The sequence below is a fragment of the Phoenix dactylifera genome, chromosome 6 (assembly GCF_009389715.1).
Source record: "Phoenix dactylifera cultivar Barhee BC4 chromosome 6, palm_55x_up_171113_PBpolish2nd_filt_p, whole genome shotgun sequence".
NCBI lineage: Eukaryota > Viridiplantae > Streptophyta > Magnoliopsida > Arecales > Arecaceae > Phoenix > Phoenix dactylifera.
Window position 1 is genome coordinate 16,109,440 of NC_052397.1, and position 60,948 is coordinate 16,170,387.

The following is a 60,948-nucleotide window of genomic DNA, read 5'->3' on the forward strand; positions in this document are numbered from 1 at the left end:
CTTGGTCATCTATATGCCACCCCAAAGTGGCTGCTTTTTTTTTTATATAAAATAATTTTATTATTATGCAAAATGTGCTTGGTATTTTGGCAACAATACAACCATGTAGAATCAGATATTCTGGATACTAAATATTTATGCTGTAGATTTTAGTCTGGCCCTTGTTTTAGGTTCCACTCTCTTGTATGGTCAAGGTTTGGGTCTGGATGGACCGGTAGAAATTTATCCCAATTTCTCAGTAATCTACTGTCAATTTACATTTCCTTGCTAAACCATCCAATCCACCTTTGTCTAGCTAGTGACATGTTGCCATAATTGTGGAGGAAAAGAAGCAACACATAACCAGATAAGGATGTGTGCGTGTGGGGAGGGGGGCGGTGTTGCTGCACAAAATTTTGATTCAGGACATCTTGTTTGCCTGAACTTCCATTGAGGTTCAGCGTAATTGGGCTTAGCTATTTGACAGTTTGCCCAAAAACTTTCGCGGCAGTTGCAATATTTTTTTACAGATTTTTTTGGCAAAAGTAATCATTCTATAAAGGCTACTATAGGTAACTGTTCTGTAGCAGCTATTAGTTCTTGACCACCATGCAGTTTAAGAGTTTAGGAAACTTGAAGGTGATCTTGAGAATCACTAAAATCCAGTAACATCTATACACTAAATGACATAAATGTGGCAGCATATCACATATTTCTCAAAAAGGTTTAGTTTGATGGCTTCATGGTGGCTGCAGGGAGTGGCAAACCTATATTTTCATAGGCTTGGCATTCACCACATTTCTTCAAAGATAAATTGATTATCCACATCGAGACTAAATAACTGAAGTTCCAGATTATTGCCTGAGTGATCAGATGAGCTTATTGTCCTTGCATTGAGGAACTGTTTTTCCATTGTAAACCTAATTCTAAATTAATCTATTAGATTTGCTTATTAGGTTTAGCTAATTTCCTTATGATCACCCCAGAAAACACACTTCAATTCCAGATGCGAGTAGTATCACATTGCACGCAGCATTTATGTTCTAGTGGTACATGCCAAATATGGAGATGAGCATCATTTTGATCACATAATGCAGGTTACAAAAATAACATATCAACTGAAAGCATATGCATGATATGCAGGTCGAGGAGAATGTAGCTGCTGCTCTAGAATTATTGCATGAGGGGCTGGATGAAGACCTTTTGGGAGAGGTCTCAGCTGTTCTGGAGCCCGTCAAAAACCAGACCTGGCCTAGTGGCATTCAGCAAAGATGATGCCTACCAAATATTTAGTGTTATGATGCCAGTATTCTCTGCTTTTTTTTTTTTGAGGCATGAGAGCCTACGCTACTTTGAATTGCTGGCTGCATGGATCTTGTTCTAGTTTTGCTATTAAAGAAAGGGATTTTTTGCATGTATAACCCTGCTAAAATGTGAGAACTCATGGTCTGGCATGGTGAAAATAAGTATCTAGCGTTATGATGCCTGTCTTCTCTGCGATGTTTTTTGAGGCATGAAAGCCTATGCAACTTTGAATTGCTTGCTGCGTCGATCTTGTTCTAATTTGCTGCTGAAGAAAGGGAACTTTGCATATATAACCCTGCTAAAACGTGAGAACTCATGGTCTGGCATGGTGAAACAAGGCTGACCGAAACGAAACTTCTCGAACCAGGCTCTTGGAAGGAATAAAGGTGTTAGGGAGAAAAAACCTGTCCTAAGAAAAAATATAACTCCAACTGTATACTTAACTTAATAGGGTGAGGTAAAGCTATCTCAGCTCGACTGTCATTTTGAAAGCCGAGTCTTCGAGAGGTCTACCGTCTACGAAGTGAGGCTTTCCAAGCCGAACGAAACGAGGACTTTCCATTTCAAACTTGTAACCAAGCATCCAGCCGCAACTTGTGTTCTTAGGTAATTATATAGAGATTCTGTAATTGCTTGCAAAATTTTTAAATGACATAAAATGTGCAAATCTTTTGATATTCTGGTAAGCACACGGTAGCATGAAGTTAACATCATGGGGTTAGAGTTAATATTAGAGAATTTTGGTGATGCATTACAACTACGAGAGAACATGGTGATAATGCCATAAATAAATATTAGAGTAAGTTATAAAAAATCTTCTTAAGATTAAAGATAAATTATACTTATATCCAATAGTACGAAAAATTTATATTTTATCTTCTAAAATTTATTTTTATTTAATATTTTAATCTATAATTTAACTTTTAATAAGATCCAAACATCATGTCATTTTTTTAAAAAATGGCCAAAATAACTTTATAATAATCATTATGAGGTTTATATTTATTACAATTATACTCAATATTTTGTAAAAGCTACACTTGCACCCAATTAAATTGACAATATTAGTGAAACTGTTTATCTATCGTAAAAAAGCAAAATTAGAAAATAAGGCTCTTCTTTCACTTTCTGACTTTCAGATCTTTTTAAAGTCTTTCATCTTCAAGAGTCTTCTTTTCTTCAAGATTGAGCAGTTATGATTTCTTTCTCGCTTCACCATTCAACCACGAGCGTCCCTTTCCAACGAGCGACCGGCGACAAGCTTCCTTCTCAATCGGCATCTGACGATGAGCGTCCTTTCCGACCAACATCCAACAATGAGCATCATTTTCGACCAGATTTTATTCTCAATTGCACGTCCATCACGTTATAGAGATTGAGGATGCCAGTGAATTATTTTCTAATTCTAAGTTCTACTTGTCCAATATTGTAGACATGATTCCTTAACATTATTGCTGTGGACGACCTATGTCTATATATGAAACTATGATATCTTTGGCACCCGTTATCAAAAGGATCAAAATAAGTATGTGCATGAGAACTCTTTTTTTTTGGAAGATGCATTAGTTGTGATTCCATAGCCTAGCTTAGACCATGGATAGACTGGCTCAAGTGACAAAACTCTTAAGACTAGTTCTCTGCAATATAAAATTTTAAAAGCATCTACTTGCCTGAGAGATATAGATTATTTTTTTCATGGCATATGGCTCTATTTTTTTTTGCTGAAACACATGGCTCTTTTTTGATAAGTCATCAAGATTAAGCTCCAAACCTATAGTACCTCACAATTATTCTTTTCCTTGGGTGGATGTTATATCACTTAAGGCTAGGTTGTTTTTTTTTTTATTTTTTCTAACATGACATTTAGGTCTCATTTAAGTTAACAGTTTGACTAACATTCCGTTAAATTATAGGTTCAAATATTAGATAAAAATAAACCTTAGGGATATAAACATAGATTTTTATAATTTACTCCTAGTTTTAAGAGTTTTTGTTATTTGTTCGTCACTTAAGGATAATTTTAACTTTTTTTCATGAGGTAAATAGATTCGCTGTCACGTAGGTGCAAGTATAAGTTTATAAATATTGGGTGTAAGTGCAACCGGGATTAAGCGGTTGGTCGGTCGACAGATTTATCTGAAACAATCCAGTCACTCTAGAAGTATAAAAGCTCGACTTGCACAAATGAGACAGCTACAAGAGGCGGCCTGATATTGCTTTGTACAAAAAATTCCTACTGCAGCACAAGATGGAGTTAGATGGCATGATGAGTTAGTTTTCCCTTCATAAGGAAAATGGAAGGATCCAGCTACTTAGACCACCAAATGCTTTCAAACAAGGATTCCAACTCGGGACCAATTCGGTACCAAGCTGTATTGAGAAAAATCAGCCGAAGCCGAAGAAGAGAGAGAGAGAAAACGAACAGGAGAGAGAGGGAGAAGGAGAGGCCACGGACTTCCGTAGAAGACTGTAGGGACTGGGGCCGTGTTCCCTGTTTTCAAAACAAGAGACAGAGGACGCGGCTGCGAAAAAAATTTAAAATTTTTTAAGTAGAATCGACAAATCACTTGCAAACTTTACTTAAATTTTTTTTATTTTTTTAATTTTGGCCACCCACAGCCTTCTGCAGGCATCCACGATTGCTTGTTCTTCCTCCCTTCTCAGCTCGCTCTCTCTTTCTTTTCGGCTTCTCCCGCTCCGATAGAAAACCGGTTTCAAAGTCGGAGCAACACCGGTAGCTGCCAATATGTTTTGAAACGGACGAAACCGTCCAATACAGAATGATTCTGCATTTCTTGCTTTCAAATAATAATGCCAAGCCGCCATAAAGGTCACAAATGCGTAGATGCATACCATTGAGTGATACTTCTGGAAAACACTTTCTTTAATTTGTCCTTATCGTTCAAGTGCATCTTGAGCTTCCAACAGAGATTCGAGCATACCTTTGGTCCTGTGCACGCCTCAGAGAGAGAGAGAGAGAGAGAGAGCACTCACTGCCTGTGTTAAACAGATGTTAAAAGGAAACGAAAAGCAAACTTGCACACGCTTCAGCTCAGAAAGCATGACATCTGCAGTTTGATTTCTATCTTTTTTCTTCCAGGATAACTGACCAAAACACACACACACACACACACACAAAATATCCCACAAGATTATTGCACTTCTAATCTTGTTTCCTTTACAACTAAATATTATAATACAGATATTATCTTGTAAACAAAAGCGAGGTAAAGACTCTACATAAGATGATCTGATAATAGTGGACATTTTGCTAATTCCTATGGAGTAATGAACTCTAGCGTGGACATCAATTATTACTGATACTCTGCAGTCCCAGAACAGCAAGCACTCAAATCAAGCCTAGAAGCAGCCCAGCATATCCACAAAGTCCATTTGTTTCAGCCTCAAGCACCTCCAAGAGCAAACTTCCGTCTCATTTAAAATAACAGGGATTTCATGGCAGGGAGCTCCACTGCATTATTAAGAACCTTGTGACCTGGTCTCACCGTGCAGCTTGTTGAAGTGATGGCCAGGCAATTTCATCATCACTGATGTAGCCATGAATCAAAAAATCTGTGCAGTTCTTACGAAAACCATGGTTATAGGGATTGCGGAATCGTCCTTCTGGTCCTCGAAGATATGAATACCGAGCAGCATTTGCCAACTCATTAGTTGTGATATTTCGTGCTATCTGCATACATGCGAACACCTGATTGGTAGGTTAAATGCTGATTTGCTAACAGTGCATACAATAATGCCCCAGTCGAGGAAAGGAGCACAATCCACTACGTGGCAAGTTATAGTCGATCTCCACAAGTTCTTACTGCAGTCATATCATCTTATATTTTCTATGTTCAGCTATGGTGATTTACTAATTCATGTCAGGTCCATCACTTGGAGAGAAAGGGTGTGGCAATTGTAAGGATTCATGCTTTTCAACATTGAAAATGCATTGCTAGTCATGTATAGCAGCTCATTGAATCAGCATACTTACAAAAGAAAAAGGCATTGAATAATATGTAAGTTCTACTCTATAATGCAAAAATAGCTGTTTCTAAGCCTAATGCATGCTTAGATACTCATGGCGGAAAATTTCACGAGATATAGTTCCAGAAGAACCGAACTTATCATAGGTTTAGGTCCTTTGCAGTTAAAAATCGAGGAGGGTTGGGCATGGGCCCAACTCGGCCCGAGGCCTGTTGGGCCAAGCCGACTTTGAGCCAAGCTCTAGGCATGGCTTGAAGAAAATCCGGTTGGGCTTGGGCCTGGAACCCGAGGCTTGATTATGTTTTGAGCATGTTCGGGTCTAGTCATGGCCTGATCAGACTCCTAGCTCGGTGTCCCCTAAAAACCTATGCCCCCCACTTTCTTATCTAACCGACACCCCTCTCTTTAATCTCTATCTCCCTTCCCACCTCTCTTTTTGTGTCGCTCTCCCTGTGCCCACCCCCCACCCAAACTCATCCTCACCTGATCACCTCCTTGACCCTCCCTACGATCTCTCCCCCCTCTCTCCCCCTCCCCGCCACAACCGATCCCCTTCCCCCCTCTCACTCCCCACCTGATCCTCCCTCCCTCTACTCAATCTTCTTATCCCCCGACTCAATGCCCATCCATGGAGAATGGAACCCACATTGGAGCTCCACATTTGATTTCCCTCTCTTCACCTCACCCTAGCGGGCTTAACTCAGGTCAAGCCCATTTGGGCTTCAAGCCAAACTTGTGTTCGGGTCAGGAGTGTCTCGGGCCAAACCTTGAAAGAAAAATTCAAGCCTAAGAACCATCCCGCCCTAGTTCCGACCCTACCATCAAGTTTGGCATAGTGCATGAAACAAGGTTTTAAATACCAGTACCAGTGCGGTGTTGGTAGGGTATTAGTATGGCACTGGCATCGATAGTATGTACTCAAGCTGAAAGCCTCAAAAAGAATGAAAAGCCATCGACATCGACCTTTATGGTCAACATGGCACTATTAGTATGCACCAGTATGGCAGATACATACCGGTCAAGACAGTTTCATGTCCCAACACCCATACGATGCTTGTTTCATGTCAAAATCGTACAGCACCAATGATGCCATCCTGTTTCGACAATTCTCGAATCCACGACATGAAGAAAATTCCAATCTCTTACAATCTTAACAATTAAACATAAAACCTAGTTCCTGCAATTTTTATTGCCATCAAGAATCTAGGTCTACTTAATTGATTACCTACAAGAGAAGCATAACATTGGTTGATGATAACAATCACTAAGATGTATAAGCTAGTGAGTATTTCTAAAAAGAAAGATCGCAAGTATAAGGTAATAAGCTTGTTTATTATTAGAATTGCTTCAAACAATGTTCATTAGGTGGATATTGACCATAACCATAATATGTAAGCATACTTTCTAATTGTTTGAGTTTCAACTATACAAATGTCATCTATTACTAAGTGAGCTGTATCCTCTAATATTCACTTAAATTTACACCTTTTTTCACACCAATTTGAACTCACACTTATTTTATTATTTTAGCAGGCAAATATTTTCTATTGTAAGAATTACAATCTATAATACGTAACACAATGTGTACGTAAGAAACTAGAGGAAAACTAAGGCAGTGTTCCTACCAAACATTTGACTCCTCTGCCCCTCCAAAGCAAGGTAATCTGGCAATTAGTTGGCTTACCTAAGAATGAGAACAAGGCAGGCAACTCAGTAGCAATGCCTTACACCTAGCTAACAAAGACAAGTTATCAAGAACCCTTACCAAAATTGCCCCAAGAGATAGATTTGCTCGACTCAAATCTGAGCCTTTTCTAGTTCTTCATTGTGTATATCTATATAAAATAGATTTAATGCACATCCACTTCAACATTTTCATGTCCTTGAATCTTAAAAAAAAAAAAAAACTCCACAATTTTTGTCTGTGTGCATGCAGTTATTCTGTACTTGCCAGCCCCACTACCATCTTATAACATTTTCTTCATGTTTTGAAGACATTCAATGGTATCATACAACAAAAGCACCACTCCACTTCAGCCACCTCACTACAAATAGAACGATAATGATCAGCATTGGTAGTATTATTTGTCTATCTCTGACTACGACCTCATCTCAAATTACCACCAAAATTGGAACATAGTTATCTCTTCTTTCTACCGCTTTTACAATCCCAAACCTCCAAAGTCCAAACGTTTCCTTCATAGTTCGATTTAGTTTTCAAACATATCATGGATCAAAACTGTCGATCACATCCATGGCACCTTCTCATGGATTTTAACTTTCAGCTCATTGATGACAACCACCAAGGGCAGAGCAGTAGATAGTTTCAGGATGATTGTTGGTCTACTTTGCTTGCCATTGGAAATTATCTATCAAGTGACAGCTGCTACTAATTATTTTAACTCCTTCACAGATGTCCTTAAAATGTCTCAATGAACATTTTAGCATGCCCTTCTTCCTTGACACCACCAACAATTGGGGGTACTCTTCCTATGCACTCCGGCCTTAAAATCCAACAACAGTTTAGATAAATTATATTATTTTTCATAAACCTTTAGACTCAACGTTAGTGTAGAAGCATGGAAGTACTAAACTTTTGGAGCCCTAATTCAGAGATCTCAAGCAGCATTTTACCATTCTGTAACAACATCACAAATTGTACCGGAGATCCTAGAGATAGCCATATTTATACTAACAACATAAAAGTAAGTAAATATCAAAAAACATCACCTGTGATGCCTGTGCCACTGTCAAAACAAAAGCTCCAGATAATAAGAAAATATCCAACACAAGAAATGCAACAGCCCCAGGATGGTCTGTCAGCATATGATGAATCCATGTATCAGAAGATGGAATTGTTGGTGATGCTGTCCAAATTCCTGTTATGTAGCATAAAGTTTAAATCCATCAAAATGTGCTAATTCAAGACAAAGAAAAGAACCAATATACTTTAGCTATCTTGATTTAGAGCACTCACTATGAAATGCAATAACAGCTCCAAGGAATGTTGATAATGTTCCCATACAAATAAAAACAAAAAAGTCCCACTTATTCTTCTGCAAAACAACCAAATAAACAATGTAGCCAAGTCAAAATGGAAAAGTTGAAGTTCGTTATTAAACCATACGAATAATCATCTAAATGCACATAGTAAAGAAGGAAATATAGGTCGAATCAGCAACATGGAAAATTACCTCAGCTCTTGGAAAATGTAACTACAACATTACACATTTAATAATGGATACCTATTCTATAATACCCAGCTCATGATAAACTACTACTGACCTTCCCAACACAATTTGATATCCATGGACAATGATGATCAAACTGCTCCACACAGTGTTTGCAAGTCGGACAGTGTTTCGAGCGCACAGGTCGGATTATCTGATGAGAAAAGCAAGATTGCAAATCAAATTTTCTCCAAGATAGGTATTTCACCTAAAAAAGACCCAGAAAAAAGGAGGAGAGGGGGGGGGGGGGGGGGGGGAATAACAGTGTCCAGTAAACCACCAGTATATGGGGCTGACACTGGGTCTTCTTGTTACTGACAGAAAACAGAAAAGAACCTATGGCCATCATAGCTTCTTCGTGATTGATAACTTGCCTATACAGCTCTCTCTCTCTCTCTCTCTCTCTCTCTCTCTCTCTCTCTCTCTGAGATAAAACATTGCAAGTACCTTACATGTAGGGCAGAGTTGAGACCAATTGCCTGTCCAAATTGTAGAATTGTTGAGATCAATATCCAACAAAGGGTCCTGTCAAATACAAGTGGTAAATAGCCAGCTGAGTGCAACAAGATCTAATTCATATGAAAAGTCTACATGTATTTAGTTGGATGCAATTGGTGGATGGTGAGCTGAATGAAGAATGAGAAGGAGAAAGATTAATCAAATAAAATGGTGTGGAAGCAGTTTTATGCATCTTTTTAAGTTTCAGCTGGAACTTTGAAGCTGACATTGAAACCTTTCAATTTTGCCTTAAAGACAATCCAAACATAGGTTATTTTGAAGTTTCGGCTGAAAATGAAGGAAATTGACTTTACACATAGACATATATGCATGTGTATGTATGTGCATACATATGCAAACAAGTGTATATATAGATATATATGTGTGCATGCAAGGATTGCCAATCTGAACTGGCTAGTTCAGGACGTACCCAACCAGACAGGTCAATTATTGGCACAGTTCAGCTGCTTGGTTCGATATAAGACTATGTTCAGGGCATAGGTTTAACATGATGTTATTTTAGTATAATTTCAAGAATTTTTTTCCATAAGTTTAGATATCCTAGGGAATAAGTGTCAATGTTATATATTGTCAAATGCTATGTCTTCATCATGTGATATATTGCATTATAAAATTAATGTTAAACTTGCTGGAGCCTTTTATTTTTAAAAAATTGTACGCAAAAGTCCTAAACAACAAAATATACTGAAAGATAATTCTAGATTAGTTTCTTGACTTGTTCTACTTTAGTTTTTCCTAATTTTTGTATGCACATCAAAACTTCTGAAATTGGCATTCATTTAACCCAACCAAAATTGAACTGAGTTTTTGGACCTTGGTTTCATGAATTGGCAAGGAAAGTGCATCTCCTATAATAAGTGTAAGAAATTTAAAGCAGTGGCATGAAAAGCAACACCTTATTTTGGAACACGGTATTGCAATCAAAACTTATACAATTAGAGACTCCTTCATTTGCTCTGTTATCTGGAAAGCCTCTACAATTAGTTGGTCTATAAGCCATTAGCTTTATTATCTCTTGGCCTAGTCACCATTTAATGTTCCCCCTTCATATCTCCCTCTTATTCATTGTAAATTTGTCACAATATATGGTCATTCCAAAGATAAATAATCACGACAAGAGAAAAAAAAACTAATAGTAATTAACATAAGGTACAATTTTCATCTCTACTATTATAATGCAAATTCCAGGTTCCCTGAAATCAACTCCACCCCTTTCAGACTCCCACAACCACATTTTTCTGTTCCTCCCAGGTGGGTATCTGTTTCCACCCTCTTGCATGTGACATTGCACACGCTAAGTACTAGTTTAATGGCGACCAAAGGCCCAATTTACTGGAGGAGCATTATCCCTAAAACCTTGATTAAAAACAGTTTTAAATTCATCGAACATGACCCCAATCCAAGTCTCCCTCTTTCACCAAATTCCTCTTTTCAATTTTTGAAAACTAATGTTCATATTTTCATAGTAATCCTTGACAAAAATATTTCTCTTTTATTGAATAGTAATTACTTAAGTAATTTTAATTCGTACAGAAGATTTCCTTAATGATAGCAAGAAAACAACAGGCATATGAAGTAGGCACATCATTTAAATTAGTTTAGCAACTTTTAACAACTTATATAATGAAGCTTGTGGTAATTTCTAATGTGGTTATGCTGCAACAGCCCATTGATTGAGAAGATGAAAGAAGGTAGTGGAATTCACACCAAACAAGAGAATAAAATCAGAAATTATTTCTAAAAATGATAATATGGCATGATGATAAACTTCAACACTTAATCCTTCTTGTAAAATAATCATAAACAACTAGCACCATCCCAGACACTTGTATTTGGGTCATGGGTTCTACTTCATCTTGACCCCAAGGCTGCATGCTGTTTTCACATTTAACATGGTTTCTTTCAGAATATGAACGGAAGAATACACACTACAGGCAACTGAGAGAGAGAGACAGGACGAACCACTGCACCTACATTCCTCGCTGACCCTCCTGTATTTGGTTGGATATAACCTGGATCCTTGCTGCAATGAAGCCAATTAACGAATTCAGATTGGATACAAAAATGGTGGGCCATGGGTATCTAAGATCACTGACCATGAAATACCAAAACTAACTTGATATATTCCATATTATTTTAATTGGGACTAAAGGGGTTGGGGCAGGGTAGAGTTTGCCAGTTGGGCCAATTTTTTCTGCTAGACCGAGGAGCATTTTCCGCCCAAATTTCAACCCAACACTGCCCTAGAGTGATCTTGGACACCTATCCACAAGGACATATTTAACTTCACTAGGTTGGGCAGTGATTTTAAGAGTGGAGGTGATTTTAAATCACCGCCACGTAGGATCACCGGGGTGTGACCAAATGCAGTGATCTCATCACCTCCACCCAAATCACCGTTGATCTTGCAGTCATCACCCCTTACCAAATGCCACCTTATGTGTATGTTGTTCAGGCATAGTAGGATTAAAACCGATAGGACAAAAACAATATTCATATACAAAACAAATAAAATCATCCATAATCAACATAAAGAATTACCTGCTACATCTATAGAACATAAATAGTGAACCAACTGCAAGTGAAACGGCAGTCCATCCCCAAAGGCCAACAACAGCAGTAATCTTCACAAAATTAGGTGCTAGATAGAGCAAAAGCGGAATTAAAGATTCAACTTTGCAATTAAAAAGTTTCACTACTCATCAGCTACTAAATTAAGAAACCAAGAATACCCACCATTAAGGATGGAATTTATGAAAAGAACAATAAGGATAATTATCAGAAACAGCAGAATAGGAGCATATCCAATGTTCCTGATTCTTGCAGCACAAAACTTATCACCGCAGGAGTCGCCATTCACCTTTGTTGCATTGGACTAAACACAGCAGAGTAAACTATGTATTAGTAAAAGTTCGAAAGGGTTTCAGCACCCTCATGACCACTTTCATTAATCTAGAATCTTGCTGAAAGCAACACATTTGACACTCAAGATCACAATTACAGATCATCACAGGAGGTACAACAAAAGATACCTTACCAGTTAACATAATCAAATGATTTCCATTATCACAATATAGATTTTCATTTAAAGTTTGCATTTACATAATGAAATACTCACTATACTCTAACAGAATGTAAGCCTAGAGCAGTCTATATTGATCCTGCAAATCAATTCAAATTCAAAATAGCAAGCATTATGTATGTATAAAATGAATAATAACAACTTCTAGTCAACTACGTACAAGAAGGTAGGCAACATGCCGATGACCTTTGTCAGATGCAAGCTGAGCAGGAGTAAATCCATTTTTATCCTTCACCATCAATTCCGCTTTGGTGCCTGCCATGGACAAGCACAGTGCATGCCTCCACATTGCCTCTGATTGCAGCCCAGTGCAAGGCTGTGCAGCCTAAAACCACAGAACTTAAACTACATCAGTATTTAAATTGACATATACCTTCTGTCTCCAATATATTCAGCGAAACTAACTTTCAGTTCCAGAATATATTATATAATGCAATTGCACATGAGATATACTGATAATAGTTAGTAATCTATATCTAATACTATGTTAGAAAGATGAATGACCGGTAATGTGTGCCTTTTTCTACGTACTAGCTTATTACAATGACCTCCTATGACCAGGTTAGCCAATCTCAAACAGCCAATACAGAAGATTAGCAGTTCTTATTGCTCTGGTCCTTATAGACTTACAAAGTGCGAGGTCCAAATGAATGTGAGCCCACCAAGTTGACCAAACAAAATTAGATTACAATGATTTAAAAAAGTACATACTGTGATGGCCAGGTTCAGTACCATGAGGCTCAGTAACCCCTGGTTTGGTTGAACTGGGCCCAATCTCCCAAGTCATGTTGGATCAGGCCCAAAATGAGCACTAGCCACTCCGTTTACCGCATAATACCCAGCAGGGCTCTTCAAAAAAGGGTTTTCTCGCTTGCTTTCTCTTACTGATTCCATCCTTCTAAGTCTACCCCTTCTCCCTCATCCTACAGAAACTTTTTTTTAATCTTCCTTCTCCTTTCTCTTTCAACTGCTTCTCCTTTTCTTCCTTAATTTCTTCATCTCTTTCTTTGTTTTTATCACTTCTTAGTTCTTACTCTTATTTCTTTTCCTTTTGTTGAAAACAAATATTATGTTGCTTAATGTAAAATTGAAAGTTTTTTACAAATCCATCAATGTTAGTTGTATTTAACAAAGTTCAAATTTAATGTCCTTATTAATTTTCTCTAAACATTTTGCTAATTTTGGATAATAATGTTTAATATATGCTTGAAAGTAAATAAATTCTTAAATGAGCATCATGTTGTAAATCGATATATTTGATACTCTTTGAACTCCTTTCATGACCATGGCTTTTAATTGTCAAATGAGACATAAACCTTGCAACAATTCTTTTTCCAAGATTGTGAATGTTCGTCCTTTGTTGAACTTTTTCATAGATCATGCTTATGATCAAATTCTTCTTATTTTACCATAATGTGTTAAACAAAGATACTTTAATTTTGTTCCCACTTCCCTTGGTTATACAACTTTTCCTAAAGGAGGATGATATAGTTAGATCATCAATGCATGCTTTTCTCAAAGTTTTAGTTTCTTTTTTATACAATCATCCACTCATTAGTTTACAGAAAAAGGACTCCTGCTACTACTAGCAGAAATACAACCGCTACTGCTAATAGCAACAATACCAGTAGGAACAGAAAAAGACAACAAGGAAAGCAGTTGCAAGGAAATGCCTAGAAAGGGTACCTTCTTTATCTTGCCTCCCTTGGTATGCATCTCTGAACAAAAGCAACCTAACAGCATCTGCATAGCCCTTATACGCAGCCCTACGCAATGGCACAAGATGTTTAAAATGACTTGGTCAAGCAACAGAACAATCCTGTAGTTTAATGGCAATATACATTTTTCTCCCTCCCCTTTTAATATGGCATGTGATTGCATATACACAACAGTTCTAGAACAATCATATCAGCAATATAACATTACTAAGAAGGGAAAGATATATAACATGTAATATTGTAAGAAATTCTTCTATTCAAATTTACTAAATTGCAACACAAACTTCCAATGCTAAGATCATCTTGTCAACTTTATGAGATGAAGTCGTAGATTGGAACTGCAATGGATATGAAGTTTGAAACAATTGTCAAACAAATTCATTATAACAGAAATCAAAATAGTAAAGAACGCTAATGCTCACCATTGACCAAGATGATGCACCCAAGAGCCTTATTGTAGATAAATCAAAAGTTAACTAAATTAGATCACTAGAGCAAAAGCACTAGTAAAGCTGAAGAAATGAACAAGACAGCTGCTTACAAAAAAAGGGAACAAGAAGTCCCAAAATATGATAAAATTGCTTCAGTCATGATATTAAAAAATTCCAACCAAAATGAAAGGCTCTCTCATTCAGCAATCAAATGCCTTAAAGGACTACCTTAAGCAAATATGAGCACAACCCAACTAGACAGTGTGCGAGAAACCTTATGTATGAGATGCAGAAAAAGAAAAAAAAAACATTAAAATCAACTTTATTTGCAGTTTGCTAGCTCTCTTTGTTCCCATAAATTTGAATTACCCTTAACATATATTGACCACCTAACAACTCGGACCAAAAGAGTATTCCTAAAAGTGTACTTATAACCTTTACTCTAGAGGAAAATTTAGCATATGGTGATGACAACCTACTGGCTCTCAAAAGGAAACCCTTCTCTAAAGGGTAATGGTACAGAGGGGGGAGTTGGGACAGAGTGCATATGAAATGAATCTAGCCCAGACTCACCACTAGTCATGAGTCAAACGGAATATAAATGGCAACTGAAACATTTCCCAACATGACCAATTAGTCCCTCAATCAGTATTCATGGCTGCTGGTGCTATAGATACAAACTGCCTAGGATTGACTAATATTAGTGACTTTTCACTATTCCAAAGCAAGAGAGGATCTGAAGACATGATAGGACCATGCTGTAGGTTCTCCATACCAAGTTCAAATATTAAAGTTGGTATATATAAGAGATCATGAAACAGATAGTCTGTTACTCTAACAAGCAGCAACTTTGATAACAGCAGAGACATTCATCTAGATGAATCTGACATACCAATGCAGCGGGCTTCTTCCATCATTATCCAGGGCATTAAAATCTGCACCATACTTTGCAATGATGTAATTCAAGAATGATGTTTGTCCATACTGTGCTGCAACATGAACTGCCTGATGCAAAGACATCCACAATAAGAAATATGGTTAATATAATCCAATAGCATAATGGCATAACAGCAAAAGATGGTACATGCATCAATCCTTGACAAGCAGAAACCATAGAACTTTCAAACACTAGCCTTGCTTCTTTTTAAATTAAATCCTTTCATTTTATTTTTATCTTTTCTGGAACCAAATTATAAGCCTCATTAAATAACAATACAAGACAATATTGAAGAGTTTGGTATTTTAAATTATCAGAAACTCTTGCTTTTAAATTTGAAAACAAATTAATCAGCAACAGGGTGTAATCCGTCACATATATATTGCCATACTTCAAGTTGTAGTTGTAAAGTGAATGAATAAGATTTCAGGTCTTGAAAGTACCACGAAGACAGGATATCAAGAACAAAATGTCTCAAAAACCACATCAGAGGCCTACAGTCTGGAATGACATCAAATATATACAGAGCAAAGAAAACACTATTATTTGTGAAAACCACTCAGACCAATGGTTAAAGTCGACTCAAGCAAACAACTGCAGTTTTGGAAGAAACAGATGTTTTTAAGATATAGAATGTGTCACTTCCAGTTCTCCTCTCTCAATCTTCCCCCCACCTCCAAATCCCATCATTTTGGGTTCTCCTCTCCTTGAGGCATCTCAACTTCAAAATCAAGCTCCATCGACCTCAAGCTCACTGGCCTCATGCCTCCCTCTCCACCCAAAAATCCAACGGAGGGAGGTGGCTTCGATGATATAGATTAGTGACGTCATTACGCCTGCAACAGTGTGCTTATATTGATGGATTCATTTGGACTTCGAAAAGTAATTAATTAAAACCAAGCAAGAAGGTGAATGCCAAGAAATGATTGTTTCCACCATAGCTCTCAGCTTTAGAGGGCTAACTGTAGAATCTTGCTTATTCTCTTTTTTCTCCTCTTTGATGTGACACGAAATGCTAAATTGAATTAACTCTTTCATTAGACTTCATTTCACATATATACCTAAAATTGTATTTCATCTTTTTATTTTAATCAATTAATAAGCGTTCATTTATTACATTGTGATGATCTCCCAGTTGGTTTCCAGATCACTTAATGGTTAAACTAATGACCCTTAAGCCAATTGTCTTTCCAATTTAAAAAATGATCCTGATTTTGAAACATAAATACAGACAGGGATCCAACAGCAACTATTTTACATAAACTTCGTAGATAATAAAGGTCATCAGCAAGTCCATACGATGTCTCATCAGCAAGTCCTCCGCTACATCCATACGATGTCTCATATGGTAGCACTTTAATTAAATAAATTAGGATGTCTTGTCATTACTTGAGTTTGATCAACACTTTCAGTCATGGACTATCGTACCGTCTTGAACCATCTGGTATTGGCATACCATACTGAATGGGATTAGAGCCGATACAAAACTCATGTTCAGCCCAGTAATGTCCCATACCGAGGTGTACCGAGATGAACTGAGGTACATACCGAGCTGCACAGAAGATATACCAAGATAAAAGGTGAGAAAAATAGTTTCAAACTATTTCGGTATGAGTGTGTACCATACCGTACCAAATCAGTAACATACCAATCCAGTATCCGGTATCGAGGTTGCAGATCTTACTTTAACTTCCTAAACAGAAGGGATCAAACCGAGAAGCATCCATTCCAAATAAAGAACTTTCCCAAAAATAGAAAACACTTAATTAATTTTGTTCTTCCATCTGAAAAAACAGGGTCCCACTCTGCACTTTCCAGTAGCTCGAGAAAATTTATGAATAGTTCGCTATATAAGTATGACAGAGTACAAAATGTTTATATTTCTGCAAGGAGCATGCAGTACCAGACAAATCGTTAATAACAAGATTATTTCTGAATTTTTTTAAAAATTCAGATTTAAGGCTGAAAAAAAATTCTTGCACCAAAACTACGGTCATGTTATGTTACTCTTTCTAACAATGCGAATCATCTATGACTTATCCAACCAACAAATCCAATCACCATTAGCAATTGTCGAACATAACATTACCCGGTACCCATTTAGGTCGACAGCCTCAACCCTAGCTCCATTCTGCAGCAGCACATCAACCACCGCAATCGACCCACGCACAGCCGCCCAATGAAGCGCTGTCTGCTGCGTGTGGTCAGCAGCATTTACATCGCCCCCATGCTTCAAAATCCAAAAACAAAACCCTAATCAGACGAAACAATCCGAGACAATTAAGAGAAGCAGAAAGGGAGATTAGCTAGCTATAAACTACCTCGATTATATACTGGGCAATATGAGCATAATTATTAAGGGCGGCCCATTGGAGCGCGTGGTAGCCGTTTCCATCGGGCCTGGCGACGGACTGCCCGTACCTCTCGACGAACCTCCGGAGCTTCTCCAAGTCCCCGTAGGCGGAGGCGGAGTAGACGTCGACGACGAGGTCTGCGGCGGGATCGCTGAGGCTAGGGTTAGGGTTCCCGTTCTGCTGCGACTTGGGATCCGAGACGACTTCAATCTCCATGGCCCGATAACATGCGAGGCCGCGTGGGGAGAGGAGGAGAGAGGAGAGAAGAGCTAGGGTTTGCGGGAAGAGGAGGTTGCAGCGATCAAAATCCTGGGATTAGGGTGAGGGTTTTATTTTATTTTTATTCTTTGGGACTCCCAGCCACGCGATGGTCGCCCGTTAGAAAGACGACTGTCGTCGCCGGCGAACCGATTCCAGGTGGAGGCGGCCTCGACTAAACTTCTTCTCCTGATGCCGCGGGACAGGATACATTTACGAGAACTTACCGCTTGTTGGAGCCTGGTCACCGGGTTCGTGGGTTGTTATTTACGGTCTATATATACGATTTTTACTGGTCGTAACTCGTAAGCTAGTTAACTTGTCGCCGTGTGGAGGCGGTGGATGGGTGTCGATATGTCGATAGAAGGCACGTTTCTGTCTCACGTGCGAACTGTGATTAGTAATAATTTTTTTTTTTTTTGATGAAACTGATGATCCATATAATTCTAGCATGAATACATCCAAAAAAATAAAAGACAATAAGTTCCGGAGAGTACTAGACAGCTCCATCTCCTCAACCCAAAAGGTATCTTAAGAATGGTTGGCCACGTCCCTGTTGCCCTCTATATACACGTGCTTGGCCTGAAAGGCTACATCGCCACAGACCATGGCTTAGATATTTTGAAGCAAGGGGCGGCATCCGCCTATACCGCCTGCGCCTCCTTGGATCCAGCCAAAAACATAGTCGAATCACTCTCTGGCCTACAATACACATCAAGCATGGCCGGGGTTAGCCCACAATGCTTAAACCAAAAAAAAATGCCTGCGACATTGATTAATAAAAACAATATTTTAAAAATATCTATTATATATAAGACTTATTTATTTTCAATATATAAAAATTTTACGACATCTTAAAAATATAGTTATCAAACAGTAATATATTTTTCAGTTAAAATTTTACTACCAAAAGCTCTGTGTCGGAAACTTTTACAAGCAAAAATTTACTTCAGATTGCTACTCTCGGTTCATCTACTTGTAAACTCTGAAGTAAAAATTACCATTATCATTATTTAGATTCGGTAAGGTTAAAAGCAATCAATCATAGCTTAAAAAATTTCATTGGTTTCATTCAAACAAGACGCTATGCAATTTCTTCATATGACCAAGTCTGCATCCATTGTGCTCCATCCATCATCTCTAAGATATGGGATGTCGATGGATTTACCCTGAACGAACTTTAATAGTTTAAGTATGCCATGATTGGATAGCAGTCTAGCACCTAGATTTAGAGCTTATTAAAATGCTTATTTGAATTTGAATAAACTACTGAGTCCTCACAAGGCCATTCTACAAGGATATGAAACAAAATGCCACAATACACTAAATTGCCAGCACTACAAAAATCCAAGCATTCCTGATGCAAGCAATTGAAGGTATATCGTTCAATACTATGGCCGAAAAACAGTTAAAAACCTTTCGGATATTATGGCTGGCATTATACAACAAAATTAGCCGAAACTAGCTAGAAGATATACAAAACAAACTATGCATTATATCCAATGGTTCAACCATCTTATAAGCTGATAGAGAGGAACACCATTAGTTCGACCATTTCCAAGCCATAAAAACAATCTAGGGATCAAATATAAAAACAACAAAAAATCATTACTGATATGGATGTTTTTGTGACGCTTTAGAAAGTGTCAGGAACGAAACTACCGATGCTTTTTGTGACGGCATATATATTAAAAAGCCTCGGCAGTGTCTAATTTTTCTATAGACAAGCTCCACAATCCTTAATGTATTTTTCTCGAAATCAACTCTGATTAGCTGGGCTGGGACAATAATTTTTACTATCTTCAAGCCTCAAGGACTGGCCGAAGTAACTCTTTCATGGATTGGCCAGGTCCTAGATTAGCTTCTGTTGCTGGAAATTGGACCCGGGGGCCGCCGTGAAGCCGGGGAAGGAGGAGCTCCGCTGCTGCAGGGGGCGGACGGCGGTGCGCCGGCTGGCTGCGTCCTCCGCTGCGGGGGGGTGTGCAAGTCCTGCAAAGAAAACCGGTGGCCGGGCTCCCCGGCGCCGGCCCTCCGATGCCTAAGTCAGAGGGGGCAAGTATGTGGAGAAGAGCAGGGGAGAGAGTATGTGGAGAAGACAAAGAGAATCCCGTGTTCAATTGTGTCTGTGCTGTTTTCTTCCTTTTTCCCCCGGTCTAGGAGGGTTCTCTCCAGCTCCGGGTTTTTTTCTGCTTTTTGGTCCTCTCTCCCTTTTCCCTCCAGGTTTCCTTTTATAGGAGAATTTTTGTTACCTGGGAGGTGACAGGAGGTTTGTCCTATTTTGTAATAATTGGGCACGATTTGGCCCATTAATGGCGTAATGGAGAACGGGACCGGATCAGACCGGAATCAGGGAGTTGTCACGGTCGATCGGACCTGTTGGAGTGGTTGAACCGCCGGCTGTGGTGGGCCTGGGGTCCGTGGATGGTAAGTGCATTTATTACCGAATGAACCGGCGGTCAGGGAGAGCCATACGTTCTGATGGTTCAGTGATCCGGAGATCGTCTTGGGCCGTGTTCATTAAATGCCTGAGTGCATCGGAGACTTGAGGGAGTCTCATGCATTAATGGCAGGTCGTGCCGAACGCCTGAGGAGATCTTATGCCTTGATGGCTTGGAGATAGTGGCAGGTCGCAAGCCGTAGGAGTTGTCAAGTCCCTTGGACTTTAGGCGGAGGTTGAACATTTGGTTAAGGCATCGGCTCGGCAAGGGTGCCGAGCCGAGCTGATCGCCCAATGGGGCGCCCTGTGGCGGGGCTGCTTTGAGTACTCCTGGTCGGCGCCCTTTAGGCGAGCACCTTCTAGCAGAGCGCCTCGGTGCTGTCTTTGGTCGGCACTTTCTAACCGAGCAGCTTATTTTGGTTGGGCACCTCTTGGCGCGCACTCTGGTCGGCGCCTTCTAGTCGAGCGCCTTCCTGGTCGGCATCCTTTGGCCGAGCAGCTTTCTGGTCGGCGATCTTTGGCCGAGCAGCTCTCCGTTCGACACTCTTTGGCCGAGCAACTTTCCGGCTGGCGCTCTTCGGCCGAGCAGCTCTCTGGTCGGCACTCTCTGACCGAGCAGCTTTCCGGTCGGCGCTCTTTGGCTGAGCGCCTCCGTGGATGTATGACTTGGGGTTTTTCCCCCAACACTACCCCCGACTTCCGAGTTCCAGTTGGCTACCAGCTGGAGCGCGGGAAGTAGCTTAGTTGGGTTATTACGAACTCCGAAAATTTCGATTTACTGCGCGTTTTGAATTATCGGAAGCTTCGAGGTGTCTTTAATAGGCGGCGTCTCTTCCTTCCCGAAAAGCCTCATTATTGGGGCACTTTTTGCGAAGCGTCCTCGCGTCGTGGGCTCATGATGGGGCTGCACGATCTTCGATTGCGGACGCCTTTCCGCACGATCCGATAGGGCGCTTCGATGTTCGAAGCGCTAGCCCTAATTAAATGCGTCGTTCTGTCTTTTAGACCGACACGTGTTATCATCTAACCGGGACGCAGCGTTTTCTTCGCTGATCCGGGCCGTTGGGGAGGTCTATATAAACTCTCCCCCGGCCCCCTGTCCTCTTTCTATTGCTTTCTGCTTCCAGCTTTCTATTCTTCCAGTCTTCCTCAGACCGAAGTCCCTTTTCTCCGGCATCTTCCCCAGGTCCCCCTTCTTTTTGACTTCTCTCTCTTGCAATGGGTTCTTTGCCTAGTGAAGTAGTGTCCACCATGAGTGTCCTGGAGGTCGAGATGACCGAAGAGTGGTTTTTCCCTCTTCACGGGTTCCGTTTGGAACCCGCCAGGCGAAGGGATCGGGTAACCGATCCTCCGGTAGGCTGGATCGGAGTGCACTCGGAGTCACTCTGGGCCGGCCTCCGATTTCCTCTTCACAGCTTTGTGAATGAGTTGCTGGCGGTATGCCAGTTGGTTCCGGCGCAACTCACTCCAAACGCTTGGAGGACAGTGATGGGTTTCCTGTCACTGTGTTTACTACAGGGGATTCCTACCTCTGTCAACGTCTTCCGGCGACTTTTTATTTTCAAGTCGAACCCGGGAGACGGGGAGTGGCTCTACATCGCCCTCCGGGTGGGTCGGCCACTTTTTCATGGTGCCCCCTCATCCATTCATGGTTGGAAGGAGAAATTCTTCTTCCTGGGTTCTGAACGGTCCTGGGGGTTTGACCCCAGGTGGAGGCCGGCCCAACTTAAATCCATCAACAGGCTCCCCCAGCTTTCTCCGCGTGAGCAGGAGATCTTCGATACCATCCGCAGCCTTGGGGACGGGATTTTGCTGAACGGCCTCATTAGCGAGGACGCCCTGGTGAACGTGGGCTTGAGCTCGGCACGTCCTCAGGGTAAGGATAGTTACAGCAACTTCTTATTTCCTTATTGTTCTAATGTTTTAATTTTGCTTATCTTTGCAGACATCGCAAAAATGGTGACCAAGAGCGAAGTCCTTTACGCCCGCTTCCAGAAGAGGGCGGCCGAACTCTCAGGAGAACCGACCGAGCCGAGGAAGAAAGCAAAGACCTCGGCGAAGACCTCGACGACCACAACAGTTGAGGCGCGCGCTTCTCGCCCCGTGCGCCCTGAGGCTGGTCGGGGAGAGGGCGTGGGCTCTGGCGGAGCCACGATGGCACTTCCGTGTCCGGTGCCGATTTCGCAAGTCCCTGGTCGACGGGAAGCTCCAAATTCCGACCAGGGAGGGAGGACCTCAACAGATCTGGCGCTCGCACGCCCCACCTCTACCACGCAGCGGTCCGGTCAGCCGTCTACTCGACCCCAATTCCCCAGCTCTGAGCCGGGGAATAGCCAAGAAGCAACGGGGTCGGCCGCACCCAGGCCAGCTGAGGCCGGTCTGGCGGGTTCTTCGGGTCCTCAGGAGCGGGTGCCTTACGCTCCTGGATGGGCTGTTTTCGAGGGCGACTCGGCCCTCGATAATGCACAAGTGGCGCGCGAAGTTCTTCGGGTCGCGCTGCTCCCGGCCGACCAGGCCAAAATTCGGTCCATGAACTACGGCGAGTTCATGGACTCCGCTATTTGCTCTTCCATCCGAGTAAGTCAGCTTTTATCTCTGTGCAAATTTGTGTTTCGGCTTAAAACTGTTTCTTACATGTCCCTCTTGCAGCGCCTCCACGAGACCGAGACGATGATTCACATCATCCAGGACTATCAGGACCGGGCCCGAAGGCATCAAAGGGGGCGCGAGGAGGCCGAAACAAAGTTCCTCGCGTCTGAGGCCGAGCAGAAAGTGCTTCAAGCGAAGCTAGGGGCGGCCGAAGACGAGGTTCGGACTCTGGTCGCCGAACTTGAAGAGGAGAAGGGCGCGCACTCTTTGACTATGTCTGAAGTGCGCGCCGTGGAGGCCCGCCGGACGGAGGCCGAATCGTCGCTCGCTATACGCGAGCAGGAGGTGGGGGAGGCTCGAATAAAGGTCCGAGATCTCGAGATCCGTCTACTTGACGTGCAATCTCTGCTCGCGGATCGCGAAAGAGAAATAAAGATTTTGGAGCGGAAGGCCGCCTACCACGAGGCTCGAGAGAAGGAGGCCCGGGAGCAGGCCCAGGACGCCGTCAAGCTCTTCCGCGAATCGGAAGAGTTTCGCGACTTGATGGAAGAGGAAGGCGTCAATGGTCTCATCCAGGGCTTCAAGGACTTCCGCAATCAGTTGCGGCGACTTCTCCCAGATTTCGACCTTAGCCTGCTTCAACCAGGCGCTGGGGTCGAAAACCCAGAAGCGGAGGCGGAGGTAGAGGTTCCAACCTCTGGCGGGGACCGACCAGGAGGGTCAAGCTGAAGAAGGCGAGATCGCTCTCGAGGTCACCGAGGCAGCTCCCAAAGCCACCGTGGGGGCCTCGGGCCGCAGAAGAGCCAACTGTTCCTGAAGTCGCCGGGCCTGAGCCCTTGGTGTAGTTTTCCCCTTTTTCCTATCTTCTTTTTCTTTTTTGTAAGCCGGAGCGGCCTCTATACTTTGTTAAGGCCGGGTCCGAGCTCTTGTACTAGGCCTCCGGGCTTTTTGAAATGAATATTCATTTGTGTGGAAACTCGTCTATTGTAGTTTAAGTTTCTCTGCTCGGATCTGTTTTAGGTTCCGAGGATATGGGCTCTAGGGCCTGAGCTTTTCCCGCCACAGGGTTTTGAGTTAGAGCTTGGCTTGCCGAGCTCTATTGCTCGGTTCTTCGACTAATGGTGTAGCAATGCTTGTGCTTATACCAAGGGTTTGGGCTCGGAACGTTTTTCCGAGCCTAGTCCAGAATTCGACTAAGCCCTAGGGCGGTCGTTAGGACTTGGGACTTCTTAATGCGGCGAATTTCGAATCCGAGCCTCGGGTTGCCGGGGCGAACCGGATTCTTTTCTTACAAATGGACTGCATACCCGTCAGCCCGTGACGGGGATTCACCGGACTTGCAACAATGTGTCGGTGTCATGAGCATCCAATAATGGGTAATGTAAAAACATTAAATAAATGGGTACCTTGTACCGTATGCGTCCTTGCGCCGAGGCGACTGAAGACGCTTCTCTGCTCGGACTCCATTCTTCGAGGACGTCGGCAAAGAAATCCAATAATGGGTAATGTAAAAACATTAAATAAATGGGTACCTTGTACCGTATGCGTCCTTGCGCCGAGGCGACTGAAGACGCTTCTCTGCTCGGACTCCGTTCTTCGAGGACGTCGGCAGAGAAATCCAATAATGGGTAATGTAAAAACATTAAATAAATGGGTACCTTGTACCGTATGCGTCCTTGCGCCGAGGCGACTGAAGACGCTTCTCTGCTCGGACTCCGTTCTTCGAGGACGTCGGCAGAGAAATCCAATAATGGGTAATGTAAAAACATTAAATAAATGGGTACCTTGTACCGTATGCGTCCTTGCGCCGAGGCGACTGAAGACGCTTCTCTGCTCGGACTCCGTTCTTCGAGGACGTTGGCAGAGAAATCCAATAATGGGTAATGTAAGAACATTAAATAAATGGGTACCTTGTACCGTATGCGTCCTTGCGCCGAGGCGACTGAAGACGCTTCTCTGCTCGGGACTCCGTTCTTCGAGGACGTCGGCAGAGAAATCCAATAATGGGTAATGTAAAAACATTAAATAAATGGGTACCTTGTACCGTATGCGTCCTTGCGCCGAGGCGACTGAAGACGCTTCTCTGCTCGGACTCCGTTCTTCGAGGACGTCGGCAGAGAAATCCAATAATGGGTAATGTAAGAACATTAAATAAATGGGTACCTTGTACCGTATGCGTCCATGCGCCGAGGCGACTGAAGACGCTTCTCTGCTCGGACTCCGTTCTTCGAGGACGTCGGCAGAGAAATCCAATAATGGGTAATGTAAAAACATTAAATAAATGGGTACCTTGTACCGTATGCGTCCTTGCGCCGAGGCGACTGAAGACGCTTCTCTGCTCGGACTCCGTTCTTCGAGGACGTCGGCAGAGAAATCCAATAATGGGTAATGTAAAAACATTAAATAAATGGGTACCTTGTACCGTATGCGTCCTTGCGCCGAGGCGACTGAAGACGCTTCTCTGCTCGGACTCCGTTCTTCGAGGACATCGGCAGAGAAATCCAATAATGGGTAATGTAAAAACATTAAATAAATGGGTACCTTGTACCGTATGCGTCCTTGCGCCGAGGCGACTGAAGACGCTTCTCTGCTCGGACTCCGTTCTTCGAGGACGTCGGCAGAGAAATCCAATAATGGGTAATGTAAGAACATTAAATAAATGGGTACCTTGTACCGTATGCGTCCTTGCGCCGAGGCGACTGAAGACGCTTCTCTGCTCGGACTCCGTTCTTCGAGGACGTCGGCAGAGAAATCCAATAATAGGTAATGTGAAGACATTAAATAAATAGGTACCTTGTACCGTGTGCGTCCTGGCGCCGAGGCGACTGAAGACGCTTCTCTGCTCGGACTCCGTTTTTGGAGGGCGTCGACAGAGAAATCCATCGATGAAGGAACGAGCCGAGCTCGTTGGTTGAAGCTGGTAAAGAATGAGCCGTGCTCGTTTGGCCAATAAAGACAACATCCCAACGTATCGGGGCATCCCGATGAACCGGGGCGTCTCGACGTCTTGAGGCATCCCGGCCGAGGTCGGGGTAGGAGCACGAGCCGAGCTCGTCCGGTCAGAGGACCGCTATTCAACAATCGATGGAGCACGAGCCGAGCTCGTCCGGTCAGAGAGGACCGCTACTCAATAAATGGAGCACGAGCCGAGCTCGTCCGGTCAGAGAGGACCGCTACTCAATAATCGATGGAGCACGAGCCGAGCTCGTCCGGTCAGAGAGGACCGCTACTCAATAATCGATGGAGCACGAGCCGAGCTCGTCCGGTCAGAGAGGACCGCTACTCAATAATCGATGGAGCACGAGCCGAGCTCGTCCGGTCAGAGAGGACCGCTACTCAATAGTCGATGGAGCACGAGCCGAGCTCGTCCGGTCAGAGAGGACCGCTACTCAATAATCGATGGAGCACGAGCCGAGCTCGTCCGGTCAGAGAGGACCGCTACTCAATAAATGGAGCACGAGCCGAGCTCGTCCGGTCAGAGAGGACCGCTACTCAATAATCGATGGAGCACGAGCCGAGCTCGTCCGGTCAGAGAGGACCGCTACTCAATAATCGATGGAGCACGAGCCGAGCTCGTCCGGTCAGAGAGGACCGCTACTCAATAGTCGATGGAGCACGAGCCGAGCTCGTCCGGTCAGAGAGGACCGCTACTCATGTCTCGACGCCTCGAGCTTCCCGGTAACCGGGGCGTCCCGACGTCTCGGGGCATCCTGACCGTAGCCAGGGTAGGAGAACGAGCCGAGCTCGCTGATGGAGAGCGCACCATAAACTCATGGACATCTTCAGGGAGTCCACGCAGGTACTCCATCATCCCGAGGTATCAGGGCATCCCAACCGTGGTTAGGGAAGAAGAATAAACCTGATGCCATGGGATAATCAAGAAAATTGGTGAGCTCGGAATAAGTCCGCAAACCATCAGTTTATCGTGAAATGAAATTCATAGAGTGAAATTCATAGAATGGAATTTAATGATTGAATAATGAGGGACCCCTTAGGGTTCTACTGGTGGTACATGCGGAGATTTTCAGAGCTCCAGCTCCGCGGAATGGGAGTCCCATTTAGAGACTCCAATTGATAAGCTCCAAGTCGGCGAATGCGCGTGACTCGGTATGGTCCCTCCCAATTCGGGGCCAGCTTCCCTCGCTCAGTTGGTCGGGAGGTTTCAGCTCTTCTTAGGACAAGGTCCCCTGGTCTGAAAGATTTGACTTTGACCCTGGCGTTGTAGTACTGAGCTGTCTTTTGTTGGTACCTCGCCATACGCACTCGGGCGACCTCCCTTGTTTCCTCGATCAGGTCGAGGTTGCCTCTGAGCTGCGAAGAGTTGGAGCTAGCATCGTGGTGCTCGACTCTTGGAGAGGGGAGCCCAATCTCTAGTGGAATGACGGCCTCCGTCCCATATGTCAGGTTGAAGGGAGTCTCGCCGGTGGGGACGCGGAACGTAGTCCGGTAAGCCCACAGGACATTGTATAGGTCTTCGACCCATTGTCCTTTGGATTTGTCGAGCCTGGTTTTGAGACCCTGCAAAATAGTACGATTTGTTACCTCGGTTTCTCCGTTTGTCTGAGGATGCGCGACCGAGGTGAAGCGGTGGTCAATGCCAAGCTCGGAGCAGAACTCTCTGAAATGGATGTTGTCGAACTGGCGACCGTTGTCAGAGATAAGGATGCGGGGGAGCCCAAATCTGCAAATGATGGATTTCCAAACGAAATCCCGCATCTTCTGCTCGGTGATCCGGGCGAGGGGCTCAGCTTCCACCCACTTAGTGAAGTAGTCGATGGAGACGACCAGGAACTTCCTTTGCCCGGTGGCCAGAGAAAATGGCCCGAGGATGTCAATTCCCCACTGGGCAAAAGGCCAAGGGGAGCTGATAGAAGTCAAAGGAGCCGAGGGCCGGCGCTGAACATTGGCGTTCCTTTGGCACCGGTCGCATCTTTGGACGAAATCCATAGCATCCTTCTGGAGTGTCGGCCAATAATATCCTTGGCGCAGAATTTTATGGGCCAAGGCTCGTCCTCCCAGATGGTTTCCATAAATTCCTTCGTGGACTTCGCGCAGGGCATAATTAGCTTCCATTGGGCGAAGGCATCTGAGAAGGGGAGAGGTGAAGGATTTCCGATAGAGCTTTCCCTCGTATAGTATGTATCGGGTGGCGAGGCGCTTGATTCGGCGAGCCTCTCGTACATCAGCAGGGAGGGTTTCGTCTTGCAGATAGCTGATGAGTCCATCCATCCAGCTTGGCTCGAGCTCGGTGCAGAGGGTCTGCTCGGGCTCGTCTGTGCTGGGCTTTTGGAGATATTCCAGGACTGCCTCTTTGGGAAGCTCGCTCATGCGAGAGGACGCCAACTTTGATAGCTGGTCGGCCCTGAGATTCTCCGACCTGGCAATATGTTGAATGTGGAAAGAGTCCAAGGTCGAGGCGAGATCCCGTACCTTCTGGAGATACTTCTGCATGGTCGGGTCTCTAGCTTCGAAGTCGCCCACAATTTGGTTGACGACGAGCTGAGAATCACTGAAGGCCTTCAAGTCCTTCACTCCTAGCTCTTTGGCTAGCTTAAGCCCGGCGACGAGCGCTTCATACTCCGCCATATTATTGGAAGCAGAAAACTCGAGGCGCAGGGCCTGCTCGGCGACCACCCCCTCCGGGCTGGTGAGAATAAATCCTGCTCCACTACCCCCCGAGTTTGAAGAGCCATCGACATGTAGAGTCCATGTCAAACTTGGGGTCTGTTCCAACGGTGGCTCAGGTTCAGGCTCGACCTCATCTGGTATGGTGCACTCGGCTATAAAGTCTGCGAGTGCTTGTGCTTTGATCGCCGGTCTGGGCCGGTACTCAATGTCGAATTCCCCGAGCTCAATGGCCCATTTAGTGATCCGACCCGCACGATCTGATCTCTGCAGGATCTGCTTGATCGGCTGGTCAGTCAGCACAGCCACTGTGTGAGCTTGGAAGTAGGGTCGGAGCCTCCGAGCTGAGATGACCAAAGCGTAGGCGGTCTTCTCAAGCTTGGAGTATCGGGTCTCAGCATCCCTTAAGACCCGGCTGGTGTAATACACCGGTTTCTGAAGTTTCCCCTCCTCTCGGACCAGGACCGAGCTTACTGCTACAGGGGGAGACAGCTAAATACAAGTAGAGGAGCTCACCCTGTTGAGGCTTCGTGAGTAGGGGAGGGGAAGCCAGCAAGTGCTTGAGCTCTTCAAAAGATTGCTGGCACTCGTCCGACCACAAAAAGTTCTTCGGCTTCTTGAGGGCTGCAAAGAATGGAAGGCAGCGCTCGGCTGAGCGGGAGATAAACCTCCCGAGGGCTGCCACTCGGCCTGTGAGCCGCTGTACCTCCTTGACCGTCCTGGGAGGCGTCATCCTTTGGAGGGCTCGGATCTTCTCTGGATTGGCCTCGATTCCTCGTTGTGTAATGATGAAGCCGAGGAATTTGCCGGAGGTGACCCCGAATGCACATTTAGCTGGGTTGAGCTTCATCTGGTACTTTCGGAGTGTGGAGAATGCTTCATTGAGGTCGGCTATGTGGTCTTGCGCCGCCTTGCTTTTCACCAGCATATCATCCACGTAGACCTCCATGTTTCGGCCTATTTGGTCTTTGAAGATCCGGCTGACCAGCCTTTGATAAGTCGCCCCGGCATTTTTTAGACCGAATGGCATCACTTTGTAGCAATAGGTTCCCCCGTCGGTGATGAAGGTTGTCTTTTCCTCGTCTTCTGGCGCCATGCGGATCTGGTTATATCCGGAAAAGGCGTCCATGAATGCCAGCAGCTCGTGACCCGAGGTGGAGTCCACGAGCTGGTCAATGCTGGGAAGTGGAAAGCTGTCCTTCGGGCAGGCTTTATTCAGGTCGGTGTAGTCCACGCACATACGCCACTTTCCGCTAGCTTTTTTGACGAGGACCACATTGGCGAGCCATTCCGGGTAGGATATCTCCCGGATGAAACCGGCTTCAAGGAGCTTGCCGACCTCCTCGGCTGCTGCTCGTTGTCGTTCAGGGGCGGCGCCTCGCTTCTTTTGCCGCACGGGCTTGCAGGTCGGCTTCACCTGAAGTCGGTGGACCATGACCTCCGGGTCTATCCCCGGCATATCTACAGGCGACCAGGCGAAGACATCCATATTGTCCCGTAGGAAGTCGACGAGGCGACTCCTCTCGTTTTCGCCAAGGCCAGAGCCGATCTGCACGGTTAGCTCGGGAAAGTTCTCTCGTAAGGGAACTTGAATTAACAACTCACCAGGCTCTACCCGCTCTTTCTGGGGGTTGACCCGTGCCTCCATAACTTCAGTTGAGGGCTGGTCAGTCGTTGGGGCGGGCACCTCGGCTGGTCGTCTTGCCTCGTGGGTCGCTAGGTAGCATCGCCTTGCCACCATTTGGTCCCCTCGGACTTCACCGACTCCCTGGCTGGTGGGGAATCGCATCAGCAGGTGGTGAGTTGAGACCGCTGCTCGAAGGGCGTTGAGTCCTGGCCTTCCAAGGATGGCGTTGTAAACCAAGGGCAGGCGTATCACAAGGAAGCTCATACCCACGGTACTTTCACGAGGGGCGAGCCCGGCTGTGACCAGAAGGTCGATCTCGCCCTCTACTGGGACTGAATCCCCAGTGAATCCAACTAGCGGAGCATTCATCCTCCGTAGCTGTTCTTTTGTCATCCCCATTTTACAATAAGCATCAAAATACAAAACATTCGCCGAGCTTCCATTATCAACCAGGATGCGTTTTACATCAAATTTATTTATGATCATGGAGATGACCATGGCATCATCATGGGGAGTTTTCGACTCCCTCTAGATCGTCATCTGAGAAGGAGATGGCTTCAGAGGTGCGCGGGCGCTTCGAGGAGGCTCCTTCCCCTGAGGCTTCCCCAGCCGAGGTCCCTCCTCGGATAGTGTTGATGACGCCGGCGATGGGCCTGTTGGCATTAGAACCTTCAGGCTGTGCTGCTCCTTCGGCTGGCTTCTTCCCTTCACGCCGGCCTTGTACAAACCGATCGAGCACCCCTCGGCGAATGAGTGCTTCGATCTCATTTCGGAGCTGATAACAATCCTCGGTATCATGGCCGTGATCCCGGTGAAAACGGCAACACTTCCGGAGATCACGCCGGATTCTGGTGTCTGGCTTTGGAGGGGGGAGCCGGATGCAATCCCGACTCTCAATCTCCATGAGGATTTCAGCCCGAGGAGCATTGAGGGGAGTATACTCTTCATACCTCCCTTCAGGTGCACGGGCCTGCAGTGGGAACCTCGGGCGGAGTGACCTCTGCTGCGGCGGTCCTCTCAACCGGGGTGGACTTTTCGGGCGGGGCGGATTCTTAGCTCGTCGTGAGACGGGCTTCTGGGTCGGCTGCGTTCCTCACGGCGCCTCTTCTTGGGGTTCTGCTCGGTCCCGCCCCGCCTGACGGCCACGGCTTCCTCAGCCTTGGCATACTTCCGGGCTCGAGCGAACATTTCTGTAAGGTCCGCTGGGAAATTCTTCTCAATCGAGAAGAGGAATCTGTAGGACCGGGCTCCAGTCTTCAGCGCCGACATGGCGATTGACTGGTCAAGCTCCCGGACTTCCCATGTTGCGGCGGTGAACCGGTCCAAGTACTCCTTGAAGGATTCTCCCTCCTTTTGTTTGATGTCAAGGAGGGAGTCAGATGTCCGCCGCTGGGGCTGGCTGGCAGCAAAGTTGCCAGCAAATTGTCTGCCGAGCTGCTCAAAGGAAGAGACAGTACTCGGCTTCAGCACGGTAAACCAAAGCCGGGCTGGTCCTCGGAGTGTCGCCGGGAAAGCCTTGCACATCATGGCTTCCGAGGCTCCTTGTAGGGCCATTAAGACCCGGTAACTCTCCAGGTGGTCAAAGGGATCTGCCTTGCCGTTGTAAGGCTCCACCTGGGGCATCTTGAACCGGAGGGGAACCGGTTCATCTTCAATCTCCTGGGAGAAGGGCGACTTCGTATTGAACTCGAAGTCGCCGTTACGTCCCGATTTTCTCCCGTGGAGTGCCTGGATTTGGCGCTCCAGCTTTTCGACCTTCTTGTCGAGTTCATTATTCTGGAGGATCGCTACAGCGGTTCCTCCGGGTGCAGGTTGCCCTGGAACCGACTCAGCTTCTGAAGGCTGTGGCCAGCCTCCGTGATCTCTGACTGGGTGCTCTCTCCAGAGGGAGGCCTGGACTTGAGAGTCCTGACCTCGAAGAGGAAGCCCGCTTGTAGGGGGCTCCGGTTGAACTGGAGCCGGGGGAGGCGGTGCTGCTGGGATGCCCCTGGGTTGCAAGCTTTGGACGGCGGTAGCCAACGCCTGCACTTGCTGCACCAGGGCATCAAATTGTTCCGGTTGAACTTGAGGTGCTGGCTCAACCGGGGGTGGTGAGTTCCGAACGGAACATTCTGGGCTTGGTGGAGGACGTCGAGAGGCGTTGGAAGCCCCTTTGCTTCTTAGCTTCATGGTAGCGAACTCGGGCCCTTCCTCTAGCGCCAACTGTTGCTGGAAATTGGACCCGGGGGCCGCCGTGAAGCCGGGGAAGGAGGAGCTCCACTGCTGCAGGGGGCGGACGGCGGTGCGCCGGCTGGCTGCGTCCTCCGCTGCGGGGGGTGTGCAAGTCCTGCAAAGAAAACCGGTGGCCGGGCTCCCCGGCGCCGGCCCTCCGATGCCTAAGTCAGAGGGGGCAAGTATGTGGAGAAGAGCAGGGGAGAGAGTATGTGGAGAAGACAAAGAGAATCCCGTGTTCAATTGTGTCTGTGCTGTTTTCTTCCTTTTTCCCCCGGTCTAGGAGGGTTCTCTCCAGCTCCGGGTTTTTTTCTGCTTTTTGGGTCCTCTCTCCCTTTTCCCTCCAGGTTTCCTTTTATAGGAGGATTTTTGTTACCTGGGAGGTGACAGGAGGTTTGTCCTATTTTGTAATAATTGGGCACGATTTGGCCCATTAATGGCGTAATGGAGAACGGGACCGAATCAGACCGGAATCAGGGAGTTGTCACGGTCGATCGGACCTGTTGGAGTGGTTGAACCGCCGGCTGTGGTGGGCCTGGGGTCCGTGGATGGTAAGTGCATTTATTACCGAATGAACCGGCGGTCAGGGAGAGCCATACGTTCTGATGGTTCAGTGATCCGGAGATCGTCTTGGGCCGTGTTCATTAAATGCCTGAGTGCATCGGAGACTTGAGGGAGTCTCATGCATTAATGGCAGGTCGTGCCGAACGCCTGAGGAGATCTTATGCCTTGATGGCTTGGAGATAGTGGCAGGTCGCAAGTCGTAGGAGTTGTCAAGTCCCTTGGACTTTAGGCAGAGGTTGAACATTTGGTTAAGGCATCGGCTCGGCAAGGGTGCCGAGCCGAGCTGATCGCCCAATGGGGCGCCCTGTGGCGGGGCTGCTTTGAGTACTCCTGGTCGGCGCCCTTTAGGCGAGCACCTTCTAGCAGAGCGCCTCGGCGCTGTCTTTGGTCGGCACTTTCTAACCGAGCAGCTTATTTTGGTTGGGCACCTCTTGGCGCGCACTCTGGTCGGCGCCTTCTAGTCGAGCGCCTTCCTGGTCGGCATCCTTTGGCCGAGCAGCTTTCTGGTCGGCGATCTTTGGCCGAGCAGCTCTCCGTTCGGCACTCTTTGGCCGAGCAACTTTCCGGCTGGCGCTCTTCGGCCGAGCAGCTCTCTGGTCGGCACTCTCTGACCGAGCAGCTTTCCGGTCGGCGCTCTTTGGCTGAGCGCCTCCGTAGATGTATGACTTGGGGTTTTTCCCCCAACAGCTTCAGAAACTTGTACGGTTTTTACTGAACTTGGCATTACCTTGTAGCATTATTATTTAGAGCGTCCAAGCAGGCATAAACCAAGCTATTCAAAATTTGTAGTACCCCAAATATTCTGTAAGTACAAGGGACATATTATTACGCCAGACTGTTAGTAATTATTACGTTGGATCCTTCTTACAAGGGACATAATTTATAGTATGTTACTTATCTCAATGTTAGGATATGTGGTTCATAAATTAGACCATTGTGTATATATTATGAAGAATGGGAGTTATTTTACAATTATCTTTTTTATATATGGATGATACTTCTTATTGGAAACAATCTATCAATAATGATTAAGTAAATAAAATCATGGCTAACCTCTCGATTTCAAATGAGAAACAAGAGAGAAGCATCATAATCTTAGAAATAAAGATCATTAGAGATAGAAAATCTAGGATGCTTTGTCTAAGTAAATTACAGTATCTTGATTATATTCTTAAAAGATTTAAGAGATATAATTGCAAAACCTTATCCACACATGTTAAAAAGGATTTGAATTGAAGTAATAAAGATTATCTAGTTAAAGGACAAGAAAAACTAGATGCATACTATATACAAACAGTGGGAAGTTTAATACACGTATTTGCAAACTACGTGCAAGAGGCAGAGTATATTGCTTGTAGCATAGCTTCTATCCTTTTTTTTTCAAATATAATTTTCATTGTTGACATGAAAGTGGGTGTTCATACCTGCCCTCTCTACATATATTGTAATAATCAAGAAGCCATTGCACTAATTGATCGTAATTTAAACAGCTCAAACGATAATATATTCATTTGAGATGACTGCATATAGAAAATATTGTTGACAATAAAGAAGTTAGTATATGCTATCCATCTCCCACTAAGGGCTCGTTTGGTTCGCGAGAAGCATTTTCTCTCCTAGGAATATGATTTTTGGAAAACAAATTCCTAGGAAGATGATATATAGAAAAGTACTTTTGGCATATTTGGTTGAACATGGAAAAGTGACAAATTTACAAAGTGTTTATATTTGGTTGGCCATTCACTTTCCTGGGAAAGTTATGTATAATTCTTATTATGCCCTTAATAAAAATTAGGTCTTTAATGCCACTTTAATGCTTCTTTAATGCTGAAGGGCTTTTTTGGAAAAAAAATAAAAATGGAGTGATTTCCGCCATATTTCTCATGGGAAATACTTTTTCATGAATTGTGGGAATCATATTCCCATGGGAATACAACTTTTCCATCTCTCTCTTTTGAAAACTCCAACTAAACAAGAGACATCTCATTACTTTTTTGTTGACCACACTTTCTCTCCTTCTTTTCCCACGAACCAAATGAGCCCTAATATATATGATTGATGACCCTTCGACGAAGGGTGCATGTACTAAATTTTTCTCTAAGCATATCAGCATCATGGGACTTATAAATATTTTTCTTAGTTCTTTGTACCCTTTAAACTTATATATACGTTGATACAGGGTTTAACCGATATATTATACCAAATGCTAAATATACTTACATGGACACGTAGTCTTATATACCATACCAAATGCTAAAGAAAACGATAAACCTATCCATATGATATGAAGAGAGAAGAAGAAAGAAGAGAGAACGAAAGAAAGGAAAGATAAAAGAACAAGGGAAAGTGAAAGACGAAAAATAAAGAAAAGAAGAGAGAAGAAAAGGAAAGAAAGATAAGAAAATAAGAAAAGGAGGGAGAAGATTTAAAGAACAGCTCCAAGCCCCTATCAACTGTAGATTTCTCAGAACAAACTAAGCAACTAAATTTTGGGGATCCAAGAGGAGAATGCGCTTTTTTTTTTGTTTCGGCAAGACGAATTTATATATTGCACCGATCTAGCGAAAATACATCATTCACTAGAAGAAACTTTTCGAAATTTTTTACATTCTGCTCACAACTAACACTAACAAAAGGTGAAGACAAACGTATATATATATAGGTGCAGTGATCTCTCTTATTAGGACCAGCAGCTGAGTCGAAGGGACTCCTCAAAATTGTCTTCCAGAGAGGAAGGTCTAACCTCCTTGCCATCCTCTCTGGCTAATTCTTCTCCCGCTGCTTCTCCGACGGCTTCTGGCGGCGTTGCCGGGGGATCAATGGATGCCATTCCATTGGTAAACATAACATGAAAAATAGTATTGGAGACGGGATACTGGAGAGAGGAGGGACTGGGCTTCCATTGGTGATAGCTCAGGAAGAGCATGGCAGCCGTGGGAGCCATCAAAAAACGGAGACTAGGACAACAAGGAGATGATCACAATCGGGAAAAAAGATGACGAAGTATACATACATACGTACATATATATATATATATATATATATATATAGAGAGAGAGAGAGAGAGAGAGAGAGAGAGAGAGAGAGAGAGAGAAGGAGAAGGGATGGTTTTGTGAGGGTGGGTGGGAAAACGATGGGAGTTTGTGGGGTTGAATAGTTTCGGGACGAGACCGGGGGCATGAAAAGAGAAACCATGGGTGAGAATGGTGGGGTGTTCGGTCAAACCAGCCGCTGTGGGTGCCGTCGAATGCTGTGCGTACAAAACAACGGGAGGGGAAAAGATCGGTCTTTGGCTCTCTTTTTTTTCTTTAAAGAAAAAAATTAAAACGTATTCTACGTTTATAGAGATGAAGATGGTCGCGTGGTTTGATGTCGACGTGCTGATCGGTGAGGCATGCAGAATTAATTGAGACTCGTAACGGCGTGTCTCACGCAAGCGCTGGAAGGTGGCAAAACTATCTCTTGTTTTACGTTGGCATACACGTCTCATCCGGTTAGTCAAATATCAAAATAGTAAATGCAAGGTATTCTTTATTTTTTTTTCAATTTTTTTTTATTGTTTTGTTGATTTTGAAGCGTCCTGTAATCCGAGAGAGATTGTAAGAATATTCTATTTATTTTGGTATAAAATAATATATAGGCGAAGTTTTTTCTTTTTTCTTCTTTTAATTATGTTTAAAATAGATAAGATAAATAAAATTTATAGGTATAAATATCTTATTCATTATTCTAAAATAAAAATTATAATAATATTACTATTGATATAGACGTTGTTATAATGAGGCACAAACATTTATGTATGGGTTTTTAATTTTTTAGATGAGTCACTCCCTAGCTATCCAAGCATAGATCTTCGGCGAATCCATCATTAGATCATACAATGCTGCTTCATAATCCATATAGATGAATGAAATTCAATCTCCGGCATCGCAAAATAAAGATCAATCATCCTTCGGCGCAAAAGATACAACCCAAACTCTCCAAAATGGACTAAAGGCAGTGATGGGGAATTATGGCCACTCGTGTTCCCAGAATCCCAAACAAGCAGCCTCTTGTGTTTTGTTGCTTGATGACGATACGGCTCCTCATCCAAAAAAGCTTATTGGATGTTTCCAACGTAGATTTATTAGAGGAACTTATCAGACTATTGGAGTCCGAGAGCCCCTGTTACTAATTGGGTGCCAACGTCAACCTGTAACATATCCGTGGATTAAAAATGATTATTCAGCAAGCGGTCACTCGCCCTTAAATCCTCCATTGCTCTGAGCTCCCCGCTTTATCTCCAGCCCGAAGGAAGACAGAAAGAAGTAGAACAAAAAATAAAAGAGAATCAGAAAGACCAGGTACTAGGTTGAGCCGCAAAGGCCACGGAAACCTTCAGTACTGCTCTGCTCTCATGAGTCATGCAAGCATCCATGCTGCATTCCACGCCACCAGGATGATTCTGTATTCCAGAGGTGAAGTAGCCATCCATACGCATGCCAAGCCAAATATAGAATTTCTCCTTCCAAGTTCCTACACCCAAAGAAATCATCAAATTACAACCTATCATGACCATAACAATTCAAACCTTGCTCAACTATTTGATGCTGATTTATATTTGTTCGATAAGTATTCCGGTTAGCTTAAACTTTTCCATGTCCTGAAGGGCTAAAAGATGAGATATCTCAGCAACTATAAATATCAAATATGAATTAACATGCTCCTTTACCACTGAATATCACCCCTCCACCCATCTTATCATCTGGTCTCGGGACAAGCATCAGCCATGGGGGTGGAATTTTGCCCCAACCACTAACAAATGATACAAGAATGGTGCCAGATATTTGAGGTGGTGCACCATGTTTCTGCTGACAGACTGCAATAGTTATCAGGAAAGAGAAGGTATCAGAAACAAAAACACATTCTCTACTTCCAGGAGTCTACCATTCGCATGGACAGCCTCATTCAGTAAACACGAGGAGAGGGGTACAATTTGTCATGGAAATTCAGTTTTGCAGTGCCTTCCAGGTATTGCATACAGCATGGACAAGCCTAGTGGTCACTGCCAGGTTAATCAGAGGGTAATGGAGCAGCAATGTATAGAGCTAGGAGAAGAATGACCGGCGCTCGTGGATAGAAAAGTCTCAGATCAGATACTTCTCAAATTCCTAAACCTATTCCTCATGCACCTCATTTACACAGTTCCTTTTTACAACCAACATGGCAAGAGAAGGCATACAAACATATTGTTGAAGTAGACATTTTCCAACAAGCATAGCAGATTGGCTTCCCTGCCTAAGATATTCCAAGGGAGGCCTCCGAAGTCACCACCGTCGGTAGGGCCACTGGTTTGGACATAAAAAAATACAGAAAACTATGCTGCCATTTGAAGCATGCAGAGGAGTTTAATAACACAACAGGAAAAGGGCGGTCCAGTGCACCAGACTGGCCATTGCAAGGTCTGGGAGGGTTATACATACACAATCTTAACCCTGAATGCAGGGAAGCTGTTTCCGTGACCTCCAGATCAGAAGGAGTAGCCTTACCTCCAGGCTGTAGGAGTTTAAATAATCCAATAAATCTGTAAAATAAGTCTTGGGCAATTCAAAATAACTCAAGGACAAAGAAGCTTTTATAAAATGGAAAGAAAAAGGTTTTTTCCCTTTGCTTTCACAAGTTAATAGCAAGATAGGGATGACGACATAAAAATGCTACGGTGCTTATGATTTCTAGGTGTAGAAATATAGTGCCTTATTTTACAATGCAGAATCAGCGATATGAGTCCAATTTAATGCCAAAAGACAGCAAAAATACTGCTCTGAACCAAGCAATAAGTTAGCTCAGTAGGTAATAATCTGCTCCCTCACAATCTTAAAAAACATACCTACAGATCATGAAAATCAGAAGTAAGATGGCAATAAATCAAGGTGACATTGCTGGAACGTTACCTTCTTGTCTTCATTGTAAGGAAATTTAAGTAGATTGTAATGCACCTACATTTCCATGCTTGAAGCAGGTGGACCAACATAAATCTATTTTTTATATATAATAAATGAGACTAGACCATCTTATAAGCCAAAAGCCATTTTAGCTAGCAACTGCTAAAGTCAATAAATTTCTTTACTTCCGAAATGAACTGCACCGTAGTAAGAAAAGAACAGTATGAAGCTAAGGTATCGAAGTTTTGATGCAACCATCAATCAAAATGAATGGGTTCTTGTCAACAACTGAATCAAAGAAACAGTATGGATCTATCCAAGTAATGTCCAACCTGTAAGTACAATATTGACAGGGGCCCCTGAACACCAAAAATCATCACCAGCAGTCCCCAACCCTGGAATTTTCTGGTCCTGTTTGTCTCTGAGTACTCGAGGAATTGAAAACATGCAAGGCCAGCAACGTATTATAGTGGCCTTGCTCTATTTCATCCTCTTTAACTCCATGGAGAAGTAAAAGTTCAATTATGCAGTCCTCCCAATCAAGACCACCATTTTTAACTCTCTTCCTCCTCCCCCTCCCCCCCTTCCTACCTATCATCTGCTCCAAAACAGAATCCTCTTCCTTCCCACCCGAATCGGCAGAGGATGATGGAGGCTTCATAACCTCATTAATCCGATGCTTAGCAGCTTTTATCTTCTCTTTTCTCCATTTCCTGGTTTTGACACCAGTAACAAAAGATGGAGGCAGAGCATCATAACCGACATCACGCTGTAATACTTGCTCAAGCGTCAGCTTCTTGTCGGAATCCCATCTTCCCTCCCACGAATCAATTAATGCCTCCGAATCCAATCCAGCTATCCTCCTCTTCTTCCCCTGGTCCTTCCCAAGCTCTCCCTTTTCCTTAAGATAGCCAATTCTCTCCAAGACATTTTTGTAAGCATTCAAAAGGCATTCCCCCGAGACCTTTTAGGTTCTCCAACTCAACGCAGCTCATCACCTCATGACCACCCTCTTCATGACCTATATTGTTGAAATACTTGGAATCACTATCCTCCCTCGGGTTTGAATGATAGGCATTCAGGAGATCACCCAAATCGAATCCAAGGCCCTCCTCCTCCGACCCTTCCACCGATCTGGATTTGGACTTCACCTCCATGATCCGGATCAAAAGGGGCGCATTTTGCACTAGGTTCTTGACGGTGACGTCTGCGCCCCAGGGAAGCAAGGACCTTGCGACATCGACGAGGGTCTCCATGAGCTCCTTGAGCCGGCGCTTGCTGGTGGCGACCCCGGCGTAGATCTCCTTGGCAATGTCCTCAATCCCGGCCTTCACCCCGTTCACCTCCGCCACAAACGCCGCTACGGCGGCGACCATCGGGAGTGGCTGCCGCCCAGTGGTGAGGAACCACTTGGTGGCGCACTGGAGGAGGAAGCACCCCTGGCCGATGATCTGCTCGGCCTTTTCCCTCTCGATCCCGGCGAAGCTGGGGGAGGTGCGGACAGTGCGCTCGAGGGAGTGGACGGCGTCGAACTCCGGAAGCGGGGGAAGGCGGAGGTGGTGGGTGACGCGGCCGGCCATCCGGCCGAGGTCGTGAACTTCGGAGCCGACGGCGGCGGCGGCCTCGGCGAGGGAGAGGGGGAGGCGATGGCGGCGCATGACGAGGTAGGCACAAGCGGCGGCAAGGACGGTGAACCACTGGCCGTCGCCGAGCGCGCCTTCGGTGACATCGGAGGCGAGGGCGGCGGCCTCGGCGGCGCGGGCGGGGGAGAGGCCGAGGCGGGCGGCGAGGTCGGCAAGGAGGGTGCGGGCGCGGAGTAGGCGGCGGTCGCGGTGGCTGAAGACTCCGACGGAGAGCATGAGGGAGCCGGTGGGGACGCCGTCGGAGGTGAAGGTCTGGTGGCGGAAGTCATCGGAGGAGAGCACGCGGCCGCACGAACCACAGACGCGGGCGCCGGAGTCCGGGTCCACGACCACCCGGCCCTCGCCGCAGCTTCCGCAGACATCCATCGCCGCCGGCGACGAAGAAATCAATGCCTCTGATCTCCTGTTATTTGAGGGCGAATTAGGGCTTTTTCCTTTTTTTTCTTTTTCTTTATTAATTTTATTTATGTTATTTCGACCTTGCGTGTTAGGCACGTGATTTTATAGCAAGGACCAAAAGGCGGTGGGTCGTGCCTCGCGACTTGTGAGACTGTATATATTGATTTGGTTTAACTAGAGTTAAGTAATGGATGTTGCACCATTTTGGGCTTTAGGGCTCCATTTGGCTCCAAATAAACCTAAAATACATCTGAATAATTTTTTAGTAGATTTAATTAATTTTTCATAGTCCCAAAGATACTTTTAGATATTTAAAAAAAACAAAATTTTGATAGTTATTTGATTTTAAATTAAATTACTCAACAGATAGAGTCGGAAATAATGGGACATGACAACCTTAAGTGCTCGTTTCTTTAAAATTATATTCAGGCCAAATTTAGTCAAAAAGAAAAAACCTATCGTATGTATGGCTAATATTGTGCAATATTGTGATCGGCGTTTTTGGGAAGAGCTGACAAATAAATTGAGCAGCTTGTCTTGTCTTGGGCTTGGCTCGAGAAAAAGTTCAAATTAAGTTTGGTTGGAAGTTAAACAAATCAAACTTAAACTAGCAAAAATAGATTTTAAACTAATTTCATGATCGATCTAACTCGATCAGGCACGCCTCGGTCAAAACCGGAATACATTTATATCTATAAATGTGCATTATATATAGTGGATTATTGGATTAAATCTTTAATTAGTGTTTCTCTTTTTTATTCTTTGAATCAATTGAATATGAATTCAAGAACAAGCTTGCAATTCAAGTTTAACTCAAATTAATTTCAGCTTGATTTAGGATTATCAAGCTAATCAATTAGGCCTTCAATTGGGTTGGATATGGGTTTGCCATTCTCTCGCGAACACCAAGCAAAGTTGTTAAATGCAATGTTTAATCCATCAAACACTTCTCCATGAGAGCTCATGCACACCCTCTACCTGTGAAAACGATAGTGAGGTTGGGACTTGAATGGAATTATTTGCTAATCTTGTGCCTCGTACTGCATATTACCTATTGCTAAGATGATAACTCAATCAAGATCAATTAGCTGAGAAAGTATCTTATCTTTCAAAATTTGGACAACGGGAACATTGAGCATCAGACCAGTTGCCATCGATTCATAGCGTAGCAACTGAGCGTCCAAGAATGGTTATCAAACACCATGAATTGCATGCTTGGAGTCTTGATAACGTAAATCCTAACCAATCCGCAAAAAATCCAGGTTTTAATCTTGCTAACATAACATCATGTGCCTGCAGCCATGTATCTGATCCGATACAGTTTAGCTTCAAGACCTGCTACGTATTCGATCATGGAAGGTCATTTGACATTCGCAGAAACAAGAGTTGAGCATCAAATTGGAAATACGATTGCTGTATTCTGTATCATATCTTTGCCTAAGATTTTGTTTCTTTTTTTTTTTTTTTTGAGGGGTACAATGCGACCTCAGCCGCTGGAGCTTTTACTATTGAGTACAATCATATGACCCCATACAACTCGTATAAAATTCTTGCAATTCAGCAAGCTTTCCGGCTCTAAAATTGCACATGGATTAACCAGGTCCTTCTACCATCATAAAAAACCTTCATCCATCCAGGACCTTCATGATAAGCTGTGGCTCCCAGTCCTGGACAAACGGAAACCATGATGGCAGGCAAGGTAGGCACCTCAGCCATGCATGAACCCTGGAACATCAGGCATTTGCTATCAGCCACCGTCAGTCGCCACCTTCTCTCAAGGGGCTTTTCTTTCCCCTTGCCAGGGCTTTGCATGGTTCACATCATTCTTGCGAGGGGAACAGAGGAAAGGAAAATTGAACTGATGCAGCTCCACTCAACCACCTCCTAGCTTGCATTCTTCTTAATCCTCAATAAAGAATGAAGGATAAGGTGGGTCCTCCATGTATCTTTAGGTCTGACTTCCATCATACTTGATGCGTTGCCGATGAGCCAGAACCTGTTTAATCATGGAATCTTGTGAAGTTTGCATAGCACCCAGAGGGTCCTCCATGCATCACAAGATGCAGGGCGCCCGACAAAAACGGAAAGAAAATACAAGGTTCCCACCACCATCCAACATGTTCAAAGTTACATATCCAGAATACATGTATAAGTTAAGACATAATCAAAGACAGCATCTGGAGGATTGGGAGAATGCGGATATAGAGTTATAGAATATTGCGAAGCTGCAGCATGGCCCCAACTTTCCCGCCTGCTTCATGGAGGATTATTGGCAAATGACCTTGGAAGGGAACACATTATCGATGCCAATAGGTTACTACATATCTGTTTTCGGAAAAACTTGTGTATGAATTAATCAACTGCCAGTCCACCTTCGTTTCCGAGCTGGTCGCTCTGGCTTAACCTCTGTATCAGCAACAGCTTCATTCTGGATTAACTGCACTTCACTCTCCACCTTTTTGCTTACTGTCATCTCCTTCTCTCCTGGCATGGGAAGTTTGAAGCGCTCGCTCCGCCTTTTCAGCTTAGCCACTGTGTCCAGGTGACGATCGTCTGCTATCTTATCTGCAGTTTGTCCCACATCAGCACTCTTGGGATCCACCTTGCCAGCATGAGTATTTCCTTCAGATTTTGCTATTTCGTCCACCTGTATCATATCAGCATTAGTGCCTTCGACTTCCTTGACATTCACAGAAGAAGACACTGTCTGCACATTCTCAATAGCACTGTAATCTCTCTCTTTATGATTGGTCCAGCGCTCCAATTTGGACCGTCCTCGTCTAGAACCCTGCTGGTTCTCATCATCTGAGGCAAGATCTTCTTCCCCTTGTTTTGTTGAAGAATCGAGCAGCTGGTGAGCCTTTGGCTGTTCATGAATTTGGTGATGACCCTTCTTGGAGAGTGTTACAGAAGAAGTGTTACTGCTTTCTTGCTCATTTGTACCTTTCAAGCTAACCTGAACAAGGTAATCCATTCACAAGCATGCATCAAATTAAGGGAGCTTTTGTTAAGAGAGTGAAACCAGTTAGTCTAGACAGTAATCTAACATAATATAATTAATTTATTATATTTGCAACATCTTTTGCTAATTTTATAATAAAGCTCCAGTATCACTGAAAAAAGAAAATAAATTTAGTAGCTAAACATGAAATGCAGCTTAAATGTTTCGATGATCACAGTTATAATAGAAAAGCATCACATAGTTTGTTTCCCCCAATGAACTGCTGGCAAAGGGAGAAAAAGGAACTTTAAAATGGCAGAAAGTTACTTAAAATAAACAAATTAAAAAAAAACAGCTATGCACTAGATATATATGATATCTATAACAATTTTTTTATCATGAGTTGAATCAATTACTTGGTTGGTGCAGGGTCAATTGGAGTTAAGTATGAGAATAGAAGAATTCTAACAGAGCAAAATACCAGTCACTGGGCAAATATTAATTGACAATTTGTCAGTTATAGGATATGCAAAAAGATAAGATGATCCAAAAAGACACAACAGAACCGATATTTGAAGGAGCAATTAATGTCTCAAGAACTCGATATCATCCAGAACATGGTTGGTGATAATTAAAGTCTGCTATCCAAAGATAACTGTCATAAGCACAAGGAGCAAATTTATCATAGCCCTTTTCTAACCCAAACTGGCAGCCAAGAACAACTACATAAAAAGGATTCGAGGATATGTATAGTCACAGCACTTTTTAATTTTTTTTTCTTTGCTAACTTTTCCTTTTTGGGTGTATAGTCTCAAATCCATCCACCTAAACCACACTCTAAAAGTTGATTTATTTGATCATAAATCTAATTTTGAGTTATCGCACAGCTGAATCTACTATCTCTACTATTTTTGGGAATAGAAGTGTTGATTTTGGAATTATTCTTAGAAGATTCTGTCAGAATCTCTTCCCACAATACCCTAGTGCTAATGTAACTCACAAATCTTTTTAAGGGATAGTCTGCAGCCTCTCTTCTCTCTAATCTTTCCTTCCTATTATATGGTACATGGGATTGGGCCATTGGCTCCTCTCTACAATACTAACTGCCATCTGCTAAGCACTGATCTTCCCTCCAAAAATTTTATTTTGCAAGTTAATGACATCAACCGTAGATATCTTACAAAGATAAACTGGTTCCAATGGGCTCACCGAATATTATATAACTCTGCATGTTTGCTCAGCAAAATATACTGGCAGACCTTGGAAAGAATGCCATGTATTAAGATGGAGATATTGAGAGGGAATCTAGAAGAGGGAGGCCCAGTGCACAAGGTTCCTGCCATTGCAGGTCTAGAAAGGGTCGGATGTGTGCAGCCTTACTTGCATGCAGAGAGATTGTTTCCATATTTAGAATCTATGACCTCTAGGTCATAATGAACCAACTTTGATCCAAGGCTCACCCTCATTGAGAGGGAATCCAGAAAACGAACAATGTTGTCCCTTGAAATATGATTTCCATTTCTACTCAACAACGCCAACCAGTCCCTCCGATTACATCAATTGTAAGATGATAAAAAATTTGCAATAACTTTCCTTCCAATGTCATATTCGCTTCCTGTTTCTAATCAACTCATCACACCAATCAATATCAATTTCTCATATAATATTACTATATAATCCTGGAGTTGCATAATAGACATAAATAGGTGAGAATGTATTTAGTAACTCACAGACATAAGTAAATAAATAATTCCAAATTAACTCTTGATGGGTCTGCAACCATCCATCAAACATTTTCTCAGTTTCATTTGTGTATTTATATTTCTATTTTATTTTCTTTTTTAATTTTGTTAGCATTTTTAACTGTTTATTGCTCAGTAGATCATTTTATGTTGTTATGTTAAAAATATCTTATGATCCATGATAGGGATCATAGAATTCATATTAAAATGGCCTTTGGCAATCCAAATTTGATCCTTGGATTGGCATCAGTTTGGACAGTAGGATTTTGCAATTGATTTATCTAAGAATAAGTTTTCATTTTAAATCCATTGTACTTATTCATCTTCTTTTTATAATAGAAAAGTTAGAAAGAGAAAAATAAAATTAGTTTTTAATCGCACAATCTGTATTTTCCTAGAATGGATCATAATAAAATTAATGTCTCTAGGGAATAATCACTTCAAAGTAAATCTTCCCTAGATACCTACATCATCGTATTTAACAGTTGAATCAATTTGAAAAAGACCTAAAGTTAGGGATTTATCAATAGGTAATGTTGCTCCAATACCTGATCAAAGAGTTACTACAATACCGATCAAAAAAACGAATCACCAATCATTGATGGTTCAAGAACCGCTAAGCCTACATTACATGCAAGAGTGCCTAGAAATACTACTGGAAAAATATATAAAAGATCATTGGGCCATGCGGGTTCTCCATAATAATTATGCCCCATTCCTTTAGCCAATTTAGCTCTTAATACAGGATCATTCAAGTCAGGTTTCTTTGTTATTGGGATAGCTCAATTCTTATAGATCCATCCCCCGAAGGAACCGAACATGATAATTTTTCATCATCCGGCTCGAGCAAGAACCAAAGGAATAATAGAACTAGATACATGTAGAATCTATTCGTTCATATCTCTGCATATAAAATGACTCTTATGTATTGAAAAGATTTACCAAATTCAGACTTGGATTTTGGGATCCGGACCATGGATCATATGATCAAGTTTATATTTTATATATTTGATCGATTAGAATTCCCCTCGTTTAGGATCCATTGATTTCTTTGACTTTTATAAAGCTTCTAAAACATAAAGTTAGAAGTCTCCTTAGATTGAATTCATCCATTTGGAAGCATAAACACTTCTTTATGACATTGACAAGTAGGATCTTGGTGGTTCGTAAAGGAGAGAAAATTCATTCACAGGCATTGAATAAAGTTAAACTAGTGGATGAGTAAGAAAAAATTGCTTAGCAATTTGGTACCCAACTTCCATAATTAAAATATCGTGTACCATCTTTATTTCTCTACATGTCTATGTCTACATATAATTTGAGTCAAGATATCATATGATCTTAGGTGGTGGCATAAAGCTAAACTACACAATAAATTGTAGTTTGCTTTTGGACATGATATAAATATGAGCTTAAAGTTGCTAGAAAGTGAACCTTTCATGTGTTTATATGATCGTCTTTGACTCAATAGTTGCTTAAATTAGTCACTAGTCATGCTTGTCACTCACCATGTTCCTTTACCTTTTTTCTAATGTTTCAAAGAAACCGGAAAGAATCTTATTATATACAATGCGAACTACACCTCAATCCATTTTTATTTTCTCTAATTTTTACAATATGATCGTAATCTTGATAATATTCAATCTCAAGACTCGTGGCTCCCAAGTGTCACCAACCCTTTCCTATTTTAACTATATTACTTTTATTTTCTATATTAGGCTCATGTTCAAATCTTACTCCCCCTTGCCCATTTACACTATCACAATTTGTGTGATCACATTATTCTTTGGATCCCAGGACACAATTCCCATAACCCTCTTCTTAATTATAACTATACCAGCCATTGTTTTCTATACTAGTTCCATTTTCAACTCTCTCGCTCTCTTCCCTTAACACTATCATAATTTGTGCTCCATGATAAACTTCTTAATTAATAGTGCATTAATCTAGAAAAAGGTGCCATTAATTACCAATTTGAGATCTATTAATCGATAGGCATTCGATTGACATGATTTTTCCAATGCAATTCACTGGTAAATTATTTTTTTCATTTTTTTATCATATATCCATGCTATTGTTTTATTAATTTTACCATTTTATTTTACATATCAATAAAAATGTTATTTATTCTTTAAGATTTATCATCCAATGCACATGCCCATTTTCAGGTTTCAAGTAATTCCTTATTTCTTGTGTATTTTTTATTTTCTAGGTAATTTGTATTTAAATTCATATTTGTACTCTACTTTATTATTTTTTAAATTGTAGTCAAACTTTATTATTTTTCATTCCTTTTTGTGTTTTTGGCTCTACATAATTCCATATTACCTTTCATGTTTTTAATTTTTCACAATATTCTGTTTTATTATGTTTTAATATTTTTATTCTTAGTTTTGTTAATATAATTTTCAAAAAAAAACTTATTTATTTTGGTTTATATTTTTCATCCGTTGCTTTTTTCAAATTTAATGTAATTTTGACTTTATTTTATTTTGTTCCATTCTCTTCTTGTATATATAATGCTGTCTTAATAAGATAATATAGCCACTATATGTAAATCTAAAATAGTAAATGTAGTTATACTGGTCATGTACCTTATTTATTTATACACAAATAAATGGTATATTTTTGAAAAATAATTAAACAATCAGCTTATTAATAGATAAAGAATCAACAGCATATGTTAAAAGCTTTTTTAGTATTTTTTTCCAAATGGACGTTGTGTATGCTAGGATTATATTATATGGAATTGGAACATAAAATCTTGAATTGCCATATAAATTCACATGCAGGTTTCTGTATAAACTGTTGTGAGATGCTTGAGGGCATTAATAAATTTAGTGAATGTTTCACATGCACAATTATTCAGCTATTTCAAGGTTGCTAACAATTAATACATGACCTTATTACTTCCACTGAGATTCTTTGCATGTATTTAGTACTTTTTATACATGCAAAGAAGCTAACTTACTGTTAAAACTTTGCTCATTAAAAGAAAAAACAAAAACAAAAAAATTGTGCTGTCCAACAAAATGAAATATCTCAATATATATTTTATAAACTGTTACGAGCAATTGGTTTTCCCTTAAAACTTACCGTTTCATGTCATGGACAATCTGGGACAATTTATTTCTGGAATCAATAAGGAGGCTTATTAAGTCTCTGTGTAGTTATAGTATAGACTATAGAGCCATGTCACCGAATCATACCTTGTCATTTCGGTGGATATTGTAGTCCTCATGCTTTCTCTTGCCAAGCACCTGATTATTTTGCTCATTAGCTTCACTCTCTCTAACTTTTCTTGTATTTTCCCTGTGTCTCTCCCTGTACATCTGCTGGCTATCAGAAGCACTTGGATGTCGATCATTATGAATGCTCAGTCTTTCATACCTTGAGCTTCTCTCCTCATTATTGTGTTGTTTCTCATGTGCATGCGCATCCCCACGTCCCTTGTGTTGTGAAACATTCTCCTCCCCAGTGAAGTCTCCTCTCCTGGACAGCTCATTGTGCCGCCTTCTATCTTTATCCTGATAATCCTTATCAGAACCAATAAGTTTTAACTCATCTTTATTTCTACCATTCCCAGCCAAGCTCTTATCTTCTATAGCTCGGCTGCTTCTTGCTACTCCCCTCCCTTCTTCTCTTTCCCGATGTGTTGGTGCATTTTCATGAGGTTGTCTAAGCTGCTGCCTGTCCTCTCTCTCTCTATGACGCCAATTATCATCCTTGGGTTTAGCAGATTGATGATCCTCGGCCTTGCCCCTCAATCGAGTACTGTCCTCTTTCCTTTTGTGATCTATGCCATCATCCCTCTCTCTTTTCCTTCGGCTGGAATCTTCCCTAGCTCTGTAACCATGCAAGGCATCTTCCTTGTCAGTTTTTCCCCTCCGTGAAACTTCTTCATCCTTCTTTCTTTTGTTGTGAAAATCATCTAAATTTTCACGACGATTTATCAGGATATCATTTCTCTCCCTCTGTCTTGAGGCCCCATCTCTATTGCGTCCTCTCCAGTCACCATCATCCACCCGTTTTCTTGAATGAAGATCCTCATCTCTATCATTCCTGTCACTTCCCCTTACCTTACTCCTGTGCCTTGATCCTGCTCCCTCACTACGCTCCCTCCTTATGTCTTCGCCCTTAACCCTTCTACTGTGAATTTCTTCTCCTCTTCTTTGCCAAGCACTAATAGAACTTGAGTCCTTCGGCCTCTCAAAACTTCTACCTCGAATAGGGTGTGCAGAAATGGGATCCCAATCTCTATGTCCAGAAGAGCGATAAGTATCTTCCCTTTCTTTGGAAGCTACACGGTTTCTGTCTATATCTTGTCTAGCATCACGGCCATAAGCATCCTTTCGCCGAAGAATATGTTCCTCTCCTTCATTGTGCCTTCTTATATCGCCCATCCGCCTCGACCGTCCATCTTGCATGACTTCATCACCATTTTCACGCCGTTTCTGATAATCTTTACTGCTCCCAGTTTTTGCTCTGCCGTTGTCACTATGCGAGGTCCTTAATTCATCTTCATCACCAGTATCATTGACTACAGGTTGCTCTACTCGTGAACTTAGCTTTTGTTTTTTGCCAGGAGAAACTAGGTTATCATCACCAACAGTCTCACTTGAAATATGAAAATCTGAAGTGATGTCTTCCCCTTCTACTTCAATGCTATCACCCAGTGCAAGCTTCTCATCATGTTCATCATATTTTTGTTCAATGCTCAGCTCCCTTGCAGTTTCAACCGCAACAGCAGGTACTTCAGATATCTGGTTAACTTTGGCACTGTCAATCAGTTTTCCTTTCTGGCGATCACCATGCTTGTTTGAATGGGCACTTTGGCTAGGAATGGCATCATTCGAGTGTTCGCCACTTGCACTGGAGTGTCTACTACGTGAGGTCCCTTGTGGCAACCTGAAGATGTAGGTAAACAAATATTTTTTAGTAATTTATTTTAGGATATCACTATACTTTACAAGAACACTTGATACTGAAGCAAGTCATAGCAACCAACTCATCAAGATATTTTACATATACAAAATGTTAGAGGATCTGAAAAAATTTCAATCAGATAGGCATTGCGAGATATATATAAATTGAAGATTTTAGCCACTAACACAAGTAGACTGATGCACAACCGCTTTCGTGAGATATTTACCATGGAATCATAAATACATTATCAATTTTGAAATCTTGCAGTAAAAATATAGGTTCCTGTCAAATTTCATTTATCCAATAACCCCCTGAACATAAAATCTGGCATAAGAGATCTAGATGTGAAAAGTCAAGGGCAATCCTCTATATAATTCATGCCATTTTTTGAGGCTGTGATTTCTATGGAGATTGGAGAGGGACTGGTTTATACATTTCTATAACTAACGTATAGAACAGCAAAATCAAGATCCACAATGACTGGTATGAATCCAGAAACATGCAAGCCAATATGATCCCTAGAAAGTTACATAACCTGAGGCAAACAGAACGTGCATGTCCGACCTAAGCAACAAAATTGTTATACCAAAAGCAATCCATATATAGTTTATTCACTGCACATAAGCCATGAGCCTCTGAAATTTTTCATGCTGTTTCAAGTAAGTTGTTGACAAATCTTATTTATTAGACAGTCGCATTTTCATGCTTTGGAATTTATTAGCTGCTTCCATATTCTTTGCTAGATGATACTTTAGGTTCTCTTGTTGCAGGCAGTAATTGCAAGTTTATATTCATGTCCGCTGGTTTATTAATTGGGTTTAACTATAGACTTTGAGCCATGGTCGGCAAAACCATTCCGAACCACTAGGTTCGGGGCGTACCAACCCGTACCGTCGGCAGACCAGGCCGGTTCCAAAAACCAAAATGAGAAACTGGCGACAAAGGGAGACAAGGAGAAGGAAAGAGAGGAAAGGAGAGAGAAAGCGGGAAAGGGAGGAAGAGAAAGAGGAAAGAAGAGAGAGGGGGGTGGGGCGGCCGATAGAGGAGCGGAGAGCCGCTCGGAGGAGAGGGCCCCTTTAGAGGGGCAGAGGAGGGGCTCCACCTCCGGTTCCCCGGTTTCGTTCGAACCAGGAGTCCCACAAGGGGCCCTTTTTTATTTTCAAAATTTTTAAGTGAAATCGACACCTCCACTTAATTTTGCTGATTTCACTTAAAAATTTCAAAAATAAAAAGGGCCCCCTTCGAGACTCTTGTTTTGAATGAAATAGAGGAACCGGAGGTAGAGCCCCTCCTCCGCCCCTCCAAGCGGCTGCCCGACCCTCCGCCGGATGTCCCCCAACCTTCTCTCTCCCCCTTCTCTCTCTCTCTCTCGTTTTCTTCTCTCTGATTCTCCCTCTCCCCCACTTTCTCTATTGTCTCGGTATGAGCCCGACACGGAACAGCACGAGGGTGTACCGACCCGTGTTGCCAGGCAACCGGTCCGGGCCCCGGTTTTGGCACAACAATCCTTGATCAAAGCCATGTGGATTAATAACAAGGTACTGAATGGACTACAAAGATTCTAATAGGCAGCCCAACAACAATATTTATCAGTACATTAGAAATAAAAGTTAAGAGAAGATGTGAACTCCAATAAGGGCACTACAAATATTACACCGACAAAGCAACCTGGCCAGCATACGTGGAACAAAATTGCTCTTAATAATGTCACACACCAATAAGACCGCCCAAATTAGAAATACTAGATTACAAGTTTATCCTCTGGACTTTCCAATACATAGAGAAAGAAGGCATTTAACCATTTTGAGCAAGTTTCATACAACATAAATTTAAGACAAACTGAGCTACTCTCTTGACCAGAGATACTCTTCAATCTCACTTTTTAGCATATACGAGACTGAAGTATGGCTAGTTAATTTTAGTGTATGCAGCTTGTCAGCTTCTTTATGCAACATCTACTTCTTTGGCAGGACTAACCTAATTAATTTGTACTTATGTTTCAAAACTAAAGAAAGCTGATGGAAAATAATACGACATGGCTCAGGGAACCTTTAATTTTTAGGTGACCTTTCATGAACCTACACCATAATAGCATATAGTCTAGCATTTTGTATAACTATTATTACCTCAAGCATACATCCACCAGTAAACCTATCTACAGCATGGAAGTTTTTGAGGCACCTATAAACTATTTCAAGTGTTCAAATGAGTCTAGATGAGAAACATTTAGAAACTATGACCCGCCTTATAGCATAAACTTCTAATAAAGAAGTTATGAACAAATGGACTTAAAAGAAAATTTATGATAAATTGAAAAGCTGGCAGCAGCTTTCCCATAACCATAATGAATAAAGGATATGCATAAAAACGGCTACCTCTACTGCACTCTCATTCAGGACATACAAACTCACTCCAACACTAACACAATGTTACAATCATTATTATATTCCGAGCTATATATGAATATGAAGCAAGGATTCAACTAAACTTACTTATCGATTCATTAGCTTTTCATGTTTCCTCAAATTCATGATGCTTTAATATTTACAAAAAAGAAAGTCATTCAAAACAATTTGCCTGCAATGTAAAACATACCTTCCAGCATGATGACCCTCAAAAGATCCACCAGAATATGCTGGGCTCCTTGATTTTGAATTGGAATTGTAGCAACCATGCACCTCTGAACGGAAGGGTAGAATACCACCTTGTTCAGGTGTAAAGGGGCCTCTTCCAGTCATTTCCCTCTTCCTCCCACTTGAAGCATGTGGAAAGCGGTTGTCATATGCAGATGCAACAAGTCTTTCATCTTCAAATTCATGGACACCTTTATAGTGTTCGCCTTGGAGATCCTTTTCAGCCTGCTCTAATGCACTGTCATTCATTGTTGGATCATTTATAGGGTCCTGCAAAACAATCTGATAATCGAAGTATGTCTGTTAGTCGCAATAACTATAATCCAGAGATACTCTAAACGAGTCTAGTGATCAGCAATCAAAGTTGACATATACAAAAAAAAGTAAGCTCTATAACCAACTCCAAAAGATGAAATTACCTCTATAATTGCATCTGAATCACGAACCCGTGGTGTCCTTGTATCAATAGAAGGAAGGCGTTCACCATGACCACTTTCAACCTGTATGGCTCTCCCAGTTGGCTGGAAAATCAAATAAATGATACATGCTTAGAAGTCAGTACAGGTTACTAAAAATAAGGAGGAAGAATTTAATGGCAAGGAGGAAAAAGGAAAAGGAACCATGAACACCCAAAGACCATGAGGCACGATATTTTCATGAGTAACAGAAGATGTTTGCAGAATTTTAAGTTGCCCAGGAAATATCAAATAAGACTTGATCATACTATCAGTGCCCGTATGTTTGCAGCTCCTCTTCCTTGGCTACTAAAATCAGTTTGCCCGTTATCTGCTCTTCCATGATGCCCACTATGAACAGATATATCATGATGGCCTGCTGCAGCCGCAAGTTCAGGAGGTAAATCTGGATCATACCCCTGCAGCCAAAGCAGCATACTATTAAAGCTAAAGCTAAAAAAAGAGAAATCAGTCAAGCATTTATAGCCATCCTAAATGGCAATGACCTGTTCTGATCGGCCGCTCTCATAAACACGGATTTTGCTTTGCATGGTAGCTTCCAAACGAAGTTGGTCCTGCATAATCAAAAAAGTAAGCCCTCGATTAATAACAATAAATAACAATAAAAACATGTTTTTTTACATAGCATATGCGGTATAACAAGACTGTCACTTGCCAGCTGCTTGCAGTAATCCTTCCACTTGTCCTCATCAAGTCCAAAATTGAAAAAATCTGAAATATCAACTCCAGGATGTCTCCATGGTTTTTCCTCAAAACTTTCAATGTCAATATCAAATATTGTCCTAAAAATATAAACAATTGAAAAAAGAAAATAGTTAGTTATTGAAAGTCCAGACAAGCAGTTTTGGTTATAAAACTCATTTCAGTGATGAGCATATTTGGACAGGTGTGATCTTGTAGAAATAAGCATGTTTGAACACAACTGTCAGTTCATAGCCAGGCAACAACATTGATACAAAATTTATGCAGGATCTTGCTACCAAGCAACAATTACCAGAAACACATGCATCGACCCGAGAGATGGCTTAAAAGCAAAAATTAATACATAACTATAGCATGCTAAAAGAAAACGTGTTGCAGTGGCTCCAACCATTGCAGGGTCTAGAGAGGGTCTGATGTACACAGCTTTCCCCATGTGTGGAGAGGCTACTTCCATCTTTTGAACCCGTGACATCTAGGTCATAATGGAGCAGCCTTAACGTTGTATCAAGGTCCGCCCTCTATACAACTAAACTATGCTGACAACATTTTAATTTTGTGAAGGCATCATCCCAAACATGACAAGGCAAGGCTTCTAGAGATAAAATACATCTAAAGTGACTCAAAAGCATGTCACACTATAAAGTATTTTAAACACAAGAAAAATAAGTGTTAGCATGTCAAACTATTCTATTGTTATTATAACCAACTTAGAAATTGAAACTTCATTGGACAGCAAATTCTGTGAATCGAGCACTCATAACATTTGCTAATTTGCAGCTATACGCATGAAAATGTTACATCGGTGTAACACAGTTATACACAGTAGCAGCAGGGGTTTTTTATAAAATATGTTCAAATCGGACAAAAGTGAGCCCATATGTCAACTTTTATCCATCTCTGCTCCCATCTTTTTTTTCCATCCTCTACTTTTTTAAAAAATTTTTGCTTTTTAAATGTGTGATATATCAACGTGTATGATTTTTTTTGACCGTCCAGCCTCACTGCTCTCAATCTTTTTTCCCACATACAGAGTTTTTCTAATCTATCGTGCAGTCATGTGCGGCTGTGCCTCTTCAAAACCATGCATTTAGAAACAAAATGTTCTTGGTGAAGGTATGCTGTTCTTGAGAAGAAAAATTTACAGTTGGCGATGCATGAGGCCTGATTCAACATATGCAGGTAAGCCTATGTTGCCATCCCTCATGGATATCAACTGCCAGACTTTAAGTGCTAATGGGCAATAACCTATCTATCTATCCCTCTCTCCCTCCTGGGGTGGTCGGATATCCTTTCTTATCTGTTTGGTATCAGCTAAGTTTCCTATACAACAATTTCCATGTAACACAACTATTTCAAACTAAATTCACATTCATATGAGTACATATGTTGTGCTATTACAAGTAGATGTTAAAAGAAAAGCCAGATAAAGCATAGAGTTCTGCGACACTGGTTTTAGCTTCTGTCAACATACCTGTGTTCAAGTGACTACAAACAATCAAACAAGAAACAAAAAGCTGCCCTCCCCATTTAACTAGTTTGACTAGAAACAGGTAAAATGGTTTGAAAAATCAAAGTACAGGTGCATGCTCATAAAATTATATAAAGCAGATAGATAAACTATTATTTCCTATGATCATGCATAGCCAAACTTACTTGTGCGCAGGAAGGGTGAAATCTAATCCACTGCCAATTGCACGGACTAATGAGCCATTGGACCGAGAAGTTGCTCCAAAAGAATGGAAACTTTTCGAGGCATTTGGAATGCCCCTGCCACCAGCAGGTCTCCAATCACCTCTCCCTCGACCAGCCGTGGGGCCCAAGGGAAGAGGAGGACGGACATGACCAGCAGGACCTACAGCACCACCAGAAGGTCCCCCAGACATAGGTGCAACACCAGGTCTTATATACTGGAAAAGGAAAAAAAGCAAAAATAAGATGATAAAGATATTAGAAATACCATAAACACCAAACCATATTAAAATGTCGATAAATTACTGCTACAAATTTATTTAAGTAAATAGTAGAAATGTTTGGATGAGAGTTGCAAAATTCCAATGTACCATGTTGATATGAATGGAATTTGTAATTATGATTTAACTGTTTTAATGAATAGAACAATTTCAACCAAATGAAGGCAATGAAAGCAATTGAAACTAGATAGTGTACAATGGATGTAAGAACATGGATATCACAAAAAGATCATAGAAATAGATTTGATACTTGAATGTAAATAAATGCGCTATTTTTTCCTATATTAAAGTGCGAACACTCAAATAGCATCTCTACCTACCTCTCTTGCAAAATATGTAATTATGTATTGTGTGTGATTTCCTGCCTTCATTTAATGGTTAATGGTGGTGGCAACCAAGGACTGGTGTCATCCCAAGTGTCAAGACAGGACCATCCCACTATTGTCCTAGAATTCCAATTGGTATGTCTTAGGAGATTCCCTATCCCAAGTGTCAGGATAGGGCAGAATGGCGGCACATCTCATTCCATGGAAAAACTAAGACAGCTCATCCTATAAGATTTAAAACCTTGATGGCCACTAATAAATGCACACCATTTCAGTGAGATGGATACCTTTGATTGCCTCTCTAAACGTTGCTAGAAAATATGGGAATAGATGGTGTCTATCTATTATAAAAAGAGCTTTTATACCAAACCTCCAGGTGTGCCACTATGCCCCCACCCCCAAGGAAATAAAAAAGATAGAAAGGAGCCCATATGGCATCTACAACTAATCATCCACATGCTAAATCAACACATTTCATGCATATTAAAATTGTAGCAATTGCCTAATTAGCTTTTTGGTTGTTTGGAGTTAGATCACCTAAAGATAGTTTTAAATGCTTTGAAGTGCTCTTTTGTTTTAGTCCCAAAAAGTGGGATAGAAGCATAGTATATCGTACCGTACCGGTTTGATACCGGGCATACCGTACCGTACCATACCGGTTTGGTACCGGATAGCGTACTGATTCTCCGTATGCCAAAAAAATTTCTTATTGTACCGTACCGATGCTATGCTAATGTGGCACCGATACAGATCCGGTTCCGGTACGGCGAACCTTGGATAGAAGGCTCTAACATTGCATAAATCAAAGGTTGTTAATATAGCACCTTAAAGAATTTCTTTTTCTGACAAAAAATAGACAATAGAAAATATAACTACAAATGAACGAATATGCTAAAAAAGAAAAGACATACGAAGTGGTCACATATGAAAACTCCTAATGCTTTGGATGGGTTCCAAACGTCAAGTATCTCAAAATATCCAAAATTGCAAGACTAAGATCTCGTTATATAGGTTTAGTTCTACCCAATATATATAAATATAAAAATGACATTTAATTTATAAAAAAGTAAGATATACTAGACTAAAGAGTAAGGATTAATTAATAACATCATCTACCGGAAAACCTAAATTCATGTCATATTACATCAAAAAGGGGAAAAAGGTGAAACACTTTGTCAAAATTGTCCATTTAGGCTAGTAAATTTAGCATTTAAGATAGCTAAGAAAGTGTCTTGTGAATATGCTAACATATTTTAGCATTTGACATAGTTGATGATTAAAGTAGCATTGCCTCCACCAAAGTATCCCTTGCCAAACATATCAGATCCTAATCGCTCACTCTTCTATTTGACAGAAGCTAGGACATTCCATTTTCTAAGAGTCAAGGAATATTGTTGCATGTCATGTAGTGTTTAACTATCTCCTTTTTTTTTGGTGATAATGTAGTCTTTAACTGTTTTTAAGTGTTAGCATTCCAAGACTCGGGAAAACTTAAGTGTCCAAGTAAAGTTAATAATCTACAAGGCACACTCAACGTCCTATAAGCTTTCACATGCTCATTAACAAATCAGCTAGCAAGTCATGCAGCAATTAGCATCTTTGTAGCGTCAGCATTGAGGACAACAAATGAGGTCGCCAAAAAGGAGGGCCATAGAGGAATCTATAGAGCTTTAACAAATGCCTCTTAAGAGCAAATGACAACACAATCCATTTGTTCTCCCAGTCACCATCTCTGATTAACGAATTCTTTTCGGGTTCCATATTGACACCTTAACAATTATTACAACCTGGCCCAAGTAATCGCTTATTGAAATCATAAAACTCTTTATGGTATCAACACCAAACCTATTAATTTCTACCTTTGACTCAGAACAGCCATTTATATTATTGGGCAAAGAACAAAAGTTTCCCACCTTTAAGCATCTTGGCTCTTGGTTTACAAACATGAGCTTGGATTCATCTCATTTGCTTGGAAGTTATCGTATGAGACATAGGGCGCTGTTGCAGTATTTCAGATGATTTCTTTGAAGAATGGCCTAAAGTGAGTGTGGTTGCCCCTTTAGCAGCATGTCTTGCACCTTTTCTCTCGAACTAATTAATCATTTTTTTTGTTACCTTTCAATCTGTATTTAACGAATGATCTGGTAATACATCTGTAAGACACTTATAAGAGCAACTTCCAGTGCAATGCCAATATGTATTACAAGCCCAGTAAACAGAGAGTGAAAATCTTTACAAGGCAAAAGAAACTTCACATGATACACTCAGAGCAAATAAAACAATTCATCTGCACATAATCATGTTCGAGAATACAGTAAGGAAAATGACATTTTGTCCCGACAAACTCATCAAAAAAACTGACCTTGTACGTCGAATGATGCTGCACATGAAACCCATGATTGCTGTACCCAATCCTTGCAGCCGGGGCAGTCCCAGCAGGACAGTTACCTTTTGCCGCATCCGCCATCTCCTTTTCTCCATCCCCGGAAGGTTGGATAGCCTCCTCGCCACCCCAGTCTTGCTCCTCCATGGCCGGGAGGTGGTGATGCTGGTCTTCATCGGTGACGATAACCAAATCCTCCTCCCCATCTTCATCATCATCTTCCTCGTCTCCCACTCGATCATTCCTCTCGCCACCCAGCGGCCCATGGTTGTCGTTCAGGACGATCTGCAGATCATCCTCGCTATCGCTGTCCCAATCTTCGCTTCCCGATGGCTTCACCTCCCCGCCCTTCATATCAAGAAAAGGTCTCGGAGGGGCCGGCCCAGCTGAGAGTCCGGGAATGACCGGGACCTGATCAGGAACCCCGATCCCCATACTCTCACTAGCCCCACCTCCCAGATACGGATCGCCGTCTTCCTCCTCGGCGATCTCAGCATCCTTCTCGGGGATTTCAGAAACCCTAGTCTGGTCCTCGTAATCCTCCTCCAAAACCCTAGGCTCGCCCGAGTAGGGGACGTACAGGGCAGCGGCCTCTGGAGGCGCCTTGTCGTCCTCGTCATCCCAATTCGCCGGCGGCTCCACGTCGGCAGGCGCGTGGCCGAGAAGCCAATCATCGTCGCCGTCCTCGTTGGCAGTGGCAAGGGTTTGAGAGGGAATGGAGGGGGGCGGGGCGGGGGGGTTGGGGCGGGAGGAACCGAAGGAGATCGCGTCGTCGTCGTCGTCGTCGCTGGGGAAGAGGGGAACGGGGGGAGGTTTGGAGGCGGCGGCGGATGGGAGGGAGGGCGGCGGCGGCGGAGGGGCGGCGGTGCCGGTAGCGGAGGAGGGGAAGCGGAGGACGTCAGTGTAGAGATCGCCGAATTCGTCGTCGTCGTCCATCTCGAAGAGGGGTTTTTGGTGGGTCGGGGGATCGAGGCGGAGATGAAGGGGAGAGAGTCTTAAGGCGGCTTGGCGCAGAGAGACCGGACCGACCGTGCCGCGGAGGTTAATTAATGGCAATTTCGCATCTAGGCCCTTGCAGATCTCAAGCGTCCTAGATTTCTAAATTCCTAAAATGTTTGTTTTTTTATTTTACCCAAAAATGCTTTTCTTCTTTTTTTTCACTGAATCCTAATTATTAGCATACTTAAACACTATATCATCTTCCAATGTAGACATTCTAAGTTTGGCAAAAAAATAAAAAATAAAAACGGACACTCATTAAAAATTTAAGTTGCAATTTTGTTGATTCATTAATGATGACAACTAGCAAATGTAGAAGAAAACTTCCAGATAATATTTCTATAACTATCAATGCAATTGTTTTTATTTGTATAAGAGATAATGCATGTTTCTTGCAAATGCAAATGCTATATCATGTTCGCTCATTCTACATTTGGTTCATGATACTCGAGAAAGAATAATTTTTCTCCTCCTTCATGTACATCCAAAAATTTTCGTGGCAAAATCATGAAGAATCGCCCGCAACTCATTTTAAGATGTGAAGACTTGGAGGGTACATTTTTCAACAGTAACATTTAAACAACATTAAGGGTGATATATACTCTAGGTGTTGTATTTGGGTGATATGTACTATAGATGTTACATTTCTTTGTTTTAAGAAGTTATTTAACCAACATTATATTGTTTTTTTATGCACATTGCATGCAACATTTTGTCAAAATTATGTAAAGAACTTTATCTTTATTTGCAAATCAACCTTGATAATGTCTAACAAAATTATAGAATGTTGCTAGTAAGGGATTGGACGGTTATTGGTGACTGTGAGGATCAACTATAATATTAACCAGCGAAGCAACCTGTTGATGCAAATCAGCTGGCGGAAGTATGATATTTGCGTAGGTATGCCATTGGCATTGGATCAATCGGAAAAATACTGATCGAAGAGATGATAGGAAGTATCATAGGTTCAGATGTCTTGACCTTCAAAGATTTTCATCACTGTTATATTATTGTTCGAAGGAGATGAATCTAAA

At 42.5% G+C, this 60,948-nt stretch overlaps 4 protein-coding genes across 4 annotated transcripts in view; 1 reads left to right on the forward strand and 3 right to left on the reverse strand.

Moving 5' to 3' along the window:
• The window catches only part of LOC103707620 (L-galactose dehydrogenase), a 5,106-nt gene extending 3,645 nt beyond the window's left edge, over positions 1-1,461 (forward strand). Inside the window, exon 5 of the mRNA XM_008792169.4 lies at positions 1,123-1,461. Coding sequence (XP_008790391.1) covers positions 1,123-1,254 — 132 coding nt within the window. The 3' untranslated portion in view covers positions 1,255-1,461. The remainder of the gene's footprint in view (positions 1-1,122) is intronic.
• A 2,872-nt stretch (positions 1,462-4,333) lies between these two features.
• LOC103707619 (probable protein S-acyltransferase 23) lies at positions 4,334-18,045 on the reverse strand. The gene is given in 14 exon segments (XM_008792168.4): positions 4,334-4,975; positions 8,002-8,150; positions 8,249-8,327; positions 8,557-8,655; positions 8,949-9,026; positions 10,983-11,043; positions 11,562-11,661; positions 11,757-11,895; positions 12,263-12,364; positions 12,366-12,427; positions 13,789-13,868; positions 15,144-15,256; positions 17,278-17,418; positions 17,510-18,045. Coding segments are annotated over 14 exon segments (1,641 nt in total). The 5' UTR covers positions 17,759-18,045; the 3' UTR covers positions 4,334-4,786.
• Positions 18,046-37,042: 18,997 nt separating this feature from the next.
• Positions 37,043-40,904, reverse strand: LOC103707617 (plant-specific TFIIB-related protein PTF2). Its single transcript, XM_008792166.4, is given in 3 exon segments — positions 37,043-37,368; positions 39,107-39,687; positions 39,689-40,904. Coding segments are annotated over 2 exon segments (1,632 nt in total). The 5' UTR covers positions 40,784-40,904; the 3' UTR covers positions 37,043-37,368; positions 39,107-39,150.
• A 1,310-nt stretch (positions 40,905-42,214) lies between these two features.
• LOC103707618 (FIP1[V]-like protein) lies at positions 42,215-59,939 on the reverse strand. Its single transcript, XM_008792167.4, has 9 exons — positions 58,895-59,939; positions 55,890-56,143; positions 54,190-54,316; positions 54,020-54,088; positions 53,783-53,932; positions 53,478-53,579; positions 53,021-53,340; positions 48,709-50,407; positions 42,215-43,772 (listed from the first exon to the last, which is right to left on the reverse strand). Exons 1-9 carry the CDS (start codon positions 59,849-59,851, stop codon positions 43,173-43,175), a joined length of 4,278 nt encoding a protein of 1,425 aa, XP_008790389.2. The 5' UTR covers positions 59,852-59,939; the 3' UTR covers positions 42,215-43,172.
• Positions 59,940-60,948: the final 1,009 nt, after the last annotated feature.

What these genes read in the sequence shown, in the direction of transcription:
- LOC103707618 (XM_008792167.4), bottom strand. Translation starts at nt 59,851, where the DNA reads ATGGACGACGACGACGAATTCGGCGATCTCTACACTGACGTCCTCCGC. An exon ending in TTCACCCTTCCTGCGCACAA is followed by an intron (nt 54,317 to 55,889) that starts GTAAGTTTGGCT and finishes TTATATTTTTAG; the next exon opens with GACAATATTTGATATTGACA. An exon ending in AGGATTACTGCAAGCAGCTG is followed by an intron (nt 54,089 to 54,189) that starts GCAAGTGACAGT and finishes TTGATTATGCAG; the next exon opens with GACCAACTTCGTTTGGAAGC.